Here is a 69868-nt window from a genome sequence, read left to right as displayed (position 1 = left end):
GCTCTCCCTCTCCGACAATCTGCCTCCCACAGCCTCCCCTCCAGACCCCTTCATCAGGCCCTCTTCCGTCCAGCAGGTTCCCCCATAGCCTCAACCCCTCCGAGCACTTTCCCTACCTCCTGACCTTAACCGAAGCCAGCTATACCTCGAAGGCCCCCTCGGGGGAGTTTATCTCTGCGTCACACCCCACACCCCTCAGGCTCATGCAATGGGGCAGAGTCCTCCCCACTCGGGGCCACTGCTCCCCATGCCCTTCTCTGAGGTCTGCTCTGTCCCCCTGGAACATCAACTTTGCCTTCCTGCTCACGCCTCATTGACCTAAGATCTTGCCCCTGCAAGCCTCCCAGCTTTTCTCTTTACCCCAAACCCCTGCTATGCACCCCCCCCGCCCCCCCCCCCCCCCCCCAGGAAGCTTCAGCATCTGCTTGAGCAGCTGAACTCACTCTGGGCCTGGGCTCTCACTCTCCAAACTCCATGTTGCCTAGTGACCATGTCCTGCTGTCAGCCTTCAACACTCCCCTGAATCTCCAGAGCCTAGCGCCCAGGGGGTACCTGACGAATACTCCCTGAGTGAGTGAATAAATGAATGCCTGAATGAAGGAAGCGTGTGTCACAAGATGGGAGTCTGGAAACTGGAAAGAGCACAGACTGCGTGGGACATTCAGGGTCTGGTCCATGAAGTTACTTCGAGACTTTGGGCATCTTTCCCCATCTTGTGGCCTCCTTTTCTTCATCTGAAGGATGAAATATTTTGTGTAGATGATTTTTTGGAAACCCTGCTTCTGACCATAACAGGAACTACAGTTTCCTGAGTATCTGGGATATGTAGGCACGGGGCAAAGCGCCCAATAACTCCGTGAAGAACTCTGTCCCCATTTTAAAGATGAGAAAGTTGGGGATAAGAGAGATCAAATATTTGCCTTGTCATAAGCTTGTGGGTGGCAGATACGGGATTAGCGTGCAGGCTGGCCAACAAAAGCGAGTATGTCTAAGGGCGCCTGGCTGGCTCAGTTGGTGGAGTATGCCACTCTTGATCTCAGGGTCGTGAGTTCAAGCCCCATGCGGAGCATAGAGCTTACTTAAAAACAAAAGCAAAAACAAAACAAAACGAAAAAACCAAGTACGTCCCAATGAGTTTCATATCTTGAGATCAAAGAAGTCTCATGTTCAGAAGGGACCACTGTTTGCGCCTCTAAGCAAGGCCTCTGGTTATTGAAGTCTCTCTGAGGTGGCAGGGGGCGGCCTTCAGAAATCTGGCTGGGGATAAAGGCCTGGCTTTCAGCCTTTGCAAGGGGCCTGCTCCCCACCCATTCAGCTCAGCCAACAATTGTGAAGCAGGTGCTAGGGAGGCTGGTTGGGGAGGGGGTCACTGCCGGGGATACACAGGGATAAAGCAGCTCTTGGTGTCTGAGCAGATACATTGGATAAGTGTGGGCTTGTGCTCTGCGACAGGGCCACAAGCCGCTGCATCATTGCCACTGAGTTCTCGTGACCAGATGCCCGGACCCCTCATTGAACCACTGAATCGGAATCTGAGGGAGAGGCTGCTTCATCTGAATTTTTACCAAGTTCCCCGGGTGATTTGAATGACGGTCCTAGGAAGTCTCATGGTCTAGGGACTTGAATGCCTGATGAGAGGTTTTTAATTAATTCTGTAGGGATTGGGAAACCATCGAAGGTTTTTAAAGCCCCCAAATGACATGATATTATTCAAGGAAAATTAGTTTGGCAAGCAGTCTTCAGCAAGGGTTGAAGTGAGGGGAGCCTGGAAGGCAGGCAAAATACCAGCACTAAGCTATGGCAATGGTCTGGGGGGGACAGAAGGACTGGGGGAGGGAGGGCAATGCCCACAGCAAGGGGTGAAAACAGGAAAGACATTGCTGATGGAGACTTTCTAAGCCTTGGCAACTGATTCTCAGGGGTAGGGGTAAAGAGGTCTGCTGACTAGGGAGAAATAGTAATGCCATTAAGAGAAAAAAAAGAAGGTGGGGGGGAGAAAAGAGAGAAGTTTCTTGATTTGTTACATGTTGAGATTAAAATACCAGAAAAATATTTCAAAGATGCCGGGTTCTCAACAGGAAAAAACAGTTGTTGGGAGTTCCGTTGTAAAGTTGGGGTTAGAGATGACGGTTTGGGATTTCTTCTGTATCAGGAGGCGGTATAATTTTTAAAATTGTATCTCCTCGATAAACGGTCACCACCGTGCGGCCTCTGCAGGGACGCGGCACAGAGCGGTAGGGGCCCTGGGAACCCGGGGGACACACTCCCTAGCTTAGATGCCAAGTCGGCGCTGAGCAGGAACGTGGGACCAGTGTTCACATATTCAGGTTTTTAAAGAGAAATCATAATTCGAGGGTTTTAAAAAATAGGACGCTTCCGACCAGTTAAATGTTGACAACTAATTTTTTTAACTTTTTAAAACATTTTTACTTATTTCTGAGAGACAGAGAGAGATGGAGCATGAGGGAGGGAGGGGCAGAGAGAGAGAGAGGGAGACACAGAATCCGAAGCAGGCTCCAGGCTCTGAGCTGTCAGCACAGAGCCTGACGCAGGGCTCGAACCCACGGACCGCGAGATCACGACCTGAGCTGAAGTCAGATGCTTAATCGCCTGAGCCCCTCAGGTGCCCCAACACCTAATTTTTAAAATACTTAAACGCTATGCAGGCCAGACAATATATCTGTGGTCAGCTCCACCTCAGGGGCTTCCAGGTTGTGGCTTTTAAGCTATACAGGTGGCATTTGGGAGAGAGAGTTGAGCAAATGGGGAAAAAACCAGGGACTGTGCTGTGGGGAACATGAGCCTCCCAGCCCCCCAGCTCACCTGTGGGTGTGCTCAGGGCTTAGAGAGGCCCTGGGTGTTTTTGCCACTGCAAGTCTAGTGGGCTCCCAGCTTCGTGGCAGCAAATGGAACCCGCACCTGCCATGGCTATTTCTGTTCATCACCTAGAAGTCATGAAGCAGCCGCTGAGGTTCTGATACTTTCCAGATGCCACTTGGGGAAGGAGCCTGCGGCCTTCACCCCACCACCTCCGGTGGCCAGCTCCGCCCTCCCTGTAAAGATGTCCCGCACCTCAGAGCGTCTGAGTCCTGACCGGAGCAGGCATCTTGTTGGCACGTCCTAGATGCTTATCTTCCTATCAGGAAGTTACTAGGTTGCCTAATTTAGGTGGGTGCCTTTTGTACAATCAAATCTTTTTGCTCGGAGCTTCAGAGCAAGTGGAGGAAGGGTTACTTTTTTAGCTTTCCGACTCTTCTCCATCCCTCCAGGGGTCCTCAGAAACTGTCCTCAGGGACTTGGAAATTGTCCAGGCCTGGAGATTAGGAAGCCCTTCGCACACTTATATCTTACCAAGACTTCCTTCAGTCCAGGTGGGTAGTTTTCCACTTAACCCTCAACCCTGATCACCTTTGCATTATCTATTTCCGTTCCTGTTCTCGGTTCACTTTGGGCTGGGGGAAGGGGTTTCAAGGCAGACCATTTGAAAAGGGCTGACACCCTCGCTTTCACGCAGGCTTTGTTAACAGGTTTGAAGGACAATGTCATTTTCTTCTGTCTTTGTCGCCCGCTTCTCATTGTAAAGAATAACCCCCAGACTGGCCGGCCTTGAGCTGCTCTTGAGAGATAACTTTGTGAGAAGATGGCAGGGGACCCTAAAAGACGTCTGGACATTACCCAGCGACATTGCAGACGGTTGTGAATATGTTTGGCAGTATTTGCGCCCTGATTAGGAAGTGAGGAAGAGGCGTCTCGTCCTCCCTGGGTGGTGTTTCTTATCGGCTCTGGGCAGCAGAGCGGGGCTGTCACCAATGAAGCTTGAAGAGAGGAAAGATCAAATTAGCATCTGTACCAGCCACGCTCAGACCTACCCCGCCAAATATACTCTCCCCGCCAAAACACACACTCCACCAAAACATCCACACTTCACGAAGTGACGTTCCTCAATATATATATTATCATAAGTGCATTTGAACATCTACGAACACGTATCTGTATTCCCTCCTACCCTCAAGCATCAGAGCACACGACACACTGAAGTATATACTCATTCAAATAGTTATGCTGCCCTCCCTATCCACACTGACACACACACACACACACACACACACACACACACACCTATAAGAACTACACGCTGCACGGGGTGGGAGTGAGCTGATGTCATCCCCCTAGAATACCTCAGCCCAGCCTCTGCCAGCAGATCGGCTTTGCTCAACCTCAGAGTTCCACGTGGGGTCAGGAAACTGAGAGGTAACCTTGGCAATCAAGCCAAGGCCTTGAAGGCCTAACAGGACACTGGGAAAGACAAGAGTCCTCAACAACGATCTGGCTGTTCCTGACTGGGGAATGAGTAGAGAGCAAGGCCTGTCAGGACCCCCCCCAGACAAGCTGAGGCCTGAGGAGAGGGACCCCGTCCTGGGGGGGGGGGGGGAGGGGGGGATTTGATCTGAGCAGGGCGGGGTGGGATGCTGTCTGTCACTCTACAGTAAGTCACATAGGTGCCCCGTGCAAGTGGGCATCCAGGACCAGGGGAGTCAGTGGGTCGGGATCACATGGCACCGAAGTTTCTGGTCCAGATGAGGCATAGACTGAGGTCCGCCCCCACCCCCACCACTACCTGCCCACTTGGCAATGGGTGGCGTCACAGGTTAGCACAGTGTACCAGGACATTTCATGTTCAAAATTCAACCCGAGGCCCTTGGGCGGAGAGGAAAGAAATGAATGAAGATGAAGAGGAGGAAGAAGAGGAGAGGGGGGAGGGAGGGACCCGCTGCCTTTATCCTGATGCTCAAATTACACCTGGACCATGCCAAGGAAAGAGAGGCAGCAGGCAACATGCAAAGGGAAGAAGTGAAATCTGGACTTTTGAGCTCGTAAGGATCCTGGTCCTAGCAACTGAAGGGCAGCTTTGGAAATTTCAAAAAAAAAAATTGGACTACTGTAATGTATTTGCCCTGATAAGAAGCTGATCGAGGGGGTGCCTGGGTGGCTGAGTGGTTCAGTTGTTAAGCGTCCAACTCTTGGTTTCGGCTCAGGTCATGATCCCGTGGTTTGTGGAAGCAAACCCCTCCTCGGGTTCCTCGCTGAGCGTGAAGCCTTCTTGGGATTCTCTCTCTCTCTCTCTCTCTCTCTCTCTCTCTCTCTCTCCATCTGCCCCTCTCCCCCTCCTACTCCCTCTCTCTCAAAATAAATAAATACACTGAAAAAAAAAAAAAGGAAACTGAGTGAGAATCCAAATCCTCAGTTGGTCACAACTACACTGCACAGTGACTCGGAAACTTTGAATGTGGGATACCTCAGCCTCCTCTCTCTAGGCTTGTGAGTAGAAAGAAAAGAGACTAAAAAAGTCAGGGGAGTGTCTTCTGGTTCTTACCGATGCCCTACACGAGGTACGTCATCACCAACAAGGAGGCGAAGACACATCCTGAGCAATGCAGAACAGTTCGCTTCATGTTGTCGCACCGTCCTCTGGAATGACAGCACTAGAGAGATCAGGTGTCGCCCAGGCCAGAACTGTCCAAGGTCCACCACCAAGGAAGTCAGGGGAACCGGGCAGGGAAGTCAGGGGAACTGACCACGGAACTGGGGACCATTCCCCTGTAACAACCGCCCAGGGGCTCCATGGGCCAATGAAAAGCGCACCATATTTGAAGTCAACAGATCTGGTCCTGGCTCTGTTGAGAACTAGCTGTGTGACTTGGTGAGTGATACAAAAATCTACACAAGGACAGAGTTCTCCTTCCTAAGGCAAAAAACAAAAAACAAACAAACAAACAAACAAACAAAAAAAACAAAAAAAAAAAAAAACCCAAAACAACAAAACGAAACAAAAACAGGCAGTCTGTCAAAATACTTTTTTTTTTTTGCACCAGTTCTAGATAAAAGCAAGGCCCAGGACACCCAGCCCCTGTCGAAGACACACCCAGGAAGATGTTAAGTATTTTCAGATTCAGGTGCCGAACCACCCTGTCTATACTTTGACCCGTTCCCCTGCCTTCCTTGGCGGTGGACCTTGGACAGTTCTGGCCTGGGCGACACCTGGTCTGTCTAGATGTTGCAGCAGAGGTGATCCTGTTTCCATTCCCAGCCCTGTTTTCTGTAACACAGCGTTTTCCTCTCAGCAAGCAGAGGTGAGGGTTTCATTGGGCCTCATCCAGCTTCGGGGAGGAGCTGGCGAAGGGGCCATCTAAAGAGATGTGTTCCAGTGCGTCTTCATGGGCCATATGAAGCACTGGAGTAGAATATTTGAAATCTAAACTGCCCTGGACAAATGTAGGACAAATGAGTATAGTAACCTGTTTTCAAGCAGCCTGCAGACGGTTGTGGAGATAAGATGTCAACCTCTAAAAATACCCCTAATAACACCAAACCACAGATTATGAGTGCCACATAAATGGTATGGATAACATTAATTCTGTAGTGGGAGAATGGTCGGTGTGGGTTTTGAGAGTGGAAGACCAAGCTTCAACTGGGCCTTTGGGAGTGTGGGGGTTTGGGAGAGGTGAAAAGGAGGCAGCGAGGTGTCCAGGGCAGAATGGCATGAGCCACAGTGCAGCAGAGCCCGGCACATTCAGGCACACCTGGAACGGGGGCTATGTTACAGGCAGGGCTGGGGATCACGGGCAAAATGCTGGGGGCTCTGGGCTGCAGAGCCTGATGCTTAGACAACAGCAAGGAGGATGAGCCTAGAGCACAAAGTGGCAGAAACCTAAAAAGGTGGATGGGGCCAAATTCTGAAAGATCTTAACATTAGGCAAAGGAGTCCAGACGAATGGGGGTGGAGGGTGCCTCAGAATGATCTGAGCTAAAGAGCAAGTGAATGCAGACCTGTTGGAATGCAGCTCTACCAACAGCAGGAAGGGTCATTTGGGGATGGCGTTTGACAAGTCTACTGCAGTCATCTAGATACGAAGAAGCAACTGGTCTTGGGGCCAGATCTGAGGAGCCAAGTACAAGAAGTCAGAAGTGAGTGTGAGTTTTCAGGGCGGAGTGCCTGGGGAAGGGAAGGCATCTCTGACAGCCATGGACATCAGGAAGGGAGCTGGAAAAGACCGTGGGCTTAGACTGACACTGAGCTGGTGGCTGGACACCCACGGGGCCGGAGAGAGCAGGTGGGGGGAGCAGCAGGATGAAAGGACACCAGGACAAGACTATGCAGATTCGAAAGTCAGTTGTGAAAAAGTGAGCAGAGTGGATGACATGAATAGGGTTTCTGTGAGGAAGGCAAGTGGAGAGAACAGGGAGAGGAGGGAAGGGCCACAGAGAGGGAACAGGGGCAAGAAGGGGTCCAGGCGGACACAGCAGGGGAAGGAGGCTGAGAAGCCTGGTGCCAGGTGCCCCTGGAAAGGAGGAGAAACTGCTTCCTGAGGTGGTCAGCAGGGCCCAGAGTCCAAGGAAAGTGAGAATTTACAGAGGCCACTGGGTTTGACTCATTTAACAAATATATATGGGGCACCCACGTATGCCAGACTCCGGGATGTGGGTTCGAAGTTCTCTGCCCATCCAGTGGACATCTGCCCAGCGCCTGTGACCGGGTCAGGTCCTGACGGTCCTGCATGTGGATCTCGGACACTGAGGCTGGGTTCTTTCCCGCAAGAGCCCATGTTTACAAAAGCTTCAATCCACAAGGAGGAAGGACATGAGGGAGGGCTGGGGGAAGAGGGGAGGAGGAGGAAAAGGGAGTGGCCAGGAAAATGTGTGCAGTTGAGAGCAGACCACTTATTCAAAAATTTTGGCATTCAAAGGAAGGCGAGACTAGAAAAATAACTTGCGGGGACAGAAAAGTCTTGCAACACTGCTCCCACCCTTCCCCCTCAAACAGGTAAGACTTGGATGCTAGCAGGCAAGAGAAAAGGCATCGGTGCAGAGGAAGGGCAGAACATGTTTGGGGGAGACGGGATTATTGCCTGAGTAAATACAAGACTTGGTCCACATTTCCGAAGAGCCGAGAGAAACCTATTTAACAAACAGGGCAAAGCGGTTAAAAGGTGACAAAGCTTCCGAGTGATTGGTTCTGACCGTGGGCGTTGGAAAATGTGGGAGCCAGAAAAGGGGCCGCGTGGGAGAGAGAGGTGTTATCAGCGGAGGCTTCTTGGAGGAGGTGGCCGGTGACCTAAATCTGGAAGACCGGCGGAGAGGAGAGGAGGTCCAGGCATTCTGGCCGCGACCTGGACGCAGCACTCCTCCGCCCAGAGGCTTCGCCCCTCCCCGGCTCCCCTTTTCTCCCGGCGCCTCCCTCGGCCCGCAAGCCCGGCTCAGGTTCCCAGCACTGACGTCAGCGGGCGATGACCTCAGCGCAGGGGAGGCGGCGGGGGCGGAGGCGGGGGCGGGGGCAGGGGCTAGCGGCCTCGCGGCCCCGGGAGCGCGCGGGGCGGGGCCAGGCGGGCGTCAGGCCACGCCCCCATCCGCTGGCAGTAGCCAATGGGCGCTGGCGCGGGCTCCCCCGCCTCTCGGAATAGTATGAAAGGCGCGTCCCGGGTAAAGTCCCCGCAGAGCCCGAGCAGCGGCCAAGCGCACAGAGGAAGCTTGAGAAGCGGCACGTCCCACCGGACACTTCCCTCTCGCTGCTCCCCGCCGCTGCCACCGCCTCCTGAGCCGAGCAAGACATGAGCCAGGCCCGCTGGACCGGGAAGAGAACAGACATGCTTCCGGAGATCGCCGCCGCCGTGGGCTTCCTCTCCAGCCTCCTGAGGACCCGGGGCTGCGTGAGCGAGCAGAGACTAAAGGTTTTCAGCGGCGCTCTCCAGGAGGCACTAACAGGTGAGCACACGCCGAGGATCCTGGCGTCCGTCGACCCCTGCCGCTGGGGCTCGGCTCCCCTTCCTGCCTTGGTCGTTTTCGTCTGCTCCCAGAGCAGGGCTCCGCTCACGAGCAGCTCCGGGACTCGGTTTCCTCCAGCCCCCGGGGCAACCCGCAGTCCCCGCAGTCCCCTGGGTCTGCGCTCGGGTCTCGGTCCGTGTCCGCTCCGGTCGGGCGCGTTCGAAGGCGCAGACCCTGGCCCTGGAGTGTGAGCCGAGTCGCGGCTTTTGCCCCGGGAGAGGAGGCACCTGCGGGCCTGAGCGCGAGCTCGTTGCCCTTACTGAGACTCTCCAGGGCGCCACGGACGACCCAGCCTGGCCAGCCAAGGGGTCATTATGGGAGAAGAAGGCGCAATTGAGCCTTCTTAACAACTTGGGAGTCTCGGCCGTGGTTCTTCCGGCAGTGCGGGGCTGCTCTGTGCCCGAGCCGATCGTTGATTCGTTCGAAGTTGGAATCCCGGCCCCCTTTGTATGCTTGGCCCCCCTTAGCCATCTGCCACCCATTATGGTCCCGAGAAAGCCTTGTAGGTCGTAACTGCGCTCTGCTGGCTTGTGTGTTGGGGGCGGGGGCGGTGTGAAACGGGAGGTGGATAAGAGATAAGCAGCCGCTACCAGACTTATCTCCCAGCTGTTTTCCAGCCGGTTGGCCGACCGTGTTGGGCAGCGATAGCCATCTCCAAACGTGCCCACACAGATCCTGCCTTCTGTGGAGCAACATATGTTTCATCAAAACCAACCCGATTTCGACTCCCTTAGCCGCTGCTCAGGGGCTCTGGCTTTTGAAGGAGGCAGAGGGAGCCTCTAGGGCCCAGAGTGGGGGACACAATGAGTCGCTGTGGATCTGACAATGGTGGCAGCCTTCCTGGCCTCCAACTTCAGCCAGTAGGTCTCCAGAGGCCCTGTCTGGACATGCCCTCCCCAGTCTCACCCCTCCTCCTTAAACTGGGGTGTGCCAAAAGCACTGGCTACTTGGGACTGCCTCAGAGCTATGGGACTCCCTCCCAACACACAGACACATCCTCCTCCTAGTGGGGGGGAGGGGGGTTCCAGATTCCATACAATTATCTCTGCTACAGCGACAGGAGGGTCTCAGGAAGGTCCTGGAACTCATGAGAAACTACATTGCTTACTTAAAATCTCTGGGTTCCTGCCTCTCCTCCTGTCCCTTCATCCCCGTCCCCCACAGCCCAGCTGCTCTAACCAGGGCATCTCCCTCTTGTTCCGTCTCCACAGAGCACTACAAACACCACTGGTTTCCTGAGAAGCCGTCCAAGGGCTCCGGCTACCGCTGCATCCGAATCAACCACAAGATGGATCCCATCATCAGCAAGGTGGCCAGCCAGATCGGACTCAGCCAGCCCCAGCTGCACCAGCTGCTGCCCAGTGAGCTGACCCTGTGGGTGGACCCCTACGAGGTGTCCTACCGCATTGGGGAGGATGGCTCCATCTGCGTCTTGTACGAGGAGGCCCCGGTGGCAGCCTCCTATGGGCTCCTCACCTGCAAGAACCAAATGATGCTGGGCCGGAGCAGCCCCTCGAAGAACTACGTGATGGCGGTCTCCAGTTAGATCCCCCACCAGCCCCACCAGGCACTCTACTGTACTCATTCTGTCGTGACAACAGGCCGCTGCATACCTCAACCTGGGGAACTGTATTTTAAATGAAGAGCTATTTATATATATATACATATATATATATTATTTTTTTTAAGAAAAGGGGAGAAAAAAAAAAAAACCAAAAGATTTTTTTTAAAGAAAAATCCTTAAAGGGAGCTGCTTGGAAGTGGCCTCCCCAGGTGCCTTCGGAGAGAACTGTTGTGCGCTTGAGTCCGGGAACCAGCGTGTCTGCCTACGGGAGGGGGGAGTACGGAAGCGGGGGTGGGTGGGGTGCTGGCTTGAGGTGAGGTGGGAGAAGCTTGGCTGGCACCCCAAGAAGATGGGGGAGGGAGCAAGCAAGGTTAGCAACTGTGAAAGAGAGGTCAGGATCTGCCTTGCGGGGAGAAAGAGGGGCTGAGCTCAAACCTCTCCCTCTCCTGAACGGGACACCTGTATCCCCTGGCCCCTCTCTTACTCAGGGGCATTCAAGCCTGGACTTAAGTTATACTATGTTGCCTAATCGTCTTTCATGTTTCTGATGAGATCCAGGGCAGAGAGTGAAAAGTCCTCTCCTGATTGCTTCTGCCCTAAGCAGCTTTTCTTGAAATCATGACTTGTTTCTGATTCTATGCTCAGGGGCCTGGTAGATGTTGCTTCCCAGCCAGGAAACAAAAGCTTTTTGTTTTGTGGGGGTCGGGGGAGTAAGGCAGGAGTTCGAGGTTATCGGGGTTGGGGCTGAAGGGAACTCTGCACGAAACCTTTGCTTTGCTGTGTGCTGCTCTGTGTGTGAGTATACGTGGTGATTAAGTTGGGGGTGACTTGCAATGGAATTTTGGGACCCAAAGAGTATCCACTGGGGATGTGTTTTTTTGTTTTGTTTTTGTTTGTTTGTTTTTTGGGGTTTTTTGGCCAAAACCCTTCTCTCTGGAATCACAGGAACATCCTGATGCTGCTGCTGCTGCCACTATCCCTTCAAGAGCTGGCTCAAAAGCTACAGGGAACTCTAGGTTCTTTACTACTGCCTTCTTTTTAAAAGCACAACACTCCTCCCTGACTCTCCCGTTCTTCTCCCCTTCTGGTTGGGTCATGGAGCTACCCAGTTTTCCAGAACAAGAGCTCTCGACTCATTGTGCAATATGGCCTCCTGGGTCCCAGGAGAGTCTGAAGGAGACCCAGCTCTCAGAACCTCCTGGTGCCCTGGAGGGCTTCGGGAACTATCCCTCCGTCCTCGGGACTCTGGCTGGCTGGTCGGCCTCGCAGGTATTCCTTGGCTGAATGGGAGAACTCCCCGAGTTCTGCAGGACTACTTGGTATTCTTGTAGGGCTGACACTAAAAGCCAAAATCCTGGGCATTATTTTCTCCCTGGTGCTCAGAGCACCTGTGGGGAAGTTGCTGTCTCTCAGTACAACCCAGATTTGTCTGTAGACTTGTGCAATATTTACCGTGCTGGGTCGGAGCCAGTGGAAATCTATACTGGGAAGAAATCGCCTTCCTTCGGTTTTTCAGTGACATTAGTGAGGGGGTCCTCCGAAGGCTCTGATTTTCCTAATCTCAAAATCACTTTAGAAGGACGTAGCTAGAGCATCCAGTCTACCTGGCTACCCTCCTGTCCAGCCCACCAGGCTGTCGCCCCTTAGTGAGGAAACTTTCTTCCCTGCCCGAGGGTCCCCCACTCCACAGCCAGTCCCCTTCCCTGAATTTCTTAACCACTCACTTCTGATTCAAAGGTGCTATTTACCAAACACTGTCCCTACCCAGTCCTGCCAGTCCTGCCTCCTTTTCAACTCTAGACTCCAAGCTGCCTTCCCAGACCCTGCTTCCAGCCTTTATTGCTTTAAAGCTAACTTCAGACCCACAGACCCAAGAGCTCATTTTCTGGCCTGTGGGTTGAGACAAAGCTGTGAATCACTGGACGTGGCATTGTTACATCCTGTCTGCAAACAGATCCCTGCCTTTTTAAAAAAGAAGCAGCCTCATGGTCTCCTGCTTAATCTTTTCTCTCTTCTCTCTCTCCCTCTCTTTCTTATTTTTTTTTTTTAATGTTCACTTTAAAAAACAGCAAAACACCCAGAGCTGGACTGTTGAGCAGGCCTGTCTCTCCTATTAAGTAAAAAGAAATAATAGTAGCACGTTGGTAAGCTATTCTGACAGAAAAGACAAAGGTTACTAATTGTATAATAGTGTTTTTATATGGAAGGATGTACAGCTTTATGGACAAATGTACGCGCTTCTTTTTTCTTTCTTTCTTTTTTTTTTTTTTGGTTACTTTAATAAAAATGTAGCAGATGAAGCCGTGTGGTGTAGAGAAGCCAACATCCTCAACTCACTAAGCGTTTTCTTCAGATGCAAATCCTTTTCTTGGTGTCTCATGGTATTTCTCTTCAGTTACACTCAGAAGACCTATAGCAGGTGGCTGGTGTAAAAGAAAAATCTCGTTATGTGACAGAGAGCCAAGAAGTATTCCTTACCTCATTCCTTAGTGTGCATTCTCACTTCCCCGTGAAAATGCTGGACGGGACGGGGTTCTAGACTGAGCACTCTTTAGCCAGGTCTCACGCATCCTGCCCTCCCTAGGCCTCAGCTGTGTTCCCTTGTTTGTTTGTTCAGCAAGCATGTACTGTCAGTCAGTGCGAGGCATTGAACACATGACCAATGATTAAGGCTCACAGCCTGAGTCTCAGACTGAGATGGTGAGAAGGGGGCATGGAACCCCTTGCCAGGCCGGGGCAGAATTGTTGGAAAGTTCCCGGCACAGGCTCTCTTGTCATCTCTGGGACTGCCATTTGGTACCCACCATTTTTTTTTTTTTTTTTAAGTTTATTTTTGAGAGAGAGACAGAGTGCGAGCAGGGGAGGGGTAGAGAGAGGGAGACACAGAATCCGAAGCAGGCTCCAGACTCTGAGCTGTCAGCCCAGAGCCTGACGCGGGGCTCCACCTCACCAGCCGCGAGATCATGACTTGAGCCCAAATCAAGAAATCGGACATTTGACGAAGGACCCAGGTGCCCCAGGACCCACCGTTCTTATTAGACAAGAGCAGTTGGGCCTCAGGATCTGGGCCCTGGAACTGAATGTATAATGGACAGCCAAGGCTACCAGTTAGCTAAAGAGCAGCTACTCCCAACAGCAAAGATTTGAGAGCCAAAGGTTACCAATTTATTACTCCCTTTGTATGGATAGGATATATGTGAGGAAATAAGAACAATCTTTATCATCCCCGACTCTTGGGTTTGGTCCATGAGGTTTTGACACAGGCTTCCGCACCCCACCCCCCCACCTGCTGTCTCAGCAATTTCCGCTGAGGTCACAAGTACATCACTGACCTGGGCTAGTTTTCTTCTTGGCCAGAGGTGGGCTGCACTTAAACCACATTCTAAACACATTGATTCATGAACAGAACCACCCCTCACCAATGTACACGCTTCATTTCATGCCTCCATGACCCTCATGAACAAACATGCGATTTGACCTGGGTGTCCTAGGTGGTCGGTAGGCCAGAGAGGCTGTGTGTGGTGCGTTTGGGAGGGTAGCGGAGGCCGGAAATGGGGTTGCGGGAAGCCGGCTCATCTGTATCACAAACAGAATTAGTTACAGGGACACTTGTGTCAAGAGGTCATTTGAAGGAATGGCCCCGTTTTCATTTGTAGCTTCTAGCACAAATGTCCTAGGCACTCATTTGTAAGGACCCGCCTTTTGGGATGTAAGGATGGAGTTAGGGTTGAATTTTTGCCCTTCCTGGTGTGCTATTCTTACCAGCACCTACCTTCTTATTTCCTAAGAGGCTCCACTCCTTGGTTTTCTTATTGTTTAGTAAAAAGCCTGAAAGGGAGGGTTATCGGAGGCCAAGGGGCCATCATCACCCACCTCTATCTCCGAGCGGGGGAGACGGCCGCATAGCAGATTGATTTGGGGATTGTTCTCGGCTCCTGGTAGAAAAACAGTCCCTCAATTTACATGGGAGTGTTCTGTGTTGCTTACTTTAGATCTGGCCAATTTCAGTAGTGGTGGGGACTACCCCTTGGCCAGCTGGGGGTACAGGGGCTGTAGGCAGGAACAGTTTGAGTAGCAGCTGGTGGTTTTCATGTGTCCCGGGACCGGGCATTGGGTGGTTGGTCCATTCTGCTCCCAGCTTCCCCACTTGGTACACTGCGCCAGCCGGGGAGACCTGGGCTCCGTCAGCTATTTCTGGATGATAACACGCTGTCCAGAGAGTGTAGACGTGGCCTGGGAGCTACAGATTAAGAGCCCATCCCTGTTCCTGATAAGGAGGTTTGGGTGGGGGAGACCTTGATGTTTCAACCAGCAAGCCCAGGGGGAAGAAACGCTCCTCTGTGAGTCTGACATCGGCCCCATAGTGGCCTTCCGGGAGCACAGATAGCGAGGACTCCTGGCTTCCAGGCCAGTACTGGCACTGAGGCCCAGCAAAGCAGGATGCAGTAGAAGTTCTGGGCTGGGAGGGAGAATATATGGGTTGTAGCCCAGGTCCTTCCTAACCAGCTGTGGGAGTTTGGCCAAGCCCCTCAATTTTCCTGTCTCAGAAATGAGGGAGTTGGATGAAATGACATCTGTTCCTTTCTTCAGCTTTTGATTCTAAATCATCTCCATTATCCTGGCAGTCACTGGAGGGCAAATTAGGACAATTATTATCATTATCTTCAATTAGTTGAACTGGAAGGTCATTTGGGTTGGGAAGTGAAGTAAATAGTCTTCCCTTGCTTGAGTCCGACTCCTGCTGGGTAAAGTTTCCATTTCCAAGCCCAGTGGGGCAGGGCTGCAAACAGGTTAGCAGCTCAGGCAGGCCCCGGAGTTAGGCTTCCCCGGGGGTCTGATCTCCTCTCTCCCACCTACTTCCTGTGTGCACTCTGGAACAAGTTACTTCAACCAGGCCTCATTTCCCCATTTGTAAAATGGGACTAAGAATACAACCCATCTTGGAGCACCTGGTGGCTCACTCAGTTAAGCTCTGACTCTTGATTTCAGCTCAGGTCAGGATCTCATGGTTTGTGAGATCACGCCCCGAACTGGGCTCTGCAGCTGACAGCATGGAGCCTGCTCGGGATTCATTTTCTCTCTCTCTCTCTCTCTCTCTCTCTCTCTCGCACAATAAATAAATTAATTAAAAAAAAAAAGAATAGAACCCATCTGAAAATGTTAAGGAGGTTGAAATGAGATCTAAACCACTTGGCATAGCGCTTTGCATATTTAAGTATGCAACAAATGAAAATTGTAGTTTTAAGTAGAAGTTAATCTGAATTGGTCCTGAGCTGAATAAGGACACTGACATTCTGGTAACTGGGAGGAAACCATTATTTAAGTATTAGTCCCACTAGTGCCTCCGAGAATGGCCGCAGCGAAGAACATCCAAGCAGCCTTCAGCCTCCCCATTGAAAGATGATTTTCAATCCTTTGCTTAAAAGTCTTTACAGTCCAGGGGCACCTGGCTGGCTCAGTCAGTAGAGCATGTGACTCCTGATCTCAGAGTCATGAGTTCAAGCCCCGTGTTGGGTGTGGAGCCTACTTAAAATCAAATCAAAACAAAACCAAGAAAAATTCTTCACAGTTCAAAGAGCCCTTCCCGGCATCACCTAGCCTGTAGTAGGTACTCTGTAGGTACTTGCAGAATGAATGAATGCACTCATGTCTGATCTTGGCCGTTCTGGCTGAAATGTACCATGTGCCCGCCAGACATCCGATCTCATTGGCTGGAGGGGAGCTTTGACCTCTTGGCTCCATGGTCTGCTTGTAAATTAATACCAAACTGGGCTATGTGCCCATTCACAGGCAGAGTGGGTGGGGAACGGATTTTCCAATAACAACCTTGCTTACCTCCTTCCTGCCCACCTGTGGAATCATGCGGAATCACGTTCTCCCTTCCAGGAAGAGAGAGAAATGGGGAAGCTGGGAAGGGCAAGCCTGGTGAGTTCTGGAGAGTTCTGGCTTTTTCTCTGCACCACTTCTTTGCAGAGCTGGTATGAAAAACATTTGAACTCAGTTTAAGAGGCTACCAGGGCCCTGGATAATGATCTTGTACAAACAAGCCTTGCCCAGATGTGTTGCCTGTCCTTTCCCCGGCTTCGAGGGGGGCCCCGTTCCCTGGGGGCCCACCGGCTCCAAGTCATTTTGCTCCCAGCTGAAGTGGGTCTACTAGTCCCCACCCCTGTTCCCATAAGCAAGGGCAGGCCTTATTCACCCCTTGTCCAGCAGACCCGACAGGCTTCCCAGGGGCACATCAGATAAGAGGAGGTTATAGCCGGGCAGGTTGGGGCTCCTTTATTTACCAGCACCAGCAGGGAGGGGCCGTTTAGAGTTCGGTGAGCACCAGAGGAGCCAAGGTAGGGCCAGGCTGTCAGTGAAGAAGGACAGCCACACAGAGGCTGTGGTGAACTTGGGGAGTGAGCTCAGGCTTTGTCTGAAAAAGACCCTGTTCCTTAGCGCCAGTCCACTGTCCTCCTGTGAGACCAGTGATATCAGATACTGTGATTTTCTCAAGAGAAACCTGAAATATAGACTTCTATTTCACATCTCCCTAAATTCTAACGACGGCCACTAATTTTTTTTTTAAGGGGTAAACTGCTTTTAAGTACTTATTTGCATAGGCTTCCAGTTTGTGACTTATGATGCGCCTTGGACCACCTGGAAATGGGGGTGTAGGGTTTTCTGACCCCACTTCCATACTCGGAGTGAGGCTCTGCATTGAGGACATCAATGGCACACTGTCACCACGGCTGGGATCTCTCGAAGGCACATCCCAGTATGTTCCCAACAGGACAGTGAGCACGCTTGGGGCCTGTGCTTCCCCTCCAAGGATTATACTAGAGGCAACTTGCCCACCCTCAACCGGTGCCCATTAACTCATGCCTGGGACTGCAGCCTCTGGGCCCTTGCTCAATGCTCTGCCCCCACCTGCCTACCCACTTTTGTCTGGTTAACTCTGGTCTCTCAAGATTCAGACCTTCTCTTCCAGCTTTGCAGTGACACTGTTCCTTCCCATGTTACTCAGTCTTTTCTTCTGTCCTAGTCCTTATAACCCCGATTTTTTTTTTTTAAACAAGGATTTTGTTTTTAAATTTATTTTGAGAGTGAGGGCAGGGAGAGAATCCCAATCAGGCTCTGCACTGTCAGCACAGAGCCCGACGCAGGGCTCAAACCCACAAACCATGAGATCATGATGGGAGCTGAAATCAAGAGTCAGATGCTCAACTAACTGAGCCGCCCAGGCACCCATCCTTATAACGCTGAATTTACAGTAGAATGTAAGCCAGGGACTTTACCTGAGCAGTGTTTGGTGTTGAATAGGTGTTAGTGAATATTGGCCGAACAGATGGGTCTCGAAGTTGCCAAGAGTAGAGGCCAATAGATGAAAGGAATTTAGGTAAGGAGTAGAAGAAAAAAAAAATCAAGTTCATTCAGGGTTTGCCAGTGAGGGGTCCCAGCTCAGAAGAGCTAACCTGTGACTGCACCTTTTTTTTTCTTTTTAAAGCTACTTATTTATTTTGAGAGAGAGAGAGAGAGAGAGAGAGAGAGAGAACAAGCAGGGGAAGGGCAGAGAGAAAGGGAGCTGTCGGTGCGGAGCCTGACGGAGCCCGACACGGACTCGAACCCACAACCCGTGAGCTCATGACCCATGAGATCATGACCTCAGCCAAAATCAAGAGTCTGACGTTTAACTGACTGAGCCACCCAGGTGCCCCGTGATTGCACCTTCTTAAGAAAACAGTCCTTTGAATCTTACAGGCTCTTAGGTCTTTAAGCACCTGCTATTGAAACGTAAATGTTACTTACAGAGGGGTGGACACATTTTAAATCATAATGTGGGGGAACCTTAGTTATCAATTAACTCCCTAAATGGGTTTACCCAGACGGTAATCACACCTGGAGAGAAGGCTGGGCTACGTGTGCGGAAGGAATTCTGACCAAGGTAGCTGGAGAGAGAAAATAGACTCTCTGTCTGTGATCCTGTCCACAGAAATCCTTCCCAATGTCTACTCTGGAGGTCAGCAGCCTGGTGGTAGAAACACCCATGGGCTTAGGAGTTGGGAAGTAGGAGCCCTAGCTTCCGGTCTGACAATAACTAGTACCTAGTACCTAGACTAGTCCCTCCTCCCTCCTGAGCCTCAGTTTTCTCATCCGTAAAATGAGTCACTTGTGCTAAATCACCTCTCACCATTCTATTTCCATTTCCATACAGGACAGGGGAAATCCCTGATTCTTCTTTTCCATTTAGGCCAGTGCATAGCCCTGGTCCTGCTCCATCGTATGGAAATAACACACAACAGCCTTCTATCTGCCTCCCTACCCAGGCTGGCCAGCAGCCTGGGCAACCACAAACTTCGTTTTCATCAGGCCATTCCTTTCCTGCTGCCTCTCCTGGCCATTCTGAATGTCTAAGATGGGAATACAAGGCGCTCCCGAACTTTCCAACCCCAGACTCCCTGTGCAATGGCCTAACCGTGCCAGGATACCCCACCTTCACAACTCTCTCCTGTTCACTTTTCCTTGCCGCCATGACCACATCTGCAAGACTCCCTACTCTGCCAATTATCATGGCCCCAAACCCCTTGTCAAAGTATTTTGACATGCTTTCTTCTAGGACACGAGCACCTACTGGGTGCCAAACACCAATGTGGCCAGGCACTCTGCCTGCTGCCTTACACACAGCCTCTCTCGCACAATCTCCATGAGCACACTCTGAGAAATGGTCGCCTCAAGCTCGTAGATGAAGGAAGCAAAGCACCAGTGACTGGAGGGGGAGGTGGTGGAAACAGATTTAAAATCTGGACGTGTCTGTCTCCAGAGTCCACGCTTTTTCCTTCCCCTGTTGCCTCCTCAGGATGCCTTCCCTGAATAATTCCACTTGCGTTCTTTAAAAACATTCTGACCTCAAGGCTTTTCAATGTTTGTACATATGGTTTAAAACTGCTTACCCCCTCATATGACATGCCTTATTCCAGCGCCTCTTAAATGATGTATACACATCATTTATCACTGTTTACGTGTTCATAACACACACAGTCAGCACATCTTCACGTGTCACTTTTGGTCGATGTCTGGAGGCTCTGCAAGCTCGCGTCCCCTCTCCCACGATTACCACACACGCCTCCATAGAAGGATCCCTTGCCTTCTGTTTTTTACACCCTCGTGTGCTGCCCACGACTTGGCGTGCGACAGTCTGATGTGAGTACGCTGGCTGTTGAATGAAAAGCTGTGGTTGAGTAAACTGTGTTGTACCCGCAGGAGGCTGTGGGGCAAGTGCCCTCCTCTCATGGCCCCCTTCCAATCTTCCCACTCCAGACCCAGAAAGGAAAGTGCCCTATCGGGGGGTTTCCTAAGAGGGGGTGAGGGAGCCCTGTGGGCTGCTGCTGCTACATACATACAAAGTTTCCAGCACATGGTTTATGCACCCCCAGACATGCTCTTGGGCGGATGCTGATGGTAGGGTGTCATTGACTCTCCTCAGTCAAGTCTGTTCCACCCAGAACCACAACCACTTGAAGTACTAAATGACAAGTAAGCAGATGTGGATGTAGATCTAGATAAATAAGTTTGGAAATAAATGGAGACTTCTCTTCGGAATAGACTTTGACATAACATGGGCAGCTACCTTGGTTAAGGATTCTGTCTTCACTCCTGGACATTGGGTTTAAATTTACATCGTCTAGGGGCGCCTGGGCGGCTCAGTCGGTTAAGCATCGGGTTCTTGATCTTGGCTCAGGTCATGATCTCCTGGTTTGTGAGATCGCCGTGAGATCTGACAGCGCAGAGCCTGCTTGGGATTCTGTCTCTCCCTCTCTCTGTCTGCCCCCGCCCCGCTCACAGGTGCAAGCTCTCTCTCTTGCTCTCTCTCAAAATAAATAAACTTAAATAAGTAAATAAATTAGTAAGTTTACTTGCTCCAAAGAGGATCAGACTCTCTGGCTGAGAATGAGGAGGGCCACAGAAGGGAGGAGAGGGGCAGAGGGAAAGCCCTCTGAGCAGTCTTTTCTTTACGGGTATTTGTGCCCTTGTGCTAGGAAAGCTGGCACAGGAAGGGATGATCCCTTTACTGGAGGCCCGGAGGGAGGGTGCCAGGGATGGTGCATTTGAGCAACTCAGCGACTAGGTCTCAGCAGCTGGCGGGGGGGCCAAGAGAAATGCAATTAAGCCCCGGGCGCCCACCCACAGCTCCTCACCAGCCTAATTCCTCCTGCAAACCCTTTCTTCTTTCCTGCGGAGGTCCCCTTGCCAGCTGCCCTCTCCTCCAGGTGTTTCCTGTGCGCTCTTTGTTTGCTGGCTGGGTGGCTGCAGGCGGGAGAGGAGTCTGTTTTGGCCTCCTGTTAGCCAATGGCAGCCGGCCTAGGGGGGGCCGGGCGCTCCTGTATCTGGGGAGAACCGACCGCAAGCGGCAGCTTCCTCCCAACACCTGCCTTTCTGAGAGTCTGTAAACAGTGACAGGCCCAGGAAGGCTTCCTCGGCAGAGCAGGGCAGGGACTTCTGTTGGGTCAGAACAAAGGGGGTCATTGCACAAATGAAATGTCCAGAAGCTCTCCACCCCAGAGGACGGGTCAAGGCCTACAATGTGGGTCACCCCAGGAACCTCAGGGCAAAGGCCCCGTTGCCCTGGACTCTAATTCCTACGGGTAAGAGGCAGAGTTGAGCTCAAACCCAGGACTGGCTGAATAAACAGAGGAGAAACAACAAGAAAAATGAAGGCAAAACTGGACCCAGGACTTCTAATTCTTCCTGTCACCCAGTGACACCCAGGTCACCAGTGTCCTGGTCTTCTGGATTCGAGGGACTTCTACACCAAGCCCCAGTTCACAGTGCAGATAGTCAAAAAATATTCTTATATTTTTTGGAGTGGAATCTCACTCCTACACATTTTTTTTTTAATGTTTATTCATTTTTGAGAGAGAGAGACAGAGCATGAGCAGGGGAGGGGCGGAGAGAGAGGAAGACACAGAATCCAAAGCAGGCTGCAGGCTCCGAGCCATCAGCACAGAGCCCGACATGAGGCTCGAACCCATGAGATCATGACCTGAGCAGAAGGGGGACGCTTAACCGGCAGAGCTCCTAGGCACCCCATGTTTATGTATCGCATTTCAAATGGAACATAAGGCCCTAGAGATCACCTGTGATATTGCTCACCATCTCCCAGAGCATCTGGAGGTGCCTGGGTATGAATTTGACAGCAAGAGAGCTGGGGGACCAGGTAGTGTAGGCCAGACGTGCCAGTGACCAACCCCTCCTCTGCCTTTTGTGTCTTTCCCGTTGGAGAGCTCTCAATCCAGTAGAGACTGACCAGCCAAATGCATTGCTTCACCCCTGCTGCAAAACACAGGAACTCCTTGTATCCATTGTGACCCACTTCCTCTCTCACCCGGCCCTGTCAGGGCGGAGGCCCAGGCCCCAGTGGCTTCTCTTGTTTGCACAAAAGGAAAATCATCTACCTGTCATCGGCACTGCTTGACCAACAGACTTCTCCCATGTCACCTCCCGGGGGTGGAGGGGAATGGAACACTGACGGTGTTGTGGGGTGAGATTCAAAGACACAAGGGCGGAACAGGATGTAGGAGCGCTTGTTAGAATTGTAGTGCTATCTGAATATGGGGGATTAAAGTGGATCAATCGCGGCCTTGCAGTCCAGGGTCTGAAGTCTAGCACAGGGCCAGCTGCACACGACACCTTGCAAGACCTTTTTCTGGTCCAGTTTTCTGTCTGCCCTTTTATGCCTGGAGATGGGTCCTTGTGAGGAGCACCGGGTTGGGGGAAGGCAGAGATGAGGATATAGGGTTTTTGGCCTCAGGCCGTTGCCAGTCCAAAGGAGGTGATAGGATAATTGCACCTGAGAGAGCAGAAAATACTGACGGCATGGATTAAATGCAAACAAATGGAAATTACACAGAAGGATACATTACACATAAATTAGTGCCCAGATGGTTGTTAGACAAATGGAAGTGATCAAAGATGGGTGAGGTTAGTTTGAGCAAGGGTTGGGAAAGAGAGATGTTTTGAGAAATGCCTTTCCTATCTTATGCCAGAGAGAAAAAACCCAAACCAGCTGAGCAGAGTCACCTTGGCCAACACAAACAACAGGAGGCCAGGTGGGTGGATGGAAGAGAGGGCATGAAGCCAGGTAGGAGGGGAGTCCAGAGCTCTGCTCTCTACCTCCTGCCCCCCAACCCAGCCCCCTAGCACCACCAGCTCAGCCTTTCAGCAGAAAATGCAACTTGGGGGGGGGGGGGGGCTTCAGGTTAGCCCAGAGGCAAGCCTATGGCCTTGGAATCATAACTTTGCATATGCTACACCTTTTTTATTGTTTGAAGACACAAGGGAGGGGCACCTGGGTGGCTCAGTCAGTTAAGTGTCCAACTTCAGCTCAGGTAATGATCTCGAGGTCCGTGAGTTCGAGCTCTGCATCAGGCTCTGTGCTGACTGCGCAGAGCCTGGAGCCCGCTTCGGATTCTGTGTCTCCCTCTCTCTCTGCCCCTCCCCCACTCATGCTCTATCTCTCTCTCTCTCTCTCTGTCAAAAATAATGTTTATACATTAAAAAAATTAAAAAAAAAAAGACACAGGGGATCTTCCCTTTTATTCTGTATTTATTGAGATCTCTTAGCCCCTTAACCTAGAGTTCCCAATCAGGCTGGGCTGAAATTGGAAGGCAGAGAGAGAAGGGAGACAATAATCGGAGATTCAGGAGACTGGTGGGGGGAGAGGGGAGGGGAAGCAGGGGGAACCTCCAACCTTATTGCATAAAAAAAGATCTTTCCCTGCCTTAGACCTTTCTGCTTTCAGTTGCCTCACAGAAGAATAGATATGAAGTACTTCGAAAACGTTCAAAGTGCCAAGCCCACTCTACCTCTTGGGGGGCATGGGTGTGGGGAAATGCAGAGTAAAGCCTCATATATGCCCAGCCTCTTCTGTTTATAGAACGTGGGCTTGCATATCTGCTTATTCTCCACAGTGTTGGAGGCAGGGGCAGCCGAACCAGTCCCTTTACCCCCAGTTGACAGAGAGGAAACTGGGATTCCGTCAGCCCAGAATTACCCACCAACCAGAGGGTGAGCTGAGACCAGAGCCGGGTCCCCTGATTCCTGGTCCACTCCTTTCCACTAGCCTCTGACGTTTGAAGGCACGTGTGGATTATTTTGATGGGATCCCATTCTAGAACAACTCAAACTTGATCATCAATGGCAGAGGACCCACATCCCGCTGTTCTCCACCTCTCTCCAAAGCCTTGGATTTTCCTTTTAACTCTGTTTCTGAAGAGTCGAAACAATGCCCAGGCGGGGGATTTGGCCTAATGAAAGCCTCAAAGTGCAGAGCCCCAAACTACCATGGCATAGCATTGCTGCCCCAAAGTGACGTCTCCCTTCCCAGGGCCCCTGGTTCCGCACAGAATGGGCCAGAAGCTGAGGAGGAGCATGGGGGCAGAGCCTCCCCGAAGGAGGACAGATGGGCAGGCTGGCCCCAGCGCCAGGGCTTTGAACAACCTTTTTGTTTTCCAGCCAAACATCCAGTCTCAGTCCCCCCCACCTCCCGCTCCCCTGGCAGCCTCCGCCCCATCCCCCCCCCCCCCCCCCACCAACTTGTGTATTTGGGCTGGAGCTGATGTGCTCTGGAGGGAGGAGGGCTGTTCTTTATGACTGGGAGCCGATGAAAGAAGGCTGGCAACTGTTGCCATCTGTCACGTGGGGACGTCACCAGGGAGGTTCTCGCCCATTCACTCCTTCACGCACCACTGGGCTTGGGCCTTTTGTTTGGTTGGCTGGCGGTGGGGGGGCTTCTGCTGGGCAGTGAAGGGAGGCAGCGGGGGAGAGAAGAAGCTTCTTTGTGTCTGGACCAAACTTTCAGTGACTCACTAAGATAATTTGCATGAGGACTATGCCCAAGCCCCAAACCACTCAAGTGATCGACAGCCTCCAGCCTGCTCCCCCTGCCACACCCCTCCCCCCCCCCCTCCTTTTCTGCCTACAGTTCCCCAGGGTGGGAGGGAGTGGCCCCAGCTCCTCTGCAGGGATGAGGAGCTTGAAAAGCCATTGGGGTCCTCTCTCTCCACTCTCTGTCCCCAACCCTTTCCCAGTTCAATGTGGGTCTGGTGTCTTCCTCCTTCCCCACCCCCAACGGATCCCTTAGAGCGCCTCGCTTTTTTGTTTGGTTCCAGTGGCCTGGGCCTGGCAGGCAGAGGGGCCAAAGCAGGAGAAAAGGCCCATTAGCTTCCCAGCAGCTGAGAGCAGGACAAGAAAGGAGCTGAATAGAGGCGGTGGGGTTGGCAGCCCTCCAGCCCAGCTCCTGGTCTTTGAATAACACCCCAGGCCAGGGGCTGGGATCCGAGTGGGGGAGGCTTTGGGGCATTTAATTATTTAAAGGTCTCAATAAAAGGAGTTAAGTCCCTGGGGAAGGGGGAGGCTAGGCAGATGGTGTGCCCAAGGAGCTGGGAAGCGGGTGCGGGGTGGGTGAAGGTGGGGGTGGGGGAGGTGCAGAGTGCTGAGCAAGAGGTCAGGGCTAAGGGAGTAAAGAGAAGGAGGGACAGAAGGGGGTCAGGGATCGCTCTCCAGACACAAGTAGTGCCCAGCAAGTAGCCTTTCCCTACACCAGGTGGGAGCAGGGGCTCAGCCTCTCCTCCCTGAACTCTTGCCCGCCACTCCCCAGCCTCAGAGTTCATGTCTGCCCTAAGCGGGGTCCCTTCTGGAAACATACAACAAAACTGTGAAGTGTGGGGGATCACCCCTTCACCTCTCTTCTGGCACTTAGGGATGCTTCAGATTGACCCAACGGTGGTGATCAGGACTGGGCAGGTGGGTGGGAGGATTTCTCTCTGTCTCTCTTTCTTTGTTTTGTGGTAAAACTCCTATAACATACAATTCGCCAGCTTACCCGGTTTCATTTTCTATGGCGAGGCCATACCGGGAGTCCGTGGAAGTATTGAGAAGGCAGATGATTGGAGTTCCTGCTCTCGGGGGCACATGCTGCTTCAGAAGGCAACCCTTTCTGGCCTTTTTCTCTGACCACATTGCAGCAAGGGCAGCGTGGTGAAGGAGCAAGTTCAGATGGGGCCCCTCGGTGGAAACATACCAGCTAGGTTCAAATCTGGCTCTGCCATTTATTAGCTCTGTGGCCACAGGCAAGGTACGCAACGTCTCAATGCCTCAGTTTTCTCACCTTTGAGATGAACATAAAATACATTTCGCATTGAGTGTTGTTGAGGGAATTCACAGGTGTGAAGGGCTTAGACGAGGGTCTGGCTTAGTAAGTACACAGTGTTATTAAGTATTATTACCACCCTCACCAGCCCAGGACGCATTTACACAGGCTGCACGTTGGGAACCGAGACGAATGGGGAGTCTGGGAATTGGGTACGAGGCCAAAGGAGAATTTGGCGTGGGCATCAATTTGCTTCCACCTTTTCTCCCATTAGTAATGAGCTATGGTTGGAAATGTGGTCTTCACTGTCCCTAAGATCATAGAGCTGCTCAGGTAACCCCCTTTTCCACCTGCACCCCTCTTCCACCTTCACCAGGCTGGGCCAACAGTTCGGGTCCTCAGGCTCTGAGACCCTCTGGTCCAGACCCTCGCTGTGTGCCAGTTTAGGCATTATTGGTAGCCTCATTTTAACCGTGGAATAACCAATCCAAAAGGTTAGGGCACTTCTGCCTCCTGGGTCCCCCCCCCCCTCCCCCGCCCGTGTCTCTCCTTAGTCCCTCACAGGCTGCAAGGTCACCAGGCATGAGGTGGTCACTTGGTCACTGTGGGGCACAGATTGCAAGACAGTATCTTTGTTAGCCCGTCTTCAGGTCTTAGTCTGGCCCTAACCGTGTCAGGTGGGGTTTGTTTTCCGCATCTTCCAGCGGAGGCAGTTCTCTCGTCCTCAGCTCCTTTGGGGGACAGTGGAGATGCCCTTCAAGCCGGGGACAGCGGAGGATTCCACCCCGGGCGGCCTGGAATCGGACCTGCCCAGCGAGGGTGGCGACGCCAGGAGGAGGGAGAGAAGGCAGGCCTCGGGTGTGAGGGCAGGCAGGTGTCTGGCTCCCTCCCTTCTCGATGTGGGTCGAGGGAGGAGCCCTGGGCCACCCACCCACGTCCCTCAATCCCCACGGAGCAGCTGGCTGAGACCTTGAAGCTCGACCAAACGCGCTCACTTCTGCTCTCTCCTCTCGGCTGGGGCGCCGCAGCCTCCTCCCACTCGGGGAAGCCCCACCTTGGCAACAAGCTGCTGATTGGCTGGCCTGGGAGCAGAGCGGGCCAATCAAAGTCCTCCCTGACGCTAGCGGTGCGGCCGAGAATTTTTTTTAAAGTGGGGGTAGGGGCGGGGACGCTAGGTAGTTGCGGAGCGCAGTTGCTCAGCAGGTTGGCTGCGGAGAATGAGGCCATTCAGAAAGCGGGGGGTGGGGGGGTGGGGGGGGGTGGGGGGGTGTGGAGGAGGCAGAGGGCGGAGCCCTGGTGTGGCGGCTGCTGTGCCGGGAGCCCCTCCCGCCCGCCACCTGCTGACCGAGTGCCTCGGGTCCCTAAAGGTTGGGTGATGTCCCCATTTCGCAGCCTGTCTGCGGGGCCGGCCCAGCCATTCTTGAGCAAGTCTAGAGATTCTGGGTTTCGGAACCTCTAGTCCTTCCCGGTTCTCTTTCCAAAGGCCCTGTGGATTTGGGCATTTATTTCCCCAACTTTGTTACTCGGATCCTCTTCGTTTTCTTCCTGTATGTCTGTGCACGCTCACGCCTTCTTCTGCATTACTAATCGCCTACCCTCTAAAACTAAGTTGACCATCACTTTATTATACTGTACCTATTGGCACCAGCCTCAGATTCTCTGATCCAATATATATTTTCTGAGGACACATTGTAAGTTTTGTAAGAGGAAAGTATCTTGAATAACGGTTCCCACACCCCAACACACGCCAACATACACAAATATATAGACGCAAGGGACCTAGCGTGGTAGGTAGCATAGAGATTAAGGCTAAAGACTGGTGGACCAGGGTTCGACTTCAGCCTCTTCCACTTACTGGCTGGGTGATCTTGAGCAGTTACTCAACCTCTCTGAATCTCAGTTCCGAAAAATACTACTAATAAAAGCACCTGCCTCCTAGCATTATTGTGACACAATACCTGGGACATAAATGCTTACTAAATGATGCTATATCAGGTATTGATAACAAAGGAATGAGTTTTCCTTTCCCACATTGAATCTCAGCCCTCCATTATTTGTTTGGCTGCTATGGAGAACTCCAGATTCTAGAGAAATTTAAGATTCCTACCCATAAAGCAATATAAGACACAGACTAAAACTTAGTATAGGCTCAAAGCCCCCAACCTAGCATGGGTCCTGCTTTTACCTCGTGGATTTTTACCAAGGGAGAGATGTTTTGGGAAGATGGGATTCCTCTTTTCCTCAAGGATTTTTCTTCCAAGTCCCCTCACCCAAAAAATGTTTACAAAAGCAGCACCTTAGGATTTACAATGTGATTTTAATAGGATTTGACATTGTCTTTTTTTTTTTTTTTTTTTTTTTTGCATGGACTCATGGAGTGACCTACCTCATCTCTCCATATACCTACCTTAGCACCAAATCGTGATTGTTTTTCTCACACCTCTCTCCTGGAGCCACCCAGAGACCCAGCTCTTCCTCAGACTTGGCCTCCCCCCCCCCCAATCCCCCAATATTACACACTGGCACATGGATTTTCTTCGGTGAACACAGAGACTAGGATTCGGTGCTCACAGACCCCTGGCAACCATCTAGTTCTATCACCTGCTGGGCCCTGTTGATATCTGAAGTGGGCCTTTGTTGATGCTTTGTATTGTTAAAAAGAAAAGCAATGGTGTGTGGGAGGCACCTCAGTGGTGCAGGGTGATGGGGACAGGAGGAGGGCAAGGGGCACACAGCACCTGACAGTTCAATGGAAGGTAATAGACCTGGGTTTCAGTGTTGGGTCTATGCCACCAGGGGCAAAGCAATCAAAGGGGGTAGGTCTCAATTACCCTGTCTGTAAAATGGAGTGAATCATATGTGTCTCCTTACCGGGGAGATATTTTAGGAAAAGAACTGAAGTCATACAATTGAAAGCACTTTATATTTTTAGCAAAGAAAAACAGGTGTGTGTGTGTGTAGGTGGGTGGGTGGGTAATGGGCAATTAAATCCATTTCATGCCACTGTTTTCACCCCCAAAAGAATATAATCCAACAGGTGTTATTTAAAAATTTTGAGGGGCGCCTGGGTGGCTCAGTCGGTTAGGTGTCCAACTTCAGCTCAGGTCATGATCTCGCGGTTCACGAGTTCGAGCCCCGCGTCGGGCTCTGTGCTGCCAGCTCAGAGCCTGGAGCCTGCTTCCGATTCTGTGTCTCCCTCTCTCTCTGACCCTCCCCCCATTCATGCTCTGTCTCTCGGTCTCAAAAATAAATAAAAAACGTTAAAAAAATTAAAAAAAAAATTGAAACCAGCTCTGTGCTAACTCTTGTGAGCTATGTGGAGGAATCATATGACATGGTCTCTACCTTTAAAGAATTTACAATCTAACCAGGTTGCTCAGCTAACACACACGAAACATTGATGAGGCGCGGTGCACTGACTGTGGGTTTGTAACGATGTTTCACAACCATCCTATTCAAGGCGATGAGGAAAGGATTATCTGGTGATGTGACAATGGAGCCAATAGACGGGTGTGCCCCTCTTGGACCAGCACAACCGCCGGCCTCCTACTGTTGCCTTTCTGTCCTTGCTGGGGCACGGGGGTCTTCCAAACCATCCTCACCGCTGTCTTCACCAGGGCTCATGAGTCATGGCCTGATGCCTTGTGACTTGGGCTTGAGGAGATGCCAGTGCCTTCCCCAGGGGTCTCCTCTCCTCATCCCTTTCCACGGTGCCCTTCACCTACAGTCACTGACACCTCCACCCTGTACCCTTTCCCCCGCCGCTGGCTACAAATGCCATCATGACTACAGTAACTGCAGCAGATGCTCTAGGGTGGCCCTGGGTGGGTCACTGCGGTGCTGTCATCCCCATCCCGTCTGTGCTGGCCGAGAGAGGCCACCTCCCTTGCCCCTTCCACAGGAGGAAGAAGGGCGCTAGCATATCCCTTCTAATTTCTGCATTTGCCCCAGGTGGATTAGAAAAGACACGAGGGGCTCCCCTCCCCCCCAGCACGGAGCGCTGTGTCCCCTTCGGGGACTGCCCCCGGCCTTGGGTGGGGGAGCCAATTTGCAATGGGGGTAAAGGACCAGTTTCATTGGTCATGCTTAGCCTGCAGATCCCGGCTCCAGATTCTCCAGTGCTGGGCCAGCAGATTTAGCTCCTTTTCTTTTTTGGGGATTGCCAAAAAGGGCTCAGCATAACTTCTGAGAAGGAATAGGTTGGTGTGATTGCTATCAGCTTTGAAAATTAAAAAAAAAAAAAAAAAAAAGGGAAATGCTAATTAAAATAAAAATCACTACCAAGTCTCACCCATCAGACTGTCAAAATTACTCAAGTCTGAAGCAATATTTGGAAGTGTGGGGTGTGGGGACCGGGGACTGTCAGGCCCCCTCGGTGCCACTGGGGAGAGCAGGTTGACAACATCTAGCAGAGGTAAACTGCTCATATGTCACAGCTCAGCAGTTCCCTCCTGGGCATATGTACCAGTGGTTCTTCGTTGGTGGTGCTTTTTGCTCCCCCCCCCCCCAGGGAATATCTGGAGACATTTTAAATTGCTTTGTTTTCTATTTATACCAACCCAGAAATATGTTCCCCCTTCTTTTCCTCTGTTGTTCGGTGCATCTGCGATGCTTACCTGGGACTATTTTTGCTGTGGTCAAGATGTCATCCACAGGACGTGGTCTGTGGGCAGGCCTTGGGTCTGTGGTGCCTGGGTCTCAGTGCCTGTCTGGTATTCCATCCCCAAGCCCCTGGAAACATCTGTCTGACATCCTCTAGGAAGCTTTTAGGGAAGTCCCCTGTAGATGAAATTATGGATTGAATAGCGTACCTCCAAACCCATATCTGTTCAGACCCTTAGAAAATGACCTTATTTGGAAACATGAAATTAGTTAAGGATCGGGATGAGATCATTATGAATGAAATCCGGTGACCTCTATCCTTATAAGGAGAGGAGAAGACACAGAGATACAGAGAGGGACATGTGAGGACAGAAGGAGGCAGAGACTGGAGTGACGTGGCCACAAGCCAAGAACACAGGAGCTGCCAGAAGCTGGAAGAGGCCAGGAAAGATGCTCTCCTAAAGCCTTCAGAGGAAGCATGGCCCTCGTGGCACCTTGATTTTGGACTTCTGGCCTCCAGAAATGCAAAAGGATGAATAATTAAAAAAAAAAATTGTTTCACACCACCTAGTTTGTAGAACTTGTTACGGCGGCCCTGGGAGACTAATTCGATGGGTTCTGCAGATTGGGAAACAGACTCAAAGCAGTGCTGGCCAGAAGGAGATATTTCCAGAGTAAGAGGAAGGAGGTGTTGGCATGTGGGAGTCCTACGGTGTATGAGAATACCCTACTCGCGTGTTGGTGTCTGTTCCCCAGCTCCACGGAGGCGTGGAGGCAGGTGTGGGGACCGGGGCACCTCACAAATCTCCTCCCCCAGATTTCCCAAAAGGTGACTCTGCCATTTGGCCCCTCAGCACGTGAGCCCGTCATTTCTTATGGGTCACTCTCCCCCACGTGAGACAGCCTGCCTCCCTCTGTCGAACATGAGGTGCCCATGTTGCCTGGTCTCTTGCCCGGTCTCACATACTGGTAGGGCACCAGCACATAATGGTTCTGCCAGTTTAGCCTTGAGTTGAGAGTTAGTGGCACGCAAAAGCCGGGGCCTCGTGGAGGGTGACAGAGTGGTGGCAACCCCTGCCATTTTCCACACACAGGAGCGACAATGGCTCCCCTGAAGCATCCGTCATCCACTTTGGATGGCCTTGGTGGAGCGAGCTCCAGGGTCTGTGCCCTGGGTGGGGAGGTGGCTGTGGTGCCTTCATGGGCCTGACCTTGGGCCTTGTTTCTGGCTGCATGCCCTTCAAGCCTGCTTCTAGAATCATCTATCAGCTACTTGATGTGCCACCCTCTTTAAACAGACAAGCAAGCAAGCGAACACGTGAATAAATGAGTTCCTTTCCTGCTTAACTCAGCTCAATTCAATTGCTCTCGGGCGCAAGCTAAGAATTGGGACTGAGACACCCAGGCCGTCAGGCAGTCTGTCTTAGGATCTGACCCTTACGTGGTTCTTGTTGATTGCATGCCTTAAACTTCCCTGGACACAAATGTTCTAAAATATCCTGTTTTATGGTCCCACAAAGACATACATATTTAGTGGAATGTGTTAGTTTTGGGTTCAGAAAATGTGATCCTTGAAGCCAGTGAGGATTGCTTTCTCATATGCCCAAGGTATCTGTAGGCTGAGAGCCTCCACATGTGAGGCTGGGCCAGGAAACACCCCCTGACACCCTGAAACCAGGCTGAAGCCACCAGGGCTGTGCTGAGCCCTCTCCCATTCGCCACCATGTCGCCTCCCTGTCTTCCTGAGTCACTTTTACTCCTGGGCTGCTGGTGTCCCTGTCACCCTGACCGCATAAAGCTCATTCTGTTTTGGGACTTGGGTTTTGTGGCTCCTTCCTTGGGATCGCTTTCCCCACACCTTCCTATACAAACTGCCCTTGTTGGCCCTCGTATCTGACTCGGGTCTGCCCCAGAACTGCCTGACAAAGCCTGGCGGGCATCTGTTACTGTCCCAGCCCGACGGCCCCGTAGGACACAAGTGGAGGAGGTGTGGGGACTATTGGACTAGAGTGTTTCCTGCTGGTGGGCTTTCTAAAAGCGATCGACACTAACCCCACCTGCTTTCTGATGCTTTTGCTCATGTAGGTAGGTCCTCTTACCTCCTCCTGGGAGTCTGGCCCGTTTCCTGTTATTATTTCCACAACCGGGTCAAGTGTAATTCTGTTCTTTCTCCTTGGAGCATAGCTGGTGACCGAACACACAGGTGGGCCTGCTCATTAACGTTAGCATCCGCAGTTCCTGCCAGACCCCGGCATGACTGGGGTCCTTTTGTCCATTTCGGCCTTTCTGGGCCACGTGGGGCCACAGGCAACCAAGGAAGGACCCGCCTTCAGTCTCCCGTGCCAGTCCTTCTCAAACCACCCATGGCCTGTCCCCCAGGGGGTTGTCTAGTTTCCAGGAAGGATGGCTTCCCTGGAAACTCAGGCTGCCACGGGATCGATCAGTGAGTTTGCTTTCTTTGGGCGCCGCATGGTGGCCCGGGGCACCCCGAGTCTCAGCCAGTGGTGGGAGCCGTGTCTGCCGGCTTCCATTTGTCTGTTTCAGGCAGAGGAGTTTCTGGGAGAGTCTGAGAAGCTCTACCCAAGACGCCAAATCCCCTGATGACACACGTTCAGCTGTGGACCCTCCAGCAGACTGCTCGCGCAGGGGATGGCGGGGCTGGTGAAGAAAGGAGAGCTTCCCGGCCCCCCTGGGGGAAGAGGGTGTTTGGGGCTCCTCCCTCGGCTTTCCTGGCCACTCAGCCCTCATCATTTCCTCCTCTTTTTTTTTTTTTTTTAAAACGAAGAGACATTTTGTCCATATACCTCATTCGGCACTTACAGCCAACTGCTTCAAGCGTTGTCAAATTAGCTGTCTTTTAAATGGCCAAGGCAGGGGCACCTGGGTGGCTCAGCCGGTTAAGCATCCGACTTCAGCTCAGGTCATGATCTCACCGCTCATGAGTTCCAGCCCCACGTCCGGCTCTGTGCTGACAGCTCGGAGCCTGGAGCCTGCTTCGGATTCTGTGCCTCCCTCTCTCTCTGCCCCTCCCCAGCTCATGTTCTGTCTCCCTCTCTCCCTCTCAAAAATAAACAAAAATGTTAAGCAAAATTTTTAAAAAATGGCTAAGGTGAAACACAGGTCAGTTATTACTATCTTCACCAAACTCCACAGCAAGTATCAGGAGAGCTTTATACTCATAGTTTTATATACGGAATACACTACTCACTTTTGCCGTATGTTTTGCATACAATAAACATTTGTCGAGTGATGGAGCCGTCCTCCTGGAGAGAAAAGACCACGATTTGCCTTCTTTTCTTGTGTTTCTTCTATCATCCACCTTTTTGCTTCTTTCCATGGCTTAACTTAGTCTGGGATCTTGGATGAGAAAATACTGTATCTTGATTTTTTTTTTCGTGGTGAATGATTTTTTTTTATTTTTTATTTTTATTTATTTATTTTTTCAATATATGAAGTTTATTGTGAAATTGGTTTCCATACAACACCCAGTGTTCATGCCAAAAGGTGCCCTCCTCAATACCCATCACCCACCCTCCCCTCCCTCCCACCCCCCATCAACCCTCAGTTTGTTCTCCGTTTTTAAGAGTCTCTTATGCTTTGGCTCTCTCCCACTCTAACCTCTTTTTTTTTCCTTCCCCTCCCCCATGGGTTTCTGTTAAGTTTCTCAGGATCCACATAAGAGTGAAACCATATGGTATCTGTCTTTCTCTGTATGGCTTATTTCACTTAGCATCACACTCTCCAGTTCCATCCACGTTGCTACAAAAGGCCATATTTCATTCTTTCTCATTGCCACGTAGTACTCCATTGTGTATATAAACCACAATTTCTTTATCCATTCATCAGTTGATGGACATTTAGGCTCTTTCCATAATTTGGCTATTGTTGAGAGTGCTGCTATAAACATCGGGGTTGTATCTTGATTTTTCACACAGGTAACTGAAATTTAGCATTCTCTCCAATTACAAAGGTAACAAACCACTGCAGTATTTATGGTACCTGAGGTCCCGTCGCCAACTGAAATCACAGAAATTTTTATATCATATTATAATTATTGAAAATACTTCACAATGCTATTTGTGCCCATTAGTCCTTCCCTAGGACCGTGATTAGACTTATTGCTGGATCCTGTCATTTGCCACATTGAAAACAAACATACATACTATGTAAAAACGTACATATTTTACACTTTGATAACTATTTAAAAATGCAACTGGTTTCCTTTGGAATCCTACCTATTTTAAGTCTTTAAGGAAGAGGTCCATAGTTTCACCAGCCTGCCAAAGGGGTCCACAGTACACGAAGGTCGATACTTGTTGGTTACACAGTGCCTTCTGTGCCTTGATTTTTCGTCAGTGTCCAGAGGGCTGATAGATCAGAGCAGGTGGCCAGAAAGTGGAGCGGACTAAACCTTTAAAGGTTTTAGAAAATGCTCTGACGGTGCAAAGTGAGATGCTGCCCACTAGTGGCTGGAAGTCGGAACTGCGAGACGGAATATAACGCAGGACCTCAGGGGGTGTGGGGTTGTGGATAAGCTTCCTGGTACAGTACTTGGGGGTGAAATAAGAGAATAGAGGCAGCGGATGATTTTGCTCCCGCCCTCATATCCCTGTCGCTTGAAACCCTCGCCCTCGTTTTCTGCTCCAGCCACCTTCGCCGTCTTTCAGTGACTCAGAAGCTTCCTCCCGCTTAGGAAGTTGGCACCTGCTGTTACCTCCGCTGCACGGCCCCTCCCATCTCGTCATCTAGATAACCGCGCTCTCCCTCCGTGTCTACGATCTGGCCCTGAACTGCCAGTCTGGGTCAGCCTCCTCGATAATCTCCATTTAAACCTGTGCTCATGCCCTTCACAGCCCTTTCTCAGTTTGTAACTACATAGTCCCCCTGCAATTTTTTTGTGTGCCATGTTGATCATCGAATTAGAGGGTAAAGACCCCGAGGCAGGGGCTGCCCGCTTTTGTACCCTCGGCGCCTGCCCAGGGATACTCATTTATTGATGAAGAGTACATTTTAATTGGAAAAGTCATAAAGGGACGGTGAAAGCTAGCAGAATGGATTTAGGTAAGTAAAAAACTCTAGTCAGATGGCTTTCCTGCGTCTATGGCACCCTGTGGACCACCAAGGGCCCTCTGCATTCCTAGCAGACCTGCTTACACCAGTGACATGGAGACGTCAGGTCCACCACAGTAGAAACAGTATAGCAAAACCGACGGGCCAAAGATCAGATCCTGGCCTCCATACTTCCTTCTGGGGTTGAGCTCAGCTTCTGGGTGCCTCAGTTTCCCCAACTGTAAAATAGCAAAAATAATAGCACCTATGGCACAGAATGGTTACGAATGCTAATGAGGTAACGTAAGTAAAGAACTGAGCACATAATAAGTACCCACCGAATGGTACCAACCCAAAGGAAAGCCACATGAGCCTGATGGATTGCCTCCTCTTGCCACCCTCTTGAGAAGCACTGGATTTAGAAACCAGGGGCAACTTGCAGCAGGGCAGGGCCTGGCTCCTGATTCTTCCCCCTGCTCTGTCTTGGGTGGGATGTTCACGGAGCCTGCTTAGGAAGCAAAACAGAGAGGCAGAAGATTCTTCCTTGTAGCTTGGCTGGATCTCTGGCCATGTGTCTGTTTCACACGGCATATCTGTCCGGCACTAAGGCAGGTGCACCCAACTTGCTGCTCCTGGAGAGAGGCCTGTGGTTGACGTCAGGATTTGCTCCTGATCTTTCCCACCCTCCCATTCCTGCCTAACTCTTGCTTCAGAGACGACTAATCAAGTTCGTTTACTCTGGCGTAAGTGGAGGTGTGACATTTGAAACCGTCTTGGCATAGAATTTCACAGAATAGATTAATGAGCATGTTCGGTGAGTAACATATTCAGCTCAAGAGATATCAGTTGCGGTTATTTCCCTATTATAAAACAGTGGGTTGTCCCCAAAGCGCCAGGCTAGTTGGCCGTCCTTACTTATGTAACATCTGCTAAGCATCTGGCGGCCAAAGGTTTATTTTCCTCTTCCAGGACCAACTGGGCTGTGCGGGTTTGAGTACCCTCAGTTCTGGAAGTTGCCACTAGAGGGCGGCAGCAGCCAAGACAACTACACTCAGGATCCACCAGACCCAGAATTAATCCCCCAACAAGGAGGGAAGATGGTGAAAGCAAGAAAAAGTGTTAACAAGGATGACTGAAAACACACCCAGGTGTTCTTTCTCTCTTGGGGACCAAATGGAAGGAAACGGGTAGCTAGCGGGGTTGAAGTTCGACTCAAAGAAGAACTTCCAGAGCACCAAGTTTGCTAACGAGAAATTTTTTACAGGTGACTTTTTTTTTTAACCCCTTCGCTACATCTGTGGAAGCAGAATAGAGGGGACAGTGGGCTCTTCCAGTCCAAGGCCTATGTGACCCAGTAGGTTCCCTTAAAGTAACCCTTCTGTGTGTGTGCCTTAAATGACTCCATTCCGGCAGATGCAATCATAAAATAACTTTATTGGTCAGGTTAACCACCACTCATGCGTTTCCTGTAATAAGGATCCTTTATAGAGGCATGATGGTGTTCACATGCAGACGCTTTCTGAAGGGCCTGGGGGCAGGGGCAGCCTTGCCCCCTCACATCAGAGCTCCTTTGTTGAAATGAGCTGGTTTGGCTTTTGTGGATTTTGGAGTCTGGAGCCAAGAACAGAATCCAGGGCTCCTCCCCTGCACTTCTCAGGGAAGCTGCTTCAAAGCACACACAGTATCAGGGATGTAATGGCATCTGGACAGGGGCCAGGCGAGGACTAGTTCTTCTCAGGCCAGCCCCTGCCCCCGGCCACTCCATCCCAATGGCGCCCAAAGGAACAGGCTGGTTCGGCCCCAGGCAACATCACCTTTCAGACATGGGGAGAATGAATTGCTCTCCAGCCAAGCTATAAAGCAACAGCCATCTTCGGGAATGAGGGTGTAGCTCAGAGATGTGACAGCAGAGGGTTTCATCCTCAGCACAAGCCAGATTTGGCTGCCTGGCCCCGGGCTTCACAGACCCAACGAGCATCTCCAGCCGGAGCTTCCACTACGAGCTGTGGTCTCAGGACAAATCAATGCGTACAGCTGAACCACAGCCTCCACCTGTGGGCTAGCCAGGCAAGTTCAGGGCTGCCTGGACTCTGTTTCTCCCATCAGGGTGTAGACCTTTCTGCCCGGACAAGAGAGGGAGAAACTACCTTTCTTGTGCTTTGAGAACCATATGCCTTTGAGGACGAAGACCCAAGTTGGGAGCTGCTGGGAATATAGAGGGTTCTGGGCAAGGGCGAAACCCCAGGGGGCTGCTTCCTTAGTTCGGCCAATTTGGGACATTTGCCCCCATTATGGATGCCGATGTAAGCAAAGGCTGTCCTTTCCTGTTTGGAAGTCTGATCCACCTTCAAAGAACCGCCCAGCTGCTAAAATATAGCCCCACCCATTTATCAAAGCCTAAGGTTGCTTGTCTCCTCCCACATCAGTCCCTGAATATTGTCATCATGCCGGTGACCTCCAATCTGGTGGCTTTCAAGGAGCGGAGTTAGGGACGGTGTAGAGGTGACTCCCAGTTTCCTTCCACCTCCAGACACTAGTGTGAGTTCTCTGCATAGGCCACCAGGCAGATGCCCGCACACCTTGGGCTCGCATGCCTCTGCCTAAGGCACAGAACAGGTGTCTGTGGAGCAAGGCTGAGTGGATGAGGAGGACGAGGGAGGAGGCAGTTGGGCAAAGAGGTATATTCCGAGGAGCACTGAGTGGGAGCCCGGAGTAACCACACCGTCAGCCTGGCATGCAGGAGAGTGGTCAAGCATTGCTCACAGAGAGAGCCAGGGATTGTGGGGAAAGCACGCTATGTGCCATTGCCCGAGTGACTTTTAGAGTTCATGACACCAGATCATTGGGAAGAACTTAGAATAGTGAGGTTTCTGGGGTTGGGACTTCCACGGATTACTTCCTCTGCCACCACATCTGTCCTGGAAAAGAGAGCTGCGGCCCGTGTCCCTCAGTAAAAGGCTGCCTGTCCCCTGATCCCACCTGACCCTGCCTACAGGGAAGAAGACTACAGAGGGAGCCCATGGAGTTCTGTCACATGGTCTGTCCCAGACCTTCCAGCAAAAGCCAAACCAAACCATCAAGCCAAATGCAGTGGGGCGCGGGGGGCTTCGGCCCCGTGCCCTGTGCAAGGGCCACTCAGATCTCGATGAGGCTGGCAAGGCGCAGGCAGAGGGGCGCGTCCACGGGCATTGCGCTGCGCTTGATCTCGTTTCCGTCCAGGCGAAGCACCTGCAGCTTGGAGAAGTTCATGACGTCCACCACGGTGCAGAAGCTGCTGATGGAGAACTCTGCGGGGACAAGAGGGGCGGGGGGGGGGGAGCGGGAGAAGCCGGGATCAGGGACCAGGATCCACAGGGAAGCGGGTCGGCCCCGGTGAAGCTGCTGCAACGCTTCCGAGGGGAGGATGGGACTTGGCTGGGTGGGGCAGCGTCTTCCGCGATCGAAGTCATACCGACTGGGACCGCTAGGGGGCAGCGCCGGGGCCACAGTGGGCGTCTCCGCCTGTGTCTGTCACCCAACCACCCCTGATCCTCGCATCACTTTGCAGACCCCGGAACGTCCTGGAGTGTCCTTCCAGCGAGGACGCGATCTTTTCCCGCCTGTAAGCGGCAGGGGGAACCAGAAGGTAGTCAAAGATCAGCTTTAGCAGTTTTGAAGGACTTGATTGCCTTTGGAGAGGGAGGGCTTTGCTGAATTGCTGAGAAGGAAGACTGGGGAAATGGAGGGACCTAAATCTGGAACATCTCCTGACACTTTGCAGATAGAGTGGCAGGAAATTAAAGAGAGAAAGCCCGGGCAGGGAGACAACTGTCTTCGCGTGCCGGAGCTTTGAGGGGGTGCACCTCTTCCTTCCCAGGACTGCCAAAGGAATGATGAGCAAGGCCCTGAGGTCTAGGAAGGCGGAAATCCATAGACGAATACGGCTGCCATGGACCTCAAAAGTCAAATAAACAATTCCCTTACCTCCTGCATTTAATATATGGCTCACCCCCGCCCCTTCTTTTAATCTCAAAAGAAGTCCCCCTGTTTTGAAGATATCCTCCCCCCCCCCAAATCCCCACACAATCTTAACAGATACAATAGTTTTCTTTGGTTTTAACATAAATCCGTCTGTTTTGCCTCTGGTTGTCCTTTTGGACAAATCAGCCACCTCTGTCTCAAGTCTACCGAGTTAGGATCTTGAAGGGAGAAAGCCAGGAACTCGACTGAATCTCCAGCAGGGGTGGCAAAGTCACCACAAAGAGCTGCTGGAGCCTCCACTGGTGGCAGCGTGTTGTCTGAGGGCCTCTGGAGGCGACTCCTGTCGCAGGGGGTCCTGGTGAAGTCGCCTGTCGGATCCCAGTAGGATCTATCTCGAGGGCTGTGACATTGGGACCCAGGGCTTGCTTTTGCTTCTGCCAGAGGCATTCCTCAGCTCGTGGGGCGGCTGGAGGAGCTGGGAGGAGGCTTTTCTGACTCTCTTCCTGGGGGCGGCCGTGGAGGGCCTCAGGGAGGGTGTGATCACAGGTAGGAAAGGGAAGGTTGCAGGGAAGACAGCGTGGGGAGCTTAAAGAGGCTGGTGAGCAAAGTGTTTTTCAATGAGCACGAACAGTTGTTTCCAGTCTCTCTTAAGAACTGACCAAGAGGAGATGGGGCGAGGCTGCAGCCCATTAACTTGTTCAGCAAATATAAGACAGGAAATCCAGCCCCAAAGAATAATGGAGCTCTGGACTAGAAGGAGGGGGGAGGATAGGAAGCGTCCTTCTATGGACAGCATTCCGTGGGGCGGGGTGGGGAGGGAGCGTGGGGATGATGGAGATCTTTTGGATGCTTTTGGATGTCTCCATTCTGGTCCTGGGAAGTAGATTACATGGCCTCTGAGGGGGCAGGTTGGGGGCAGAGCCTCGGCCAGGGGTTGCATCTGTGGTGGCCACAGAGAAGAGTAGAGTGGGGCGGGCTGTGGGGAAGTCAGGTGGGTCGGCTTATGGATCACTTCCAACTCCACTGCACTAGATGGGGTCTCTACCCCAGCCTCGGGCCCTCCGACCATCTGCTAAAACCCTGGCTCCCTGAGAATGTGTATACATAGGGGGGATACTGGGGCGCCTGGTGGCTCAGTCGGTTGAGCGTCCGACTTCCGCTCAGGTCATGATCTCACAGCTCGTGAGTTCGAGCCCCATGTCAGGCTCTGTGCTGACAGCTCAGAGCCTGGAGCCTGCTTCAACTTCTGTGTCTCCCTCTCTCTCTGCCCCTAACCCACTAGCATCCTGTCTCTGTCTCTCTCAAAAATAAATAAACATTAAAAAATTATTTTAAAAATAAAAAAAAATAGGGGGGGTCCTTAGGGGCTTCCAGGCACACGATGCACATCGATTCTGTCCACGCAGCGGACGCCCTGTGCCCCCCCCCGTTTGTCTTCCCCAAGCTCAGGAATAGGACAGGGCTTCTGCCTGGAGACTCTGGAGGACATTTTCCAGGCCAGATTAAATACTGACATAAGTCTTTCCAAATTCCTCCTGGGGTACCCGCCCAGCTCCACAGATCCCACAGCTCCCGAATAACATTCCGAGCTGTGTTCCCTGGCGGTTGCCAGGCTGGAAAAACTGAGGGGGTTGCTAATGGAGGAGGGAAGGGGAGGGAGGGGACTGGCCTGATTCCCCTGCACACCCTTTAGTTCCTGCCCTTCTTTTAGCTCCTCCCCCAGAGGGTGGCTTCCACCCCACCTTCACCACCCCCCCACCAGATGGCGCGTTGGCCCTGGGAGAGGGGCCCCAGCTGGGGGACTGGGCCTTCCTGCTGGTGGTCTGAATCTGAGAGACACTCCTCACATTCTCAGCCAGAGACACCTGACTCTAGGTCCTTGGATGCTGAAGGCCGGCGCTCAGGGTGACCACTACGTCATCTGGGTGACCCCAAGAGATGGCTACTCCTTCTCTGAAAAGACCTCCGTGTCCCCATCTTCGCAATGCAAAAAGTGAAACAAACAGAGTCGCCTGGGGCGGGGGGGGGGGGGGGGGGGAGGTTCAGTCGGTTAAGCCTCTGACTCTTGATTTCAGCTCAGGTCACGATCTCATGGTTTGTGGGTTCGAGGGCCACCTCGGGCTCTCCACGCTGACAGTGCGGAGCCTGCTTGGGGTTCTCACCTCTCTCCCTCTGTCTCTGCCCCTCTGTGGCTTGTGTGTGCTCTCTCTCTCAAAATAAATAAATACGTTTTTTTTTTTTTTTTCAAGTAAAATGAAACAAAAACTCTGCCTGTCACCTTCAAAGTGGCAACGAGAGGAAAAAGGTAGGAATAGTTCCCGTGTGTTGCCTCTCGGTTACGTGCCAGGCCCTGGACAAGCACTTCACATGTATTAATTCACTAAGAAAAATTAAATGCAGGAGTTGGTGTTATTTTGCCTTAAAAGGAGACTGGAAGAGAGACCAAAATGATAACTAGATAAGGGAATTTGGCTTAAATTACATGAGAAGGGGGGGGGGGGCGCGCCTGGGTGGCCGAGTCGGTTGAACATCCGACACTGGGTCAGGTCACGATCTCACGGTTCATGCAGTCTAGCCCCGCATCAGGATCTGTGCTGGCAGCTCAGAGCTTGGAGCCTGCTTTGAATTCTGTCTCCCTCTCTCTCTCTGCCCCTACCCCGCTTACCCTCTGTCTCTGTCTCTCTCTCCCTCCCTCTCTCAAAAATTAACATTAAAAAAATGACATGAGAAGGGATTTGGGAGAGACACTGAACATTTTTAGGTTGTTTGGCTTAATGGAGAACTTTCTGGCAAAGCCTTGGGACGCTTAACGGAAGTGGTTCTATCTTCTGCAGAGCTTCTGGAAGGGGCGGGCCACCCTGTATTTGAGTGGCAGATGTGCTCCGCACGAAGGCGGAGGGCGACAGGATGTTGTGATAGAGCCCTGCCCTCCCCAGCTTTTTCTGACTGTATATAGTCAGGCAATAGCTAATGGGTTCCCTCCCGTGACAGCTGCTCTTTGCTGTCACAATTTCAGGGTCAAACACAGCACATAATGTGACAGTTCTGGTGTGACAATCCTCCTGGATGTGGAGTAGGGTGGCAGGTGACTTCTGGGTGGGATGACGGACAGCCACGAGTAAATGGCAGACCCTTTGCGGCACGCGACATCTCAGAGACGTCTCCGAGGACTGCCCCGCTTGGGAAGGAGAAGACGTCCCCCCAAAGAAAGACTTTACATAATAAAACAGTTTGGGAGCCCGTGATGGTGTCTTGCCCTTCAAACCAGAGGATCAGACACCTCTCACCTTGCCCGCCCCACTGTCGGCCTCTGGGGCCATGTGCCTGTCTCGCTCAGAGGGCTGTGCAGCGCGCGAACGTCTTGCCAAATGACCGATCTGTTCCCTGAGCACAGCGAGAGAAAGGACGGGAGGGAGGATTTGAAGGCTCCGTCCTCATCAGTGTTTTGATGGTGCCATGTGCTCACAGCAGGCTCCGCTTCAGAGCCCTTTGCCAGTGGTCATTAATGAGTCCTTTCCCAGAGACGGGGGGGACCTTGCTGCCTGAGGAAGGGAGGTTAAATGCTGACTCAGTACCTTCCAGCTGGGATTAAAACATCAGAGGCCCCCGGGTAACGTAAGCACATTCGGAACACAAGATCCTGAGACGGAGCTGAAAAGCAACTAGATGATTCTCTCCGAAATGAATATTTTAGTCCTGAGAGGCAAAGAGGCAGGCTTTTCCATTCCTTGAGGCATCCGCTGGGAAGTGCTTGGAAAACAAGAGGCCGGTGTCCTTGCCCACCACCCCGGGGCCTTGTGGTGATAGGGCTCCCATTACCCCGGGGACCTCTGCCCTACCACCAGGGGCTCCTTGTACTCCAGGGAGAAGGGACCAGAACCAGTACCGCATTCAGCTCTGAGAGGCTGCACATTCTTGTCCAACAGCTGTTAGGTTTAAAAAATAAATAAACAGCCAAAACACAAGAGTGACTATAGAGGCAGGAGTAGAGCATGTGGAAACAGAGAGCTCATCCTCTCCTGGCTCAGGAAATAAGTACAAACTCCATGGTTTCTTAACAGCCCACCTTCCTCCCGAGACGGACCCTAGAAACCCCACTTAGATCCGCCTGTCTATGAACTGCTTTCATCCCGACCTCTGCAAGCTCACCCCTCACTGCCCCTCAACATGCCAGCCCTTCCTCTCAGACACCCAGATTTCCTGGCTGTCCCCTGCAGGTGGCCTGTTAAGTGGCTGGTCCCTCTGTGGCACTCCACTTCCCAGAATGGCTTGGTCCCGTTCCTCCAGCCCACGCTCACCTCTCTCTCCAGTCTTAGATGGAAGCTTACCCCTACTGGGAAGTCTTCCTCCAAGCCAACCCACGCCCCCAAGGAATTTTCCAGCACTGCTGTGTAGTCTAGGGGCCATTTTGTCCCCCTTGTACGGGGGTATAGCTTGGACTGCAGGCTGCTTCATTCGTGACCTTTGTCTCCCCTACTTCTGTGTCTTTTGCGTTGCTACAGGCACCCAGGACAGGGGTTTTCTAACGGAACAGACAGCCGCTCCCCACCCCCCCTTTGTCAGCGTCTCACCATTGATCCTATTGCCTTGGAGGTAGAGATTCTCCAGGTTGGTGTTGACCGGGGGGATCTTCTGCAGCTGGTTGTAGGAGAGGTCAAGCTCAAGGAGGCTGCTGGAATTGAAGGTGTTCGAGGCCAGGCCATTGTTGGTGAGACTGTTATGGGACAGCCTCACATAGAGCAGCTTGGGTGACCCCCGGAAGTAGCTGTCAGGGACGGAATAGACGTTGTTGTGCTCCAGGTACAGTTGCTCGAGGGCTGAGGGCAGTCCATCGGGCACCTTCCGCAGGTGGTTGTAACTCAGGTCCAGCAAGATCAGTGACCGGAGGCCCCTCATCGCACTGCCCACTTCCTGGATCTCGTTGTGTTGGAGGTACAAGGCCGTGAGGTTCTCCAGCCCCTCCAGAGCGTTGTTGGGGACCCTGGAGATCTGGTTGTGGTCGAGATGGAGCTCCCTCAGGGATCGTGGCAGCGGGCCGGGCATCCGGGTCAGATTGTTGTGGTCCAGGTACAGCCTCTCCAGGTGCCTCAGCTTGGAGAAGATCTTCCTGCCCACCTTATCGCTGGTAATCTGGTTGCCATGGAGAGCAATCCAGAGCAGCCCCGTGGCGTTGTCGAAGACACCTTCCTGGATGGACGAGATCTGGTTGTTCTGGAAGTAGACGTACTTCATGCGGGACGGGACGAACGGCAGGTACTTGAGGTTGCGGTTGTCACAGTACATGGCTGTGGGGAAGTTGGGGGGGCAGTCGCACTCCTGGGGGCAGTCGCGGGGCTCTGGAGGGGGTGGAGAGCCGTAGGCATAGGCTGGACCTTCCTCCACCCCATAGGGGTAGGGCTCATAGGGCTCGTAAGGGTAAGGGTCATAGGGATCGTAGTAGGTGGACTGCTGGCTGCGGAGGTAGTGGAACCACCAGTGGGGGTCTTCGTCATACTGGGCCCGGGAGAGGGAGCAGAGCCCTGCCAGCAGCAGGAGGGAGGCCCACTGCATTTTGTCTCTCTGGAAGAGGGGAGAGAGAACAGAGCGAGCAGGCATGAGTGAGACAGTAGGGAGGCAGGACGACGGGTCGGGAGGGGGCTGGGGGCTGGGGAGCCTTGGGCTGGGAGCTGTGCAGATTTCACGGGGAGCCCCGTTCTCACTTCCTGCGTGCCTCCCCTCCCCCAGTGCCGACTCCGCACACGCGGTCCGGCTCGACCGTGGCCACCTGGGGGAGCTGGGTCCATTTTACGGAGTCACAGAAACAGAGCCTTCAAGATTAGAAGGAACTTGAATGGGGGGGGCGGGGCACTGCATTTTTTTCTAGGGGCAGGTCCTTAGGAGCCTCTAGCGACCTGAAGGTTCTGGTGGCGGAGCTGGAGAGCCCATGGCAATCATCCCTGTGGGGGTGGGAGTGGGGGTGGGGGTGGGGGTGGTGGGTGCTCTTCAGGCGCGAATTCGTATTCAGTCTGCATTTCTCGGGGATATGATATTTTCCAAGAGTCCAAGGAAAAAACCCTCTGGTTCCTTCCATGTCTCTGGGAAACCTCCAGAAGCAGCTTGAGACCTCCAAGGGGAAGGTCTGAATTACTTCTGGAAGATCTTTTGGTCTCTTGGGCAGGCTGGGGGTTTCGGGTTTCCAGTCTTGGGGGAGGGGTGTGGCCCCCCTGCAGTCACCGCAAGGTTTGGGCTACCCTCCAAAGCGCCAGTGTCTGGAACAGTCTGCTGGGTGAGAAAACTCTCCGGTGGGCAGTTTGTGGCTACACACGCAGCCCGGCTGGCACAGGTCTTCATGTAACACAACAGCCACAGTCCCCTCCAGACGGGGGACCCTGACGCCAGGTATGGCACTTGTCTTCCGGTGTGTGGGGTCTGGGTCTGTCTGCCCGATGTGGTCTGTGCTGTCTGGTAAAGTGTTAGCCCCCCTCACGCTCCACCATAGACATTATGCTAGAGCCACGTGAGGCCCAGAGAAATGAATGAGGAACACTGAAAAATGGAATTGTAATTGAAGACACTTGAGTGTACCCGAGAGAACGTGGCTTTGGAATGGGATTCTGGCCTCCCCTCTCCCACCCTAAGCTACCTGTGATGCCATCTGGATCACCAGCCTCCTCCTAGGCCCCCACTGTGCCAGGCAGCCTGTTGCCTTGAGCCTGTGAGCCAGTGAGATGAGAACAGGGCAGGCTTGGAGAGAAAGGTGGGTTTGGTGCATGCTGGGAGGGAAGCTGAAGGTATGGGGGGACCAGGGGCTGGCATATCAGGCCTGGGCACCCTGCTCTGAATACCTATAGCCAAGGCACCAGCTAGCCCTTGCAAGCAGTGGGAACCTTCCGGAGCTGTGAGTGTCACCCTTGTTCCGAGGAACCTTAGAATCTTTCTTGGTCCCGGAAGGGTCACATATGTCCCTCACATTGCTGTTGGGCCTCCTGGGACGGGCAACTGCAGACAGGAGAAAGAAAGGAATCTAAAAGTCAGCATCAAATCCAACGAACTGATGGGAAAAAACCCTGACTGCGGCACTCAGTCTAGTCACCTTCTGCCACCGTTCTTCCCGGGCCCCCGAGCTCTCTGTTTCCTGAAAGTGATTCCCTTAGGCCCTCTTCATTCCATTAGCCTCTGGGCTGCAGAGGAGAGGCACCTGGCTCATCCTCAAGCGGCCTCAGGCCTCAGACAAAGAGCCCACAGTGTTTCTGAGAAGCCAACCCAACTGCCCACTGCCTGGGCACGCTGGCTGGGCCCTGGATCTGGCCAGGAGGGAAGACGGATGGAGTGGCCCACTGCCAATGGCGCATTTTTCCATGCACGGCCCTGGGCTGCTGCAGGACCAAGGTGGCACAGTGAGCCTCTGTCTCCATTTCTCCTTCCAGACCGGGCATCTTGGCAGACAAGAGCCACCTTCCTCCTCAAGACCCAGCTTTCCAGGGGCTGTGCATCCTACCCACGTTGGCCTCTCCTTAGGAGCCATGAGTGCTAAGAGGGCTGGATGGGAAACTTCTGCCTCTCCTCTCTTCCGAGTCTTAGCAGTGTTGCTCCAGGGTCGTATGCTTTTCAATCCCCCTGCCCACCCTAATGGTAGAGACCCTCCTGTGCTCAGAGATTTGTGAGGTGGAAAGTTTCTGGGATTGGGGCTCCATGAGTTGTGGGAGGCTGACTCAGGAGTTCGTGCTGTTCTTTTCTGCCTCTACAGCCTTTCCCTCCTATCAGGATCCAGGAAGTCAGACCAGAAGTCATCCCCTCAGCTGGGTTGGACCCTCCCTCACAGTTCCCTGAACATGGTCAATTCTCAACTCTTCTCTTTATTCCCTCCCTTTCCCCCCAGCAACACACACACACACACACACACACACACACACACACACACTGACACTCACACTCCCTCCATCCTTCCCCTATAACAGCACTTAGGTACCACAACTTGCCTACAGGACAGACTGGAGGGCTGAGTGGTGGATGATGAGTGCTGGCTTCCCTAGATACCTAGGTCCTCTACTTTTTCATGCCTGAGAAATGGAGTCCCCCTCTCCCCCCAACAACCAGAAAGAAACCGTAGGACAGAGTAACATGTTCCCTCTCCTCCTCCTTTGCCCCTCTCGGCATCCTGGGGTCAGGGCCCAGGTGGGAGAATGAGGAATGGTTCCTCCCTGCCAGCCCCTCTCCCCACACGCCAGCCCCTTTCCTTGATTCCCGTTATGGAACCACAAGGGACCAAAAAACTGAAGTAAAATGACTAAACTTACCTCCAGTTGAACCTTGCAGAGAGTGACCACGTCCCTCTGTCTGGCCTCCTTGGGTTGGAGAACGTGTGAGAGAGAGAGAGAGAGAAGACAGAATGTCTACTGAGAGTGTGCGGGTCTGTGCCAGGCCAGGGTCCCGCCCCCAAATTCCTAATCAAATATTGTGAAGAGAGGGACTGAGGAGGCCGGATGCTGGCTTTTTCGGCTCTGCTGCAGGGGCGGAGCTCACACTCAACCAGGCAAAATTCTTCTGTCTGCCTGACGTTATAAAAACCACCTCTTTCCACTCACTTATCTTCCCTAAAGCATTGGCAGCTCTGAGTCTCTTTCTGCTGAATGAGTTAGTGGCGCCTTAGAAGGTATTTGTACAGTCTCTTACCAAGTGCCTGGATTTCTCATTAAACCCACAGGCCAGATGCAGGGCTGGGGACGGCAGGGATTTGGGAAGAGGCATCTTCACGCTTTTAGCAACCCATGTGTCCCCCCAGAGAGCCAGGACTACTTAGCCTTCTTGGCTCCCCCTCCACGCAGGTGGTCAGACGAGGGCGTAACGGCGCATGACACAGGACGGCTGGCTCTGGCTCTAGTTCCATCCCTTACCAGTGTAGACTCGTCTGGGCGGCAAGTTTTCCCTCCTCCATCGGAATTAATGGAAAGGAAGGGGATCTCACGTTGGTTGATCACTTATTGTGCACTAGCATCGCGCACTGTCCTTTAATTGCCTGGCAACCGTTCTGCTTGCCGTCTCTGTGAGTTTGACTAGTCTAGAACCTCACATCGGTGCAGTCGTATGGTGTTCGTCTTTTTGTGGCTGGCTTGTTTCGCTTAGCACGGTGTTCTTAAAATTCCTCTGTTGTGGGGTGTGCCAGAGTCTCCTTCCTACCACATTCGACTGTGCGTATTCGCCGCATTTTGGTTATCCAGCGATGGACATTTGGGTTGCTTCTGCCTCTTGGCTTTCGTAAATAACACTGCAATGAACATGAGGGGACAAATATCTTTTTGAGACCCTGCTTTTGATTATTTTGGACAGATGCTCAGAAATGGAATTGCTGGGTCACATGGTAATTCTGCTTTTGATTTTTTAAGCCACCCTACTATTTCCCATAGTAGACGAGAACACCAACAGTGTGCAAGGGTTCGAGTTTGAGACACTCCTGATGTAAAAAAAATACATACTGATTGAGAAAGACTCAGATTTGAATTAGAAGACTTTAGGGGGGTCAAGGCAGATGCGACTTCTGGTTGCTCCCATCAGTCTGAACTGTGGAGGCCATCGGGAAGGTCTTTGTCAGGAACCCACTCTTCTCAAGACTTGTGAAGAGTCTTTTAAAAGATTAAACATAATGAATGGTTGCTGACCACCTGCTTTAAGCTAGGTGGTTTACTTATGTTATTGCATTTAATGATCACAGGAGGTATTTTGTTTTGGAAAAGGAGGTGCAGGGATGTGGTGTGCCTAGCTAGAGAGTGGTAAAACAAGGATTTGAACCTTGATCTGCATGATTCTAAAGCCCACAGACTTTCCCACATCAAAAGGCCAGAGGACTGATGGAGTGGAGGGTGTGATCACTGCCCTACTGTCCCAGTCGGACTCAGTGATAATGGAGCCCGGCTAATTATAGTGGCCCAATCTGCTGGAATCTGGAGACAGGGGAGGATAACAATGAGAGGGGGCTGGGATACAGAGCATCTCTTCTGGAGCCCACACATATTTCATTTCAGTTTAACAAATATGAGCATGTACTCCACGGCCGGCGTGGTCTTAAATGTTGGGCACACATAGAAGGTTTCCATATAATGCCTACTCACAAGAAAGCAGGAGCCTGTGTGGCAAACTCTGATCTCGTGAGTGAGGCAGAGTGGAATTAATATGAATATGGTTTTCAATAATGCATGGATAAGCTTCTCATCATTTTTGAGTCCAGAAAGCAGACCCTGGTTTTGACAACAGGGCCCAAGAGACACTTCTTAAAGGGGCCTAGACAGCCGGGCACATTCGCCCACTGGGTACAGATGGTTATTGTTTTAAACTGCAGCATGGTGAACAATACTGCATTTGCTAACAGTGCAAGTCAGGGGAGCCTGGGGACCAACCATTGACTGGGATCCTTCCCAACAAAGCTCCACCCAAAAAAGGCAGTATCTCCATGTGTTGTGTGGACCATTTCTAAAGCTGTGAGATTTGCACCAAGTCTTTAGTTATCTGTCCTGTTCCAAGGTGGGCTTGGGAGGAAGAAAGAAGAGAGGATGACTGGGACCAGGTCAGGAGGCAGGTTCCAGGGGACCAGCCACTGTTCAAAAGTTCCTTTGTCAATGGGCTCTAATCTCCATTTGGACTACTTCTGCTCTGTTTGCCTGGGTCCTGGATCTAGGCCCTCGGAGCTTGGCTTCAATATGGGAAACCAAGTAGGGGATACTGATGTCCTCCAGATTGCCGAGGGAGTCCACATGTGAAAAGGGTTCATTTGGGACACTGGTGCTCTCTGGGAGGCGTCGAGCCAGCCCTACCCAGTCACCAAACTGCAAGCAAACTAACAAGAGAGGCTCTGTTATTCAGTTATGTAACCCCTAGCTCCAGCTGGGCACACAACTTCTGGTGCTTAGTAGGTAATCAGCAAAGGGTTATGGAATGAATTGTATTTTTGGCTCCCTACAGTCTGCCTGTCTTCAGTACCCAGCGCAGGGTGGAATAAACAGCACCAACAAGGCCAGGAAAACCGTTTGGCCTTCGGACCTATTTGACTTTCCAGGGGTTCAAGCCACTGCTATTTCCTCTCTACCCAGAAAAGTACAGGTTAAGCCACAACCGCTAGGCAAAGCTGATTGTCTCTGATGTTGGACCCACCCTGTCTGGAACGGATGAAATGTGTTCTGATTCAAATCCCTGTCCGCAAAGACACCGTGATGCTTCAGTGGCCACCACCCCCTTCCTCTTCCTCCATAAGACCCAGTACCCCCTGTTTTTATAACATAGCCTCTGATCCCCAACAATCAGGGGATGGAGGGATACGGCTGGAAATCCACCCAAACAGAATTAGTGAGTTGAATATAAAGAGGTCATAGAAAGATGATCATGGTGGTACAATCCAGACTCCACTGCTGCCCCATCCCGAAAGCTCTTGACGCCAGAGAGGGATTGTTTACTAGTCTGATGTTTTGATGGAAAGTCTAGGCTACATTGGCACCCAATAGGAGTGTCCCGAAGTTTCCAGTGCAGATGTTTCTCTTTATTCCCTTAGTATTGAGGGGTCATTAGAAGTCCTCACCATGGATAGTCTCCTCTTTCCAGAAGGGTGAGACAAAGATATTGGAGCCGGAAAGACTCGTTTTCTTTCAAATGGAGTTGAGGGCTTCAGAATTCTCTTCTAATAAGCTCCTTAAAATAAGACAGAGAACGTTTCTCTTTTAATGGATAGCATCCCTTATTTTTACCGTGTATTTATTGCACGCTTGGTGTTGTTAATCTGATGGTGATATGACGGATTTCAGAAGATCGCCTTCTAGAAAGTATGAGTGCATTTGAATTGGGAAATCAGGGTTGGCTCAGGGAGAAAAACCTAAATGAGGAAGGAGGCAGACGAGATAACCTAAAATCTGAAGTCTGAAGGTGACTCAGTGTATGACATACTTCTTGTTTTGCAAATGAGCTAAGAATTAATGATGTTCCTCGGGCTGTACTGGGGAAGAGAACCAATATACGACAGATCAGTTCCAAGGATGCTGGCACTTGCTACAATTACCTGACTTTGGTAAGACCAGGACTTGATATTAGCTCGAAAATACCAGCTACCATTTCTGAGATCCTCACCACAACCCCATCCAGTAGGTATTATCATACTTTATGTTTACAGATAAGGAAACGGAAGTTCAGAATGTCTCACAGTTCGTGAGATCAAACCTCACATCAGGCTCTGCACTGACAGCACAGAACCTGCTTGGGATTCTCTCTCTCCCTCTCTGCCCCTCCCCTGCTTGTGCTCGCTCGTGCTCTCTCTCTCTCTCTCTCTCTCTCTCTCTCTCTCTCTCTCAAAATAAATAAATAAACATAAAAAAATAAATAGCAATCACCTTTGGTTATTTTAGTAGATTGCAAGTTCCCTGGGGAGGGAGGCAATGTCATTAGTTAGCATAATGTTTGGCCAAGTACCTGGCACTTATTAGGCCCTTTCTAAACATTGGTTGAATAAATGGAAGGTGTGAAAGCTGGATTTTGCCGAAAGGTAGTAAATCTACTTTCATAACTTAAACCAATCAGAGAGAAGCTAGCCAAGGATAGAGGCGGGACTTTTGGTGGCTGGCATTTTCACCCCTCCTCCCCCACCCTGCCAAGGAAGAACAAGAAAGGCTCCTGCAAGGTCAGTGTAGAATTGCAGATCTGGAGAAATATCTTTGGTGGGAGTGGGGAGGGTGGGGGCGGAAGGTCAGGATTTAAAAGCCAAGTACAGAGCAGCCCAGAAGAGGAGATGTCTGGCTCCTTCTCAGACAGAGTTTAAGAGTCAAATTTAGGGTGGAGAGGGGGTAGAACAAGAATACTACCTAAGGAGTAGCATCATTCTGAATCCCTTTGGGCTGAGGAAAGAGATCGGCTCCTACCTGAGGATGGACAGGGCTAATTCCTCCAAGCAAGAACCAGTGACATGGGGCCATGCAAAGGTTTAAGGACTCAGATCTATTTCTACTGGAGTTCAGAGAATAATGGAGAATAATGATCCTTAGTAATGTGTGCGATGTCTTGAACTCTGGTCCATTCTATTGTCTGCTTACCTCTGTATGGTCCCTGTAGTAAAGTAATAGTTTAACAATGAAATAAAAAAATAAATAAGGAAAACTCCTTAAAAACAAAAAGAAGTTTAGGAAAGGTAATGTCTTGTCATTGTCTTGGAAAAGGCATGGATTTTGAGTCAGACGGAATGGCTTTGAATCTCAGAAATTTAGAGTGTGTTCCTTAATTTCCTTGGTCTTCAGGTTCCTTATCTATAGAATGGGAATGATTAACACCTAGCTCATTAGGTGGTGTTAAAGCAATTGTAAGGGTCTAGGAAAGCACCTGACACGTGGGAGACACTTAGAAAAATGGCACTTCCTTTCCTCACCTTGGGCATTTGTCCAGGAACTGGTTGGGGTCGGGTTATAGAAAGGAAGACTTTATGTCCTAATCTATGGCAAGGTTGGAGAGAAGATGATTTTAGTAGGATTTGGGTGATGGCAGCTTGGAAAGAAAACAGACGAAATATCTGACACTTGTAAGGAAAATAGAGAACTGGAGGTTAGCAGCCCCGCAGAGTCTGGGATTCTGGCAGTACAGCTCTCCATTTGAGGGGACTGGTGCTTAACCCTGGCTGCACAGGGGAGCCAGTGGGGCCGCTTTGGAGAGCACCCAGCCCGAGGCCCCACTCCAGATGACTGAAATAGGATCTGTGCAGATGGGGCCCCGCATCTTTTCATTGATTAATTGATGGTTTTCTCGTGTAGCCAGGTTTGAGAGTGCTATCTGGAGGCAGGGAGATCGACATGATGACCTCTAAAATAGAGGCCGCCACTGAAGCATCTGTCTCTGAAAAGAGGGGCTTTCCAAACTTTTCTTTATGAGGTATCCAGAAAAGGAGAGAAGAATGAAAGCATGCCCTCTGGTGATCATCCTCCAAGGGCATCATCCAAAGTTGCCCCTCAAGCTGAAATCTCACATTTGATGTTAGAAAGTCATGCAAATTTTGCATTTTGTTCCATGAGACATTCATGTTTATTTCAACAGCAATCCCCCTCCTCCCTGTGAAAACTCCTTGGGTGAAGACGGTGCTGTAGATACATCATGCATCTCCAGGGGCTCTGTGGACCCCGGCAATGGCAAATTGAACAGCCATTCACCTTGGCTGGGGAGCTCCCTGGTCACTGGAGCTGGGGGAGCTGCCCCTATGCATCCTGGAGATGTCCCCTGGCTGTGGAATTCACCAGGGGCAGGAAGAGATAGCCCCGCTCCCTCTGTCTGTGGCTGGATCATGAGGAGGGGACACTATTGCTTCTTCGCCACTTTTCCTGTTGGAGAAACTGCCAAATGGGTCCCAGCCAGGCGTCTTGGTAAGCTTTGCAAAGAAATAAATTCCCTTTCCCATCCCCAGGAGGCTATATTTCTAAGGGAGTTTGCAAGAATAGAAATTGTTTTGATCTTCAATCAAGATACAGAAAGATTCACTCCCTCCCCCTACCTCCCACTTCTTTGATCCCCAACCACGTTAAGTAACACACCCCTTGTGGGAGAATTTGCTCCTCCCCCACCTCCCTGCCAATAGCCATCCTCACAAGGCAGCACGGTTCTCTGGTTCTCTGACTTCACCCCCTGAGGCATTTCTGCCAGGCCCATGAGGTTTCCTTCCGACCAGCCCCTCTCTCTTGATCCATTGCCCTCTCTTCCTCCAGCTCTCCATTTCAACAAAGGAGCATCTTCCGCGAGCCAACGTGTTTTACTTTGAGGGGATAACTGGGGTATGGGGCACCGGATTAGAAGAGACTGCCTTCTTTCCGGAGCACCAGAGAAAAGAAGAAGGGACTGATATTTTTTAGGGTTCTAGGCTAGGCTCTTCTACATACATCATTTAAGCTTCGTAAAACCCTGAAGCACAGTTACAATTACTTCCATTGAACACAGAAGGCAGACTGAGGCTCAAAGAGGTAAACAGACTTGAACACAAGCCCAGCCTGTGGCGTACTGTGCGAATGAGAGGTCGACTGGGTGAGCGGATGAGTGAGGAGATCAAGGCAACTGGGAAGCAAAATCTGACTTCTTCTGGCTGCCATCTGCCCAAGGGTCACCAGGAATTGCTGTTGTCAGAGACACCCCGCCCCTTGGAGAAACATACTGATGGAGATTCTCTGGGCTTCTCGCAGGCAATGCCAACTCCTCACCGTCCTCGTTTCTCTTGCTGTGGAGGGTCTCCCACCGAAGGCAGACAAGGGCGACAGTGAAGGAGCTCAGCATTTGCCCCCCAAACCTGTATTACAACCCACGTTTGTCCAAAGCGGTCTTCTGGACCCACCTGGGAGTATTAGAAAAAAAGCTCTCAGAAGGCCCCAACTCTGGAAGATCAACTTCTGGGGTCTCCGCCCCGGAGTTGGGGATGGGACGTCACCTGACCTTCCGCAGCAGGCCCAACTCACTCACCCTGTCTGCCCTTCTCCTGAGCCAGGCTTCCACGAGAACCAAGCCTGAAGGGTATGGAGGTGACTGGGCCTTCTTTTATTCTTTCCTTCTTTCTCCGTACTCTTGCCTAGTTTTCTCCGGCTTTGGCCCTGGTTTGCACTGACGTTGCTGAAGGAACAGCTCCCCCACAATCCCGCACCCATGCTTGAGGCATTGTGGGTATTCTGTAAGGTTTGCTGAATTGCGTTGAGTTGACAGCTGCCAGACGGGGCAGCTTTGCCTCCACAGGAGGAAGGGGAGGGAAGCCGGAGGAGGCTGCCGAGGTAGGAGGCTTGGTCTTTAGGTGGCTGCTGTGGGTTGGTTGCCGGAGAGGCGCTGGCATCACCAATTACTGGGATTTGACGTGAGCAGGTGCCTTTCTTTGCCAGGGAATGAAGACTGGAAAGGTTAGGAGCCCGGAGATGGTCTCGCCTGGTCATGCTGCTGTTCCTAGAGCCCCATGTCAGAGACCCCCGGCCCGGGAGCCCGTCGGAGGCTCAGAGCCGTGCAGAGGGGTCATCAGGCGGCATTTTTAGGGAGTGGAAAAGGCGACTGGGGCTCAGACACAAAGTTGATGCTTTAATTAACGTCCTCTCCTCTGCTGTGGGGCGGTCTTTTCTGATTTACCGCAGCAGGAGGTGGGTGGGGGGGGGGGGGAGGGGAGCGGTGTGTGTGTAGAGGGCCGGCTGGTTGCAGGTAAAGGAAATTCAGATTCTGTTGTTTTTTGTCCGAAAAGCGCTGGCCCCCTTCTGCGTTATTCTCCCGCCTTTGTTGAGCTTCGGTTCTCGCCAGTCATGGGTGTGGGTGTGCGTGCATGCACTGGGGAGGGTGATGGGTGCAAACGGTTTGATGGGCATGTGCCGGCCCCCTCTCCCTTCCCACAAAACCTTACTCAGGCTGCTGTCTGCACCCCGATGGAGGGCCAAACATGTGGAAGCTCTCAGGCTGGGCACAGTCCTCGGGGCTGCCATTGGCTTCCCCTGAAGTGCCAGTACCTCCCAGGCCCAGGGGAAATGCAAGGAAACACTAAGGAGCCATTACCCAAGGCCTCCAGCATCTGGGATTTCAGTGGGCTTGGCTACCACGAACAGGGAGCTTTGAGTGGCGCCGGCTGGGCCCCGGGAAGCGCCATGCTAACTGCAGCACCGACTGGGGGCCAAGGAGCCCAGCGGCACGAACTCACTTCCACTCTACACTCTACATTCAGAGAGGTCACCTGGCTCCAGTCCCGTAGGGTCATTAAGGACGTGGCCTCGGGGCAGCAGGCAGCAGCTCATCCAGAGGTTGGTGACCCGGGGCCTGCTGGGCCTCCGCATCCTCTGGGGGTCAGAGCGGGGGATGGATGGAGGAGAGCTGGGGGCCCCGCCTGCTTGACAGCCTAAGAAAGGAGCCTTTTCCGGGTGAGCTCACAGCACCCGAGACCGTTCTCTCCCCACCACACACGATACTGCTCTGTCCACCCAGCCCTTCTGGGATCTTCATGCAAAATAATAAACCCAGGACGATCGGCAGAGGAGGCCTGGGTGCCAACGCGGAGGGCAGTCCCTCCTTCCCTATGGTGCACATCTAGCCCCACCATGCCCTCTGGCCTCTGCCTCTCTGGAGATGATCCCCAAGGAGAGCAGAGCCCTTTTAGTGCTTGGAGATCAGCCCGGAAAGAGGCACTAGGTGGGTGTGGGGCGTTGTTCATCAGCTAAAAGCAAGTCCTGCCTGCGCATTGCATTATGGCTGCTACTCCCGCAGCCTCCCACGACCCACCGGCCTGCCCCTGCCGCCACTCGCTATTGTCTCTGTCTCAGCTTTTGGTCACCGCTATGTATGGGGAGGGCTCGGTGCTAATAGGAACCCATTGTATTTGCTGATAATTCCCCGACACCCGAGATGGGTGCGTGGGGAGCTGTGGGCACACTCCTCCCTACAGAGGAAGGAATGCCGTCTCCACGCGGGAGCAGTGTACCCTGTGGAGCACCACAGCCCACAGCCGATCGGGGCGTGCATGGATCACATACGCCTGTGCAGTTTGGCGACCACACTGACCCAGGAGGTTGAATCCAACCACATGCAGAGAAGAGTGGCTACATTGTGCTTTAGAGGAGAGCCAGGGCAAGCTGCCTTTATCCCTTCTCATTTTAGAGGAGTAAAGCTAGCCAGAGGTCACGTACACCAACGACTTCACACACGTCCGTGACTTCCATATTTATGTATGGATATGTCTTAGTAGATGAAAGTCACATGATACACAATTAGCCATTTTAATTTTTTTAATGTTTATTTATCTTTGAGAGAGAGAGAGAGAGAGAGAGAGAGAGAGAGAGAGAGAGAATGGGGGAGGGGCAGAGAGAGAGGGACACACAGAATCACCAGCAGGATCCAGGCTCTGAGCTGTCAGCACAGAGCCCGACACGGGGCTCAAACTCACCAACCGTGAGATTATGACCTGAGCCAAAGTTGGACTCTCAACCGACTGAGCCACCTGGGCGCCCCCACGATTAGCCATTTTTAAGCGTACAATTCAGCGTCATTCGGCGCATTCCCAGCTGTGCCGCCACCAGCCCTCTCTGGTCTCAAAAGATTTTTGTCACCGCAGAAGAACACCCTTTTCCCATGAAGAAATCACTCCCCATTGTCCCCATCTCCCGTTCCCTGGCAACCATGCAGCTGCTTCCTATCTCTAAGGATTTGCCTATTCTGAGTATTTCATACAGAAGAAATAATACAATATGTGATTCTGTGTCTGGCCTCTTTTGCTTAGCATGATGTCTTCCAGGTACATCCGTGTTGTAGCACGCATCTGGTCTCCATTTCTTTTTAGGGCTGAATAATATTGCATTGTGTGAACGTACCACATTCTGTTTACCCATCCACCCAATGGTGGACGTTTGGGTTGTTTCCACCTTTTGGCTCGTTGTGAATAGCATGAAGTGCTGTGAACATTTGTGGGTAAGGATTTGGTTTCAATTCTTTGGAGTATATCCCTAGGAGTGGAATTGGTCATATGGTAATTCTATGTTTCAGTTTTTAAGGAAATACGTTTTTTGAATGCTTATTTATTTTTGAGGGGAGGGGGGGAGAGAGGGCAGAGAGAGAGAGAGAATCCCAAGCAGGTTCTGTGCTAATAGCACAGATGTGGGGCTTGAACCAGTGAACCGTGAGATCATGACCTGAGCCGAAATCAGGCGTCAGATGCTCAACTGACTGAGCCCCCCAGGCGCCCCAGGAAATACATTTTTATTTGATCCTTACAGCATCCCTGTGTGCTAGATAGGGTAGATATTAGAGAGAATGCATATTAAGCATCTAGCTCATTACCCTGCACATAATATGGGCTCAGTAAATTGAAACATGTTATTATGATGACCAGATGTGGAAACTGAGGCTCAGAGAGTGGAAGTGACTTGCTCAAGCACGCTCTAAGTAGTAGGATCAGAATGAAACCGGGCGTTTCCAGTTTCTAGTCTATAGAGCCAGTGTCTTGGAGCAGATTTCAGAATCCAGGCCACTGTTTTGCCCAGAAAACAACTCCAGTGGGTATAAATTTCCCCATGGGCACGGAGACCACCCCCCCCCCCCCGGCCCAACACCCCCCCATCCCCGGCCCAAGCAGAGAGAGCCCTTCCAGTCGGCTCTCCCAACCCGCCGCACCATCCTGCCTTCTCCTGGTGCCAGGCCTGACAGCAGATAGAGAGTGGCACTGATGGTAACCGACAGCTGGCTGAGCAGTCACTTCCCCTGAGCTCCTGTTGTCTCCAGGAGCCCCTCATGGCTGCCTGCGTTGAGCCACCCCCTCAGGCAGCCCGGCGGGGGGAATGTGTGACCCAGAGGCTTGTCCTCTGCAGAAAGATCCAACTGCTTGTCGCTTCTCATCTGGGAGCTCGACTGGACATCTCGTGTCTGCACTGCTGTTAACTCACTACCAACCCCGGAGGGCCTCAACCGGTGCCCTTGCTTCAGAGGGCTTGACCTGCAGCCCAGAAGACTTAAGTGACTTTCCAGAAGTCAGGCAAGGGAATAACAGCTCAGTTTCCTGGCTGACGCTTTCTGACTGGCCCCTAGTCTCTTGCTCTCCCCTGTTCCTGCCCTGCTCTGGGATACCGAGAGCCGGAGCCCAGGATCCTGGAAGAGAGAGACAGGTCACAAACTCAGGCCAAGGAGCAGCGTGGTTTACCTCTGCCTCTGGGCAAGATTAGGCCCAAATCCTGAGGATCAGAGTGACTCCGGCCATTTTATAAGAGAGACATCTCTGACGGGAGGGGGGAGGGAGAAGTGGCTGCGGACAGCCAGTCCTGGGAGACTTGGTAATTGTTTTGTTTCTTTAACCCATCCACTCTCCCAGCCCCGGGGCCTATGCTTCTGCCCTCCCTCCTCCCTCCCCTCTTGTTAAAAGTCTGTGGTTTGACTCCTTCAAAGAAGTGGCTGCCACTCCCAGGTTTTATGGTTCTGAAAATGTCAAGACCAGTTAGGAGTTGTGTGTGTGTGTGTTTTTTCTTCTGAAGAGAAGGGCAGAGAAGAACCCTAGAGAGGCATGGCTGCAGGGAAATGCTGAGCCTCAGGTCTGGAGGACTTTCCTAGGACAGAGGCTTATGACCTTTTACTATAGCCTCCATTGATTCTTAATGACACAAATGTCAGAATGGAATGTGTGGTCTCGAGAAGAGAGAGAGCGCAGGGCCCGGCAAAGGACAGCGGTTACCTGGGGGAGGAGGGAAGGAAGAGAGATTGGTGGGGGACGCCTGGGAGGTGGACAGCGTTCTAGTCCTTGACCTAGATGCTGGTCACGTGGGGGTTGTTTTCCTCGAGCTTTACATTTGTGTTTTGTGCATTTTTATGTATGTGTCTTGTAATACGTTGCAATAAAAAAGTTTAAGGATAAAGAATCCCGGCCGAAGAGGCGGGATATTTGGGTTCAATCTTGTCTCTTCCCCTTGTTTGCCGTGACATCGTAGGATGATCTGTTCGATCTCTCTGGCCCTCGGTCTCCACGTCTATAAAATGGGGTCAACAGAACAGGCTGTGCGGACAGAGTGAAAACTTGGATATTGTTGGCTGATGAGAGAGCGTGGGGCAAGCTGAGGGCAAAATACAGGCTGGCAACCCCCGCCCCCACAACCAGATGGAACATGTGTGGTATTCCTCGGACACTCCGGGCTACCCAGGAACAAAGGAAAGGGGTTTAAGTGCTTGCCATGGTGACGTGGAAAACTAAGGCAAATGAAAAATTAAATTCCCTTACTGCCTGTAGCCCACTGACAAGTCCTTGAAACCGCAGAGTGACCTCCCTCTAGGAGCTCAGCTGCCTCGATGATGACATTTTGCTGCGGGCAAAAGAGAAGAACCTTAGCTTAACATCATCCCAACCTTGAGGATCCTGTAAGTGTACTTCCTTTATCTCAACTCCCCCAAGATCTATGTGGCAATCATACTCCAAGCTTATGGCCCCCGGATACACATCTAAAGGGTCTCATGACTGAGGTTTTATTAAATGGCAATAAATGGCCATGGGAACAGCTCGTCCCTGAACATCCTGGAAACCTTGCTTCCAAATACCTTAGAGACTGATGCTATCCCTGACCCCCTCCCAACCTGAAGGTATGGAATGAGTTACTCATCACCACCCCAGTGCAGCTCTTCCTGTCCACGAGTCCTGTCCCCATGCTTTAATAAAATCACCTTTTTGCACCAAAGATGTCTTCAAGAGTTCTTTCTTGGCCGTCAGCTCCAGACCACCCACCATCGCCCCAAAACTTCATCACTGCTGCCCTCTAAACTATAAAGCATGATTTCCATGTAAAATATTTCTTTGTTTCAGAGAGAGCCAAATAGAGGTGGATATCCCTAGGAAAGCAGAGGCTGCTGATAAGAATGGGGCCAAGGAAAGTTCAGTGGCCATACTCTGGGGGGAGGATGGAGTACTAGTTTCCTAAGGCTGCTGGAACAAATTACCAAAAACTGGGTGGCTTCAAACAACAGAGATTTATTCTTGCACAGTTCTAGAGACCAGAAGTCCAAAATCAAGGTATTGACAGAGGTATATGACACTTCCTCTGAAGGCTCCAGGGAAGGATCCTTCCTTGCCTCTCCCTACTTTCTGGTGGCCCTAGCTTGTAGGGCACCCTTGGCTTGTACTTTGTCACTCCCATCTCTGCCTCCATCTTTCCATGGCCTCCTTTGTGTATCTCTGTTTCCAAATCTCCTCCTTCCCTTACAAAGACACAAGTCGTTGGCTTTAGGACCCGCTCTGGTCCAAGGACTTCATTTTAACTTGGCTATATGTACAAAGATCTTATTTCCAAGTAAGGTCATGTTCATGGGTACTAGGGCTTAGGACCTCAACAAATGTCTTGGGGGAGCACAATTCAAATCACCACAGTGGTATCTGGGTGGAGAGTCAGAGAATCCAGACTTGGCCCCACTTCCACCATTTTGTGGCCTTGAGTGTTGGCTTCTCCAGTCTAAAGGAGAAAGTAAGTAGGACATTGGAATTTGTTGAATGCCTGTAGTGTGATAAAAGGGAGTGGTGAGGTTGATGGTGTCATCCCTACTTTGCAGATAAGGAGATTGAGGCTGGGAAAAAACATGAAGGTTACCCAATCCCACCATAATACGAATGGTTTCCAGGAATATACGAGGTGATGGAATGCATACTGACCCCTTCTGGGTTCAAGTTCAACGTAGTCAAAATTGTATTTATGATTTCATAAAATACCAGAGAGTTGATTCTTGTCCCCTAGTGAATTACAGGTTAGAAGATTTAAAACATCAGCTGCAGATGAAACCAGAAACCAGGAGTCATATGGCCTTGTGGAAATGATTAAGTTTGCTGGACCCCTGAGACAGGACTCACAGCGATGTGATTCCCTCTGTGCAGTGGCCGGTTCAGCACAGAGCCCTGCTTTGGTCAGGTGACATGGACCACCAAGAATAGGACAGATTCAAATCTCTGCTCTGTCTGCAACTATAGGGGTCCCCAGTGCCAACCCAAAGTGCTCTGACCCTTGAGGGCTATGACGTAGCTTCCCGTCTTGGTTTTAATGCTGCTGTTGCATTATCTGTGGGTGGTCAACCTGACTATGTGTCCCCCTCAGACTGAGAGACCCCCAGAGACCATCTGGTGAGCATTCAGCACAGTCCACTACTCAGGCACCTTCTAAATGTAAGCACTGTGCTAGGGATATGCGTGAGAGATTGGTTTTCCCACTCCAAGGAATTGGCCCTGTTTCCGGGAGACATTTCCTCTTCCAAGCCCGCTGGCCAGCTCCTTCCCTGGGGTCCATCTCCTCAGCAGGTGAGAATTGATCTTCTCTTGCCCTGACCCTTTCCTGGGGCCACCGCTGCAGCTGCCAAAAGTTCTGGTCACAGCCCCAGGTGCAGGGGAAAGGAAAAAAGCGGTGGTGTTTACTCTTCTAACAACTCTGAATAGAACCTTTCAGAAGGGCCTTCGGCTGGCTGGCTGGCAGCCGAAACTGCTGCCAGGTATATCAACAGCCTTGGAGACGTTGTCCACTGCAACATTTCCCCTGCAACAGAGAGAAAACCAGAGATGTCCTGGTCTTTGCTCCCCACTTCGTGGGCTGCCCTGAGTGTGCCCAAGGGAGCCACAGCTGGAGTCGGAATTCCAGAGGGCTTCTTGGATCAATGGCTCCCCACCTTAAATGTGTCTCAGAGTCACCTAGGGCAGGGGAGCTCCGACTTCTGTGTGCAGCCGTATCACCAGGAGGATTGTTAAAACAGGACTGCATGGCCCCATCTTGAGCGCCATTAATTCGGCGAGTCTGGGGTAGAGGGAGAATTTGCATTAACAAGTTTCCAGGTGTTGATGACGTGGTCTGCAGACCACCTGTTAAGGACACTGGTCGAGGGCCAGAGTCTCAAGCCCTAGTCCAGGGGATTCTCGGTCAGAATAGAGTGGGGCGCAGGAATCTGTATGTTTAACAAGTTTGCAGGTGACGCTGAAGCACGAGGTTTAGGAAACCAATGCCTTAGGGGCGCCTGGGTTGGTGCAGTTGGTTAAGCGTCTGACCCTTGATCTCCACTCAGGTGATGATCTCATGGCTCATGAGTTCGAGCTCCACATCGGGCTTTGAGCTGATGGTGCGGAGCCTGCTTGGGATTCTGTCTTCTCTCCACCCCTCCCCCGCTTGTGCTCGCTCACTTTCTCTCTCTCTCAAGGTAAATAAATAATTTTTTTTTTAATTTTAAAAAAGGGAGCCAGTGCCTTAGATCTGCATTGTTAAGCCAGGGCCCTAGGGCCCCCAAAGTCATACTCAGGGGATGCTGAGGAGATGGGCTTTGAGCCCACTTAGGTCAAGGACAGTGTCCTACAGACATCTCTGTACTTAGCAGCTAGAGCTGGAAAAAGTTGTGAAATGAGAGTTTATTGCGGAATGAAACCTGGGGTCCCCAGGTAAATGGCGATCAAATACCTTCCTTTTTTAACAGGGGTGACATCAGATAAAACTGGCCGTCCTGCTTACATTCCAGGACTTTGCTCAGCCTAAGGGGGGGGTTTCCCCCTTTGAGTGCGGAACCAGGTAAGATGCTCGTATCTCCTTTCTCCACCAATTCTTCTCTTCCTAAAATGGGTAATGTCAATTTCCCTCTGAGATTAGGAGGGAAAAGGAGCTGGAATCCTAATTAGCAGCTTTGAGCTTCTTATCCTATTTGAGGTCTGGCCTGGTGAACTGCCACAGGACAGAGGAGACAGAACTGAGCTGGGAATCTGCCCCTGGGCTGGGTCTGGGTCAGGCACTTGCTAGGGGAGCCAGCTGCAGGGGCCGGTGGGGATCTAGACTGGCAGGCAGAACATAGTGTGGGAGAGGGGACACAGCAGGTGGTGATCCAGGGAGGACCACCTTAGAGCTGGAGGTCCCAAAGCAAAATGGCCGGGTTGTCCCCGCAGGTAGGACACAGCACAAGAGACGTGGGGTATACAGACGGATGTGGAAATTGTGGCAGCCCAGTCCGTTGAGGGGCCTTAGCTGCTGTCAGAACTCTGGGTTCTGAGGGAGAAATGGAAGAAGCATTTACCCAGAGAGGGTAAATTGGTGTCCACTCCCATTCTAGGTCTCATGGGTTGGTAGTGACCGTCTGGAGCTCTGGGTCAGGGGGGATTTTAAGTCTGGCTTTGGCAGAAAAAGGAGGAAAGAGCAGTATGATTGACAGTGGCTACCGTGGGCGTCTAGGGGGTATTTGCCATCCCCGGGCAAGAACAGACAACTCCCAGAGGCAGGGATTCACTAGAAGACTGGTGGGGAGGCCTCAGTCCTCCGGGTATAAGAAACAGGGTCTCAAGAGCAAGGCCGAAAGCTGGCTGTCACAATTACAGCCTGAGGTCAGAGGTGGATGAACAACCAGGGGCTTGATGCAGGCACCGAGGGCACTGGGTTCCAGCAGCTTTAACAATGGCTCCCACCCAGGTCCAGGCCTGGGACACAAGACCGTGGCGTGGCATTCTGCTGGAGTGGGAACCAGGCCAGGCCACCTGTTGGGCCAGGCTGGACGGACTCGTTCCAGAAAGAAGGCAAATGGCTTCCTCAGGGCTCCTGGATCCTGTCGGCGGTGCTGACCTCTCAGCCCTGACCTCATCCTCCTAGGCTCTGCCGAGGGACTGGCCAGGCCTGGATGAGCCATTTGGGAAGCGTCTGAGATCAGAAGAAAAAATAAAACAGCCGGGATCTGGGAGATACATTAACTTTTCCACCCTGTGTCCTGACACCAGTTTTTCCATAGGGGAAACTCGTGACATGCCTCTGCCTCCTTCTTGACCTTTGTGGCCCTGGCTGGGTCCCCTGACCTCGTTGCCTCCTTTCGTCCATCAGAGGACAGCATCCATTCAGGCACGGCTTAACACCAACTTCTCCCACCCAGGCCACACTTGCCAGTGTCTCGTTCCCGTTCCCGTGCAACACGGCTTGCGGCTTCCAGCCTGTGCACATTCCTATCTGAGGACAGAAGGGGTCGTGATGGGCTCACAATTAAGTCCTGGAGCCGCAGCATGGAGCCAGTTAGTATGGAAGGCCCAAATGAACGTCGTGCATGCGGCAGCCTGGGGGGACACATCCGGTCTCGGGCTCCTGGGCTCTGAGCAGGCCTAGCGGGTAGAAGCAGCAATAGCAAGGCTCCCCCTTCCATTCACCCCCCCCAGCCCCCACCCCCCCCAAAGAGCAAAGCTATGGAGAGCAGCCTTGGACTGGCACCCAGGCATAAAAATCACCCACTGGGGCACTGCCTCTTACCAGGCTGGTTCGCTGCGGAGCCCCTCATTTCTTCACCAGGGGCCCAGGGCCCCTGTCAAATTTTCTCTCCTCCTCAGTGCAGCTGGGAAGTGACCGTTCTCGGTCCCCCTCCCTCGCTCCTCCCATCTTCCAAACGTCGTTGAGGACATAGGTCTTTCCATTTCAAGACGTCTCTGGAACAAGCTGATGGTTACCAGAGGGGAGGAGGGAGGGGAAGGGTGGGTGAAACAGATGAAGGAGATTAGAGTGCATTTGTCCCGATGAGCACTGAGCAATGGAGAGAATGGTTGAATCACTACCTTGTACACCGGAAACGAATAGAACGCTTCCTGCAAACTGGATTGGCATTAAAATTAAAAAAGAAAAAAAAAAAATAGGCGGCAATCAGCCAAATCGGAAATAAAGGCTTTATTTGCCACAAAATTGTACAATCGAGATTGTCCATCCTCCGCCTCAAAGGAATAAAGGATGAGAGTAGAGAAAATAATGAAATAAAATAAAATAAAATAAATAAAATAAAATAAAATAAAATAAAGACATCTCTGGGGAAATGGACAGGTGACAACAGAATCACAGGGAATATCCCCAGGGGTTTTTAAAACCCTTTCAATCGGGAAGAAAAGAGAAGCTGGGCAGCGGCTGACTCACAGGACACAGCAGGCCTTTGATGCCTCCGACTCTAACTTTTCTTGGGGGCGCGTCTCCTTCTCTGAACTGGATCGGACATTTCTTGCGATGAGAGGCAGTGTCTGCACGTCCTGACAGATCCACGGGCTCTTCTGGTGTCTGCCTCCCAGTAGGTGCTAAGTACAAAATGTCTCACTCCCTCATTCACTTTTTCTCAACGGCGTTTGTTGAGTTTTCTTATGTGCCAAGCATGGGGACCTTGATGACATAGAGGACTGTTGGAGTCCCCGCTTTCAAGGAGCACACGGCTAGAGAAAGATGTGAACACATAAAATTGCAACAGAGAGGGGGTGCCTGGATGGCTCAGTCAGTTAAGCGTCGGACTTCAGCGCAGGTCATGATCCGGCCCTCCTCCAGTTCGAGCCCCATGTCGGGCTCTGTGCGGACAGCTCAGAACCTGGAGCCTGTTTCAGATTCCGTGTCTCCCTTTCTCTCTCTCTCTCTGCCCCTCCCACACTCATGCTCTGTCTCTCTCTCAAAAATCAATAAACATAAAAAAATTTTTTTTAATTTCAAAAGAGAGTCATTGTGGGCTCTGTTGGGGTGAAGAGTTACCTAAGGCTTCCCAGGTGGCCTTGAAGGATCAGGAGGACCGTGTCAGGTGTCGATGAAGAAAAGGACAGGGCGGGCAGAGAAAGCAAACTTTGCCCTTCCTCGGAAGCAGGAGGTCGTTACCTGAGTGGCCCGATCAAAATACAAGTGGGGGCCTCTCTTTCTTGTCACCCCCCCATCCCTTCATTGTCCACCTCTTGCCGGCATGACAGGGACAGGTGGCAGGTAAGATGGAGCTCAGTGGTCCTTCCTCCCTTCGTCCTCTCAGCTCTTCTCTCGAACCTTTCTCCCCTTCCAACCCCCACACTTCCTGGGAAAGGAGAAAAGGCCAGTTAGGATGGGGCGATTATTGGGCGTAATGGCTGAGCACAGAGACTTTGGGGCACGACTTTCTGAGATCAAATTTGGACTCTGCTGCTTGCTTACTAGCTATGTGGTCTGAGGTAACCCCTCCCCGTGCCTCAGTTTCCCAATCTGTAAAACGGAGAAAACGCGAGTGCCTCCTTCATAGGGTTCCGGCGAGAAGGCAATAAAATGTGAAGCATCGAATTCAGGGGTTCTGGCTTGAGGTCCAGGAGTTTGGAATGGTAACAACTTCTCCAGGTGTTTCTGATGGCCCTCAAGGACGGGGAACCTTATGGAGGCCAAGTGGGTCCCTTTCGGGCTCAGGAACCTGACGTTTTCGGTCTATCACTCCTGCTACTCAGGGCTGGGTTAACTGGGACTCTGTTCCCTCAGAGAAGCATACCTGTGGCGGGGACTTGCATGTATTTGCATCCAGAAGGGATGTAGCCCATTTGGTGTGATGGGGGAGGTGGGGGGGGGGTCACACCATAACCTCAGCTTTCGGTGCTCCAGCCATGGTGGAAATGTGGACGTGTGGGGGGCGGTGGCTGGGTTTTAGGAGGGGCTGGTCAATCAGAGGCCCCTGATGAGATTTCTTTATCACTTTGATAAGACACCGTCTGGCTGCTCTTCTTGTCCTCAGCCGCCATGACAGTCCCCCCACAGCAGGCTGCTTCCTGAACCACAGCTGGCTCCCTCGTCCCCTCCACCTGCTCAGTGTTGCCTAGGTCACAGGGCTGCCTTTGAGAGCCTTTCATGGTCTGCTCCTTGTCCCCGATCTTACACAGGACGGTTCTGCTCTGCAAGTCAACTGATATTAACGAGGTAGGTAGAGGCTGAGCCCAGAGGGGTAAAGTAGGCCGGGAAGGGGGAACAACAGCGGGCGGGTGTCGGCACCGGCCATCGAAACACACAGCCACGAGGGAAACAGACACAACATAACGCTGTGGGGGCAGGGGCAGCCCCAAAATGGAACCGGTGCCACCACACCTGGCACTCAAGAGTCAGTGAGGGCTCAGAATGCTTCTCGAGGCAAAGCCGAGGGGCCACTCCCACGTACTTGGAAGTGACGTGGACATGACATCTAGCGACCATCCCTGGCCGGAAAAATGAGCGAAGCAGCACAGGTTCTCTGAACAGTAGACCCTCCCTTACCCGGTGTCCGATGAAGATGTCGCAGGCAAAATAGTAAAGCAAGAGAGGCAGAGGTGGGTGGACAGCTACCCTACCTACGCCAGCCTCCCTGGTGAGGCCCCGTGGCCACGTGACGGGGCTCCAGCCAATGGAATGAGGGGAAGCTAAGGGCTGCTTCCAGGCCTGGTGCACGGGGGGTCTCTGGCGCCGAGGCCCGTGTGAGCCTCCCCTGGCACGTGGGGAGCCAGGGGGAGCAGGTGGTGGGGCCAGAAGGATGGAAGGAAACTGGATGCCAAGCACTGCTCAGAGGAGGGCCGCCTGCCAGTCCAGAAGACCCAATTTGGACTTTATGCGAGCAAGAAATAAATTTCCATCATACTTGAGCCACGTATATTTTTAGGTTTATTTGTTATAGCAGTTAGTGTTATCTGACCCAATACAGGAAGTGAGGGTAGGAGGTCCAGGACCCCAAGCCTGAGGGGCCTAGGGGTGAAAGGCAAGATGCAGCAAGGTCTAGGTTACAGGGGGAAAGTCCTTTCTTGTCCAGGGGTCGTGGAAGAAGAAGAAGACGAGTAGGAGTGTTAGGGTGGGAGCAGAGTAGAGGTATAGGCGAGCCCAGAGCAGGGCAGGGAGGGGGAAGAAGGGAGAGAGAGAGAGATGCTGAGATACAGGTCCGGGGAGGGACACAACAGCCCTTCCGCTGACATCTCAGGTGTCCCTTTTCCTCTGCCACCTCTCCATTTGTCCTCCCTTTTTGGGTCCTGTGTTTCCTCCCATTTTCTGCGGAGAAGAGGCCTTTGCCTCTTCCGTGGAGGACCCGAGAAGACCTTCAAAAATGCCAGCCCCTAAAAAGCAATAACATAAATGGATTCAAATGTTAGCTGATTCAAATATTTGCACCAACAAATGTTAAGCAAATCAATCACCCTCGGGGCTGCCCCTCAGGGGAAGAAAAGGTGGAGGGGAGGGGAAGGAGCGGGATTTGTGATCTAAAGCCAGGAGTTTTAGCTGAGAGTTGGGAGCATTTCAAGGGGGAAAATCCTTTCGTTAAAAGCCTAGTGCTGATCCGAAAGGAAATTGAGCCAAGAGAACTACAAAGTAATTTCTGACCTTGGGGAAATAGAAGGCAAAAGCCAGCCAGGCCCCAGGCCTAGCGGGAAACACTGAGGTGACTATGGAAGTCCCTGCAGATTCTGTTCACTTCAGTAAGATGGTATTTAAAGGTACGGTGTTTACCAAGCTGCGGCCTCCCAGGGAGCCTGGAAGGTTTCTAGAAGGACTCGGGGGCCTTCATGGTAGGCTCCGTGACCGCCCCCCTCGGCTTAGCTTGAGCCCCGTCTCAGCTGCCACGAGGGTACAGCTGCGAACCTTTGACTTCCTCGGGGCCTTTCCTGATGGAGAACTTCCCAGGCTTTAGGCCTGGAGCTCCCTCCAAACCAAGAAAAAGGCCTGTTTTCTTCACAAACATGCTCTGACCTTAGGAGAAATAGCTGAGGCAGGAAGAAAGAGAAGAGAGAACAATTTCTTTGAAGGGAATGCTTGCAAAACAATGTCAGATCTAGAAGTAGCTGAGAATTGCCAGCAGGTACATTACCGCTGAGGGAGAAGCACGAGCCCGAGTTATGAAAATGCCTTTATTTTGCCCTCTATTGGGAATAATAACATTTCTGTTTGTGCAATTGCAGGGTGAGAGGTTCCCCCCCCCCCCCCCCCCCACAACGTGATTCCATCACCTCTGGCTTCCATTATCACGGCTGGGAAGTCTGAGATATGTCTACACATCATGCCTTTGCTGGTGATTTCTCTTTTCTCTTTTACTGAGGGTAAGATCCTCTCCCTGACTTTATTATTCTTCACATTCCTCCAAACGTTGTCTAGGTGTGAATTTCCATGTGCTTATTCGGCATGGTGTATGGTGTCTTCCTCTAGTTCTGGAAAATTCTCTTCAAATGTTATCTCTCCTCCATTCAGTCTCTTCTCTCCTGGGATTCTCGTTGGATGTTTATTCAGATTTTTTTTTTTTCATTCTATCCTGCATTATTACTTAATGCTTTTCATGTGTTCTCTTTCTGTTCTGTATTTACATTTTGGTTAGGCTCTCCTCGGCTATGTCTCCTCTTCTGTTTAAACTCCCGGTGGTGTTTCACCTATGAGATGTCTTTTTGGTTCTTTTCTCAAATATGCCTGGTCACTTCTGGTAATATGTAGTTCCCTGCTCATATTTGTCATTCCTCTTTTAAATTTCTTAAAACATTTTTATTGTCATGACTTTATATTCTGTAACTGATCATTTCAATACCTGAAGCCCTGCTGGGGAGGCAGGTGGCTACATTTGCTGTAGT

General features: G+C 51.8%; 2 protein-coding genes and 1 long non-coding RNA gene across 4 annotated transcripts; 1 reads left to right on the top strand and 2 right to left on the bottom strand.

Moving 5' to 3' along the window:
• Positions 1 to 8474: 8474 nt before the first annotated feature.
• BTG2 (BTG anti-proliferation factor 2) lies at positions 8475 to 12651 on the top strand. Its single transcript, XM_027074761.2, has 2 exons — positions 8475 to 8760; positions 10032 to 12651. Exons 1-2 carry the CDS (start codon positions 8607 to 8609, stop codon positions 10364 to 10366), a joined length of 489 nt encoding a protein of 162 aa, XP_026930562.1. The 5' UTR covers positions 8475 to 8606; the 3' UTR covers positions 10367 to 12651.
• LOC113603897 (uncharacterized) lies at positions 10496 to 21098 on the bottom strand. Of its 2 annotated transcripts, XR_008293035.1 has the most exons (3): positions 20563 to 21094; positions 16220 to 16359; positions 10496 to 12807 (listed from the first exon to the last, which is right to left on the bottom strand). It is a non-coding gene; the product is annotated as an uncharacterized LOC113603897 (long non-coding RNA). The 2 variants fall into 2 exon arrangements; XR_003425669.2 differs by having other exon boundaries at positions 16220 to 21098.
• Positions 21099 to 36580: 15482 nt separating this feature from the next.
• Positions 36581 to 47582, bottom strand: FMOD (fibromodulin). The gene is made up of 3 exons (XM_027074762.2): positions 47403 to 47582; positions 43698 to 44685; positions 36581 to 38453 (listed from the first exon to the last, which is right to left on the bottom strand). The coding sequence occupies exons 2-3, from the start codon at positions 44674 to 44676 to the stop codon at positions 38302 to 38304; spliced, it is 1131 nt and encodes a 376-aa protein (XP_026930563.1). The 5' UTR covers positions 44677 to 44685; positions 47403 to 47582; the 3' UTR covers positions 36581 to 38301.
• Between the last annotated feature and the right edge of the window lie 22286 nt (positions 47583 to 69868).

This window comes from Acinonyx jubatus, chromosome E4 (assembly GCF_027475565.1).
Source record: "Acinonyx jubatus isolate Ajub_Pintada_27869175 chromosome E4, VMU_Ajub_asm_v1.0, whole genome shotgun sequence".
Classification (NCBI taxonomy): Eukaryota; Metazoa; Chordata; class Mammalia; order Carnivora; family Felidae; genus Acinonyx; species Acinonyx jubatus.
Note: the sequence above shows the minus strand (reverse complement) of the source record. Positions and strands in the feature narration are given on the sequence as shown.

Bases quoted from the DNA above. Each gene is read 5' to 3' on its own strand.
- BTG2 (XM_027074761.2), top strand. From the start codon at position 8,607: ATGAGCCAGGCCCGCTGGACCGGGAAGAGAACAGACATGCTTCCGGAG. The intron at 8,761-10,031 runs GTGAGCACACGC...CCGTCTCCACAG, and splicing joins TCTCCAGGAGGCACTAACAG to AGCACTACAAACACCACTGG.
- FMOD (XM_027074762.2), bottom strand. From the start codon at position 44,676: ATGCAGTGGGCCTCCCTCCTGCTGCTGGCAGGGCTCTGCTCCCTCTCC. The intron at 38,454-43,697 runs GTGAGACGCTGA...TTGTCCCCGCAG, and splicing joins CCAAGGCAATAGGATCAATG to AGTTCTCCATCAGCAGCTTC.